The sequence below is a fragment of the Haemaphysalis longicornis genome, unplaced genomic scaffold (assembly GCF_048455015.1).
Source record: "Haemaphysalis longicornis isolate Haplotype H1 unplaced genomic scaffold, Haemaphysalis longicornis Haplotype H1 scaffold_3, whole genome shotgun sequence".
NCBI classification, from domain to species: domain Eukaryota; kingdom Metazoa; phylum Arthropoda; class Arachnida; order Ixodida; family Ixodidae; genus Haemaphysalis; species Haemaphysalis longicornis.
In genome coordinates, this window is record NW_027526335.1 from 40,501,070 (window position 1) to 40,573,158 (window position 72,089).

At 47.0% G+C, this 72,089-nt stretch overlaps 1 protein-coding gene across 1 annotated transcript; it reads right to left on the bottom strand.

Annotated features, from left to right (window-relative positions):
* Window positions 1–13,534: 13,534 nt before the first annotated feature.
* LOC144175196 (PDZ domain-containing protein 8-like) lies at window positions 13,535–56,698 on the bottom strand. The gene is made up of 19 exons (XM_077704299.1): window positions 56,681–56,698; window positions 55,585–55,764; window positions 53,945–54,025; window positions 53,634–53,838; window positions 49,361–49,470; window positions 47,850–47,936; window positions 41,869–41,951; window positions 41,688–41,775; window positions 37,771–37,873; window positions 36,259–36,362; window positions 35,548–35,695; window positions 32,078–32,207; window positions 31,384–31,542; window positions 24,746–24,848; window positions 23,269–23,363; window positions 21,887–21,921; window positions 21,615–21,631; window positions 15,869–16,084; window positions 13,535–13,747 (listed from the first exon to the last, which is right to left on the bottom strand). Exons 1-19 carry the CDS (start codon window positions 56,696–56,698, stop codon window positions 13,535–13,537), a joined length of 2,175 nt encoding a protein of 724 aa, XP_077560425.1.
* Between the last annotated feature and the right edge of the window lie 15,391 nt (window positions 56,699–72,089).

The window sequence follows — 72,089 nt, forward strand, 5'->3', positions numbered from 1 at the left end:
TCCCTTAAAAAAGGGGTGGCTAGGAAATATTTGAAAACAAGCACTGACAACGTGTACGCAGGTGGTAGTTCATATAGAAAATGAGCCAGGTCCTGCTTTTTCACGGATCAAAATGAGTCAAATCCATTTGCCCAATGGAAGTTGCTTTTAGCTTGAGTGTCCAGACGGTTTCGTCGGTGGTTTCGGAATATTTCGTTTGGCCTTTCGGAGCTGGCTTATTATGAATTCAGATGATAATTAGGAAATAGGTGACAGATCTGTCCCCAGATGTCAACGACGAAGTGAAAGGAGGAAGAAGTGAACGAAATGATACTGAGCGATGCGAAACAATGATTTCATTTCATCTCACCCGTTCTTTCGAAATAACTCTGGTTGCATTTATTTTTTTACTCGCATCTTTACCATGTGAGTGTTTAACTAAACAGCCGCCACCTACAAGCCCTGCAAATCTCCCTTCCTTCCCCCCCCCCCCCCCCCCCCCCGCACTGAGAGTACGAACCACTTCACAAATAAAGGTGAAGAATAAGATATGAGCAGCCTTCTTGAAAAGCGTTTTCAAAATTTGTGGCAAAGCAATGAAGAGCTCGATTACTTAATGAGTGCCTTCAGGCTTGCCAAAGGAAATTATCCGAGGGAAAAATTCGAAAAGAGCTGCTAATGGTGCCAAGAGGACTCACCTGCTCTCTGGTATAGGTCTAGTGTTCTTGAAGCCCTGTTGCATATTTTTGTTGGCTTTTGCACCAAAATTTAATCGCACCATGCTTTAAAGTTTATTTAAATAAACTTTTCCCAAGAACACTGCGTCAGTGTGAGTGTTTCAATTCAATATGAGCAAAATTCCAACTTATCACCCCAATCTTACCCAAATTTGCAGCAAATTTTTTTAATTATTGTGGCCATAAACGCCCCTAGCTGACATGTAAATATATCATATAATAGCTTTGACAGTGCTGCATTTAGATCCATTAGAAACTTTCGCTTGTTTCTCAGATTCCGTTAGGTGGATCTGGCTCATCCAGAAAAAAAGCGTCATATACTCCTTCACAGTAAAAACTGCGCTGACGATCACTAAACTCTGTAATGCGAAATTGACCCGCCGCGGTGGCTCAGTGGCTAAGGCGTTGCGCTGCTGAGCACGAGGTCGCGGGTTCGATTCCCGGCCGCGGCGGCCGCTTTTCTGATGGAGGCGAAAAGCAAAAACACCCGTGTGGACGAGATTTCGGCGCACGTTAAAGATCCCCAGGTGGTCAAAATTAATCCGGAGCCCTCCACTACGGCGCGCCTCATCGTCTGCGTTGCGTCGGCGCGTTAAACCCTACAATCAATGTAATGCGAAATTTGCGCGCAGCGCAAACTGCAGTCTTGTCGGTCACGGCGCATATCTGCTGAGTATCAGGAAGTGATCTTGTGATAAGCGAACACACGGCTGCGCACGCTACTGGGCGGTTATTTCGCAGCACGTCACCGCCGCCGTCAACCATGTTGTTGGAAATTAAATTTGAACCTCCCGCGCACATTTCACGTGGTTGGGATGGGCTACGCACAGAGTAGTGGCGTTTGCGAAAAGTGTGAGGGGGTGGCAGTGACAGAGATGTGCCACAGCAGCATGTGCCGCCCTCTCCCGGACGATTTCGCCATGAGCTCCGACCAGCATCTCGTGCGGGCTCAGCATACTGCCCTCCCCCGCACCCTTTCGCACCATTTTCGTCCGCCGTTTTCTTCCTGCCTCCGCCCTCTCGGATACGATTCCGTCGCCGTAACCGGGGCCGTAGCCGTCACGGTCGCCATCGCCATCGCCACCGCCAAACCCCAGTATCACCCGCCAGAGTTTTTGCGCACTAAAACACTCTTCAGCTCGTTCTACACGGGGGGAATTTCGCTGCGAATTCGCTCGCGCAGCCCGACAGTCTATTTGCCTTTTTCCATTGCTGCGACAAATTTGCAAACACCAAGCGGCGTTCACAGGAGAAGTCCGACTGTTTCAAACATTTAAAAATTTGCCACAGCAGCGAGACCCTCGTCGTTTGCCACACAAGCAACGCCCAAGTTGGAATTCGCCGGCGAAATTCACGCCATGTAAAGCGGCCTTTACAGTGGGTTTTGCTAGGGAAAATGAAAGCCGAAAGAAAGTCGAAAAGAAGCAAAACATTGACACAACAAAAACAAAACGAGATAAAGAAAAAGATACTGTGTGTTCTCTCGGCTGGAAATCATGGCGAAAAAGAGAGGGAGATAGAACAACTGTTTATAAGTGACCTATGAGCGCGTTGCAAAGCAGGGTTCTGGCGGGCAGAGCAGAGGTCTAAAGACGTGTTCCTGTGGCTTGGGGGTCCCGCACGTGGGCATTTGCAGAGCGAATCGAGTACGGACGGCGCCTCGGTGTCGGAGAATATCGTTTATCACTGAATTACCGGGAACAGCGAAAGGCGGCAACTTGTACCGCCGGCAACTAATGTTGCTAGTGAAGTTTGTTTTATGTCTTTAAGGGGTGGACGACGATACCTGTTCAGATTTCGTTCTATCCAACCGCGTCTGCACTTACCTGGCAAAGTAGTTTTATCGCCGACGTCGAGGGATGGAAGTCGGTTCAGCAAATGTTTATAAAAAGGGGTACTCATTTTGTGAACTGAAATGGCGCTGCAGCCTAATTGTTGAACCGCGCCGGATCCATTTCGCGTAAAAAGCATTTGGCAGCGGGCTATAATACAAGTGTTGACTGATGGGGAACCAATTCCTCTAAATCGGCTGACTGTTAAGCGCGCAACTGAATAGTACAACTCCGGATGAGTTGTCAAGCTGAGTTGATAATTCATAGAACAGTGCGTAGTAGCGTTATGCTTGCTTTTGTGGGCCTGCTTTTGTAGCACTCAGACGTAATGTGCAAGTGAATGTTCGTGTAAGTGGAACATTTGTTGGCTAGACGCGAGAGTGCAGTGCTGCAGCGCTAACTTTCACGGGAATATTCGGGCTCCTCTCTCAGAACATTGCCCGTTATCGTTAACTTGCGAGCTACTGGTATAGGTCATTTCTCCCATAACCGACGCCCCGCCGGAGACCTTCTGTTTGGCGACTTATCACACTGGGGAAATTTTATTTAAGTGCATAGATTAGTTTCGACAATTCGCGTAATAACTATTTTGATAACTTGGCCTAAGACTGGGTAAAGTCTAAGGGAATCCCTATAAGCATGGCTTCCTGGAAGCGCTAATATTAAGTCAGATCGATCAATTTACGCTTTGGATTCTTAGCTTTTGAGGTGTTAGTTATCGGATCATCAGCGATGTCGGTGTCTTTCATGGATTGCTGCACCGCAGCTTTGCGAAATTAGCGTTCGCGGTTAAAAAAAAAGAACCGCCAAAAAATGGGAAGGCGCCCCAATTATTCATAGTTTTCTTTTGGGAGGATTCTGGGCTAAAACCTGCAATGTTTTTTTTTTAATTCTTCCCACCCTGTACTTACGACCAGCTGCTTGGGAGTAAGTGACGATGCTACTGGCTTGAGTCCGCGCAATGGCTATTGCAATCGCTGTCTGATACGCTTGGAATTTATGCGCTGCTTTAGACTTATGCTCGCGATGAGGGCAGTGGGGGCGGCGATAACTGCAGTTTTGGGGCTCGCGCGCGCGTAGTCTGCTGCATCCATGTACACCGTGGTGGTAGATTCTCCGTATAGATTTTGGGGGGCTTGCGCTCTAGCTCGTCTTCTACCTTCATGGGGCTCAGGGTTCATGTTCCGTGGAAGTGGGGGTACTCACAGCATTGACCGCATTTCCAGTGGGATGTCAGACGTCGTTTCGATGGCTTGTGGAAGTGTAGCCTAGGCGTTGGAGTACGTGGCGTCCAGGAAGGTAATGGCTAGCCGTGGTCTCTGTGCAGTTAGGTGGGCTTCAGTTCGCTCTTCTTGACTGTTATGTAGTCCAAGTGCCTGCAGTCGAGTTGTTGATGTACTTGTGGGCAAAGCTAGGTCTTGTTTGTACGCTTTGCGGATAATTGTGTTTATCTTCTGCTTTTCTCGCACCTCAAAGATGGTGTAGGGGTCGACATAGGTAATTCGAGAAACAATGAACGCTTCGACCAAACGTAGCATGTCTTGCTCTTTCATGCCGTGGTTCTGATTCGCAATCCTTGGGAGCATCCTAATTATTTGCGCGCTGGTTGCTTCTAGTTTTTGTGATTAGCGGGTTCTTTTGCAATTTGCTTGATAGGTCCTGCCCAATATCTTAATTGCTGAAGAAGGAATGATACTATGCCCGTCCAGTGATATCTGTATGTCCATGGCTATGTCGCGTCGCCTCTTTTGCACGAGTAAGAGCTCGGATTTGGAAGGGGGGTGGGGGGTGGCGCAGGTCAGTCTGCAACCTTTTGCATACGACTGAACTACTTTGGCGGCCTGTTAAACGCGGTCTTGCATTATTCCTGCCGATCATTTGTATCTATATCATGAACTTCAAACGAGGGCTCAGAATGAGCGCAGGTTGTAGACACGCCGCTGTGCTCGTTAAGTACAGCGTCTGTCTCCTTGTCTCCTCGTGTGGGCGTAACTTAGTTGGGTGGCGATGCTACAAATTGACTTTGAAAAGGCGTTTGATAAGGTGTCTGATTCCATTCATTTCAAAATTTTGGAAGGCGCACGACTTGTAAAAGTTTGACTTGACGGAGTTAAGATGGCCTACGGTGACTGCACAACTAAGATTTTAGTCAACCGACGACTAATACATATTATAATTGTGTGTGCCTCAGTACGACAGGGCTGCCCACCTTCCTCTCTTCTTTCCGCGGTTTACTTAGAACCATTATTTAGAAGAATTAACAACAGTACCAGCATACTGGGATGTACACAAGAATCGCCCGAAGTGTGAGAATGGCGTACGCAGATGATGTTGCTTTCTTTTGCGTCAACAAACAAAGTGTTTCAAATGCCTTGAGCATAACACATGAGTTCTCTGATGTCACCGGCAGTTCAGTTAATTACAAGAAGTGTCTCGGCGTCTGGCATGGAGAGTGGCTGCAAGTTCCACGCATTTTCAAGGGTGTGACGTGGTCATCAGAACCAACGTCTTATCTTATCACGGTAATGCTGCAGCATTACCGTGACAAGACAACTTACTTGTGTGAAAAGGCACAAGAACTACGTGAACGGACAGGGAGCAGGGGGAGGGGGGGGGGAGGTCGTAATCTGTCCATCTTTTCTCGTGTCACAATCTGTAATGTTTTTCTAGTGGCCGAGATTTGGTATGTTATGCAGGCTTTGTATTGTTCCCGTTTGAATATTCTGAAATTTCACAGCATTTTTTGCGGTGTTTGTTTGGAATGCAAGTTCGAAACGTAGCAACCTTTTTAGGAGGCTCAAAGGGGGAGGGCTAGCTTTGCCCCATCTCTTTTTGAGACAAGTTGTGTCGCGTTGTTTCCTTTTGCGGGACCAGCCGAATCCCTTTTCGCGAACATCTGTGAGTTTTCTTTGGGTGATGGTTTGCCTGACTTTCTGGTTACTTCTGCTATTGTGGCTCGTTACAGCGTCAGTCGTTTTTTAAGGGAAGTTGCTTTTCTTATCGGTTTTTCACGGCACGCTTTTCTCGTGATTTTTTTTCTTCCGTGACACGCAAGAAATTGATGGGGGATTTGATCAAATGTTTATTTGTCGAACCCTTGTATCGCTCTGTATACCATGCGGGCCCCGGTCAGGTTGTTTAGCAGAGAGTTAAGGAAATGTTGGGGTCGGGGGGAGTTAAGAACTTCCTTTTTAAGAGGCACACAGAAACTCTTCCGGTTATGACGTGGATGGCGGCCAAGGAGCTCTTATTGCAGTGGGGGGCGGACTCTACGCTCTGCGGGAAACCGGACAGCATTGAACATGTATTCCTGGACTGCTGGGACGCAGTTTTTTGGGGGGATGTCCAGGCAGCGCACTTTAAAAAAAGAAGTGCCTTTGACGCCCCATGGAATTCGATACCTCGCTTTAGGTCCAGATGGTTTGCCCTATGACCTGTTATTCCTCCTGGGCCTACATGCTATATGGAGGAGCAGTATGGATGTACGCAAATCAGATGTAAATGCTGTTCTATATGTTGTTACTTTCTAGAAAGCATATATAAATTACGCGAAGTGTTCGATACAGCAGTCTATGATGAAGAAATAGATTCGCTAATGGATGACTTGGCTGTCATGAAAGTACATTTTTTAACTGCTCGCTAAAAGCGGCGCAACCCCTTTTATTTCGTCCGGTGGAGCGGCTCCGGTCTTTTCGGTACAGGACGTTTCGGCACACGGGCGTTTCGGTACAAAGACGAATTTCGGCGAGCGCTTTAGGCTGCGGGCGTTGTTTACGGGGTGGTTACAAGCACGGAATTTGTACCTATTTACTACAGATGTTCTTGTTCGAAATTCTGCGTTATTTTAGGCCAGAAGTTGGTTATGCGGCCTTCCCCCCCCAAAAAAAACCTCTGTTGATTTGTTAAATATTAGCTGCGATATTTGTAGCATTTATACAACCTATAAGTGTTCATTATGTTGTTTCTTAGGGACCTATTATTACCAGAATGTTATATAACAAATAAGTGACAGTATCATCGTGTTTTTTCAGTCGTTTTTTGACGACTTATTGTCACCTGTTTATTTTTTCGAATATCAGTGAGGTAAATATTTTCTTTTCGCACTTTGCGGAGACCCTTCGACAACGGCTGCGGTAATGAGTCCCACCGCACGGGGAAGGAACCTGTCCCTTTATAACCTAATGACGAAGAAGTTGCAATTTCTTGTGTTTCTGCATTTGTGTGCGTTGCTTTCTTCTGATAACGCAAGTACTTGAGGTGTTATTAGCAATGCATTACGGAAGGCACCTATTGTACCTTGCCGCATGCTATTGTCCCGACTTATTCGTAGTTTACAGGGACTGCGGCGGGTTTATTGTGTTTGTGAATCAAATTTGGAAATAATGTGTAATGACGTTGAAAGCACTCTGCAATGTTTTATGCAGCATACATACAGTTATTCATCTTCGCAAGGACTGCTCATCTGTAATTCTTGGCGTTTTGCTAATATGGTCGTGACCTGAGACCAATGTCACTTGCTGCTCCCCATAATGAGTACTTTTTTGAACCGCACACCATTAAAATGATGTTCGCAGAAGCAGGTGTCGGCACGACATTATACATGGCATATATATAAAAAAAACAAGTGCCGACTGCAACAGGCATACTACAGGTTAAAATGAGCCGCTGCAACTCACATCGCGTGGGATAATGTAAGTGTAAAGCCCAGTGTAACGCTTTAGCGCTACTATTCTGACGGATAATGTTTCTAACTGCACTGTTAAACCATTTCATTCTTATTTATAAGATAGGTGATTACTTAGGTTACCAGCCCGGAAGAGTGCTTAGTGCGGAAGAAAAATTTCCCGCAGCAAAGATGCACGTCAAAGCAGCGTCCCCGAATAGCAGCCACGTTGGATCACGGCTCATTGGTACCTCTGAAGTTTATATACGGTACTTTTGTGACAAAGAACTTCGCTACTCAGAACAAAATTTGAAAGAATGTCTAAGTACTTGAATAATCGATTCAAAGAACATTTATGCGAAAAGTAAACAAATAAAATAGGATCGAGGAACTATCCTCAACAAATATTTACAGGAGACATCGCTTGAAAAGTATGCGGATTCGTAAGTAGGCGTTAAATAATCACAATATGGACTCAGAAGCCGTCTTAAACAAATAGATCCTAGAGATCCTGTGCAAAATCAAATCAAAACAAAAACAAAATAAAGAACTAACTGATATGTTCATGAAGCGAAAACTCTTTAAACCCGTAATTCTTTTATTCTAGACCAAAATTTTGGACCGAAGGAGCTGCGGAATCCCAATGGAGGTTCTCCGTGGGGTCAGTCACCTGTCTTCCCAGAATTTCTCTGGACGCACGGGGAGTGGGGGAGGAGCGTGCATGGCTTGCGGTGGAGCTTGCCTAAAACGCTCGCCCTAACATCGGGCTCCCGCTGACATTCGTGCCGCTAACCATTCGGGGTACCAAGGTATGGTTTTTTTTTCGCAGAATGCACCGAAGCGCAAGATATCACGTGGGCGACGACGGGATGGCAAACGCGGGGGCGCAAATAAAAAATTCAGCCCCGCGAGAGGACGAATATTCAGCATTTCTTTTTTTATTCTAGTGTTTAACGCGCCGACGCAACGCAGGCGGTGAGGCGCGCCGTAGTGGAGGGCTCCGGATTAATTTTGACCTCCTGGGGATCTTAACGTACGCCGAAATCTCGAACACACGGGCGTTTTTGCTTTTCGCCTCCATCAGAAAAGCGGCCGCCGTGGCCGGGAATCGAACCCGCGACCTCATGCTCAGCAGCGCAACGCCTTAGCCACTGAGCCACCGCGGCGGGTAGAAAATACATGATGATATTGTCGCTAAAGAAACGAAGTAATGAACAAGCTATACATTTTCTGGCTATGGTTACGCAAATAGGCATTTTTTTGGCAAGGCGGCATACATTTCTACTGGCCTAAAGTAACGCAGAAATACAAGCAACAGCAGATGTAATAAACAGGTTCGATTTGCGTGCTTGCAACTCCCATGTTAACAACGCACGCGAATTTGGCCGCCTCAAACGCTCGCTCGAATTCGTTTTCGCACCGAAACGACCTGTACCGAACCGCCCTGTACCGAAATGTCCTGTCCCGAAACGCCCATGTCCCGAAACGTCCGTGTCCCGAAACGTCCGTGTCCCGAAACGCCCGTGTCCCGAAACGTCCGTGTACCGAAAAGACCGTACCGAAACGCCCGGTACCGAACCGCCCTGTACCGAAAAGACCTAGACCCCCGGTGGAGGTGTCGGCGCAACGCCAGACAGCTATCGGCATCTATCTCCCCCTCCCCCCACCCCCAACAATACCTTCCTCCTCCTTCTCCCCCTTTTGCTTTTCTTTTTTCTGTCTTGTTTTATCAGTCACTTTGGCTGGTATTGTTGTGTATGTGTGGCTTTGTCCTTTTTGGCAATAAACAAAGAAATGTGTGCGTAGCTTAGTCGGTAAGACGACGGGCTGTTGCTCCGTTACTTTATTCGTGTCCAGGTTCGATTCCTGGCAGTGCCAGTAATTTCTTTGATTTGTTTCGGCAGTTTTCTGTTGATGTCAACGGTCGCAAAAGAACCCTTGGAGGTTGGAGGTATACTGCTTTGCAGTAAAAGATGCAGGAGCAGGCGACTTTATTAGTTTCTGGTAGCTCCGGAAGACGCGAGACAGAACCGATGCGCAAGGATCACAGGCGGGACAAGATATCCGCGTGTCCGACGTGCATGCCAAAGACGCTTCCCTTCAGCCTCTGTACGAAAGAAACTGGAGGGGGCCGGGGATGGCTTCGCATGACGGTTACAGGACGCTGCTGTCTCGGCTGCGGCTATAACCTAGGGTTGCCTCGTCACCGCCTGTTTGCGAGGGCGGCCGCTAAAGGCAAAGAGGCTAAACCCAAGCATCAGACCAGAGGAGGCTGTCCGGACGCCTTCTCCAAAGCCTCTCCTGCAGGCACAAGCAGGTTTGCGTTGGTAGGGCGTGACAGGCGAATGATGAATTGCGCAAGAGGATGCAAGCGTTCCTTACCATGCCGGCACCGGAAGAAATCTTCCTTTCACCCGGAAGCGCTCCCCGGTTTTTTTTTCCTCTCTTTTTTATGCCGAGTGCGCCGAGCTAATCGATCGCGTTCTTCCCTGGCATCAACCCATGACGGGTCAATTCTAAAATGAGCAAAAGCCTGCCGTCAATGCCAATTGATAGGCTGTACATAACCACTACTAGTCCCTGCATATCAAGAGAGTTTTGTTAAAACTAAGCCAATCATACAAGCAAAGTATCGTCCGAATGTCGATGTGCTTCCAAGGCTGCCTTGTCTGGCCGGTGTTGCCAGAAAGGGATGGAGGGTAGCCGAGCCGAAGAGAAGATTGCAGGCTAGGCGGTCGACTCGCCCCCTTCTCTTCGCCACCACTTGGCGGATCAGGCTGTCGGAACGGCTGGTGTTTGGTCAGATGGAGCCGTGTTCGATGACGGACTTTGCGCCTAATGAGCCTCAACGTCTGGAGGCCCCCGGCCGGTTTCAACAGCGTTTCATGTATCCCGTCTTGCGTCGCGTGAACGCCGGCCAGCCGCCCAGCCGGATGCCTCGGGGATGGCGGGCATTAATGGTATCCCCACAGTGGGGTTTATTCTGTGGCAGGAACAAGTTTGTCGCGAAACGGTCCTTATTTCCATGTCGGCTTTGTTACGTGCGTCCGACGAACGCTTCAAGCGTGTCTTATTACGGCTTGAGATAATGTCGACCACTATGGTGGTCTTATAGCGCTAGTCTTTAGAATACAGCAGCTGTTTCCCCAATTACTGCAACTACTCCTGACAAACGTCTCGGACCGTTTTTGTTTACTTGCGCGTTATTTTTTCCTCTAGCAAGAATAAATTCTATTGCGCAAGTGCTTGTGCACGTGTGACATTCCAAAACCTTAATTTCAAAACACACTGCACGCTTGGACGTACTCAGAGACGCCACTGAAGTCGACACCGACTCCTGCCCTGGAGGCACTTAAAAGACAGAAAACAAAATATTTCCGTAACCGTAATAATTGGAAGTGTTACTGTTTAAACAGATTCTACGGAAGAATATAGCAACTCAAAAGTGAACGAACATCCGTCTGCGAGACCAGATTTGATATCGGCTCCGAGGCGAACGTGAGCATCTTGTCAGTCGTATTTGAGATACAGGCAGCCTCAGTGAATGATCTCAAGCGTTCACTGATTGATAATCACGAGTAAATAGTTACAAAAGAAGCTTAGTCCGCTGCCACAGGCCCTCGCACGTGCTGTGAGCGCCTTGCAAGGTTGGTGATAATATACAAAAGCCCGCAGCCCTCCAGTCCAATTTATACCGCAAGCTCAAGACAACACCCGACGTGAGCACCAACCTGCAGAATAGTACGCTCGTCCTCAAATGATTGCAAAAGCCCTCAAGGTTTTCCTTCATTGCCAATACAAAAAGACCTTGGCAGAGACGACAGCCTCCGTATGCGACATCCAAAAATAAAAGAAAATGGAGAGCTAAGGAAGACCTTACACGTACAGGCAGCCTGCACAGAAAACTTGGAGCTTCGCATTAAGGAATTGAGGGGTGAAATGTACTCAATTACAAAGACGCCAGCCCCAAACACGGCACGAGCTACGCCTCTGTAGGAAATGACGCAACAGCCACTCAAGGTGCGAATGAAGACCGACATCAGGAAGCTTAGAAAGCTTATCTACGGCCTCGGATAAACAATGAAGCGTTGTGCGGCAGCGATGAAATAAAGGCAGGACGTCGTCAAAGAAAGGAAGCGAAATAATTGTAAGAAATGTCAGGAATCTACTCCAAAACTCCGTCCAGTCAAATGCCGACAGACGAATTCAGTAAAGTGTGCTGTTAGGTTAGTTGGTGCTTATTTCTTCAAGAGAAGGAGCACTACAAAATAAGATAAAAAAAACGAAGAAGGACGAGACATGTGTGCTACTAGCTTGATGTCCTTGCTTGACTGGGAAACCCTAGAAGCCACCAGATAGAAGCAACGATGATGTTGCAGTGGAATTTCCATTCGTGCCGCAGCAATCAACATTCATTATCCATCTTTCCCGTCTCAGAGCACACCAGTCATCGTATTGCAGGAAACGGGTACGTATCAAGTGCTCAGGGAATATCAAACATACGCCTAAGATTCGAACACAAGGTGGCTGTCCACATCCATGGCGAACGAAACAGCACAAGTACGTTCCCTTCCTCCCTAATTGGATTATACACTCGTCGAACTTACCTCGGCCAGAAAGACACAGGCAAGCCTCTTGACCTTGAACTTGTTTGAGTCCTCCATCAGCACCGCTCGGCGAGACCGACCACCCTTGACGGCAGTAAAACCGCTTACGAAAGGTCATGCCCTGCTGTTGAAGAATTCAAGGCGCACCATGCTCCTGGGGACATCCAGAAGATATTTCTAGGAGTAGCTACACAAGATCATGCGTAAATTGAATTCTGTGTGACAGCGATGATGTCCTCACCAGAATTGGAAATAGTATACAAGAGATTTTAACATGCGTTATCATTTAACCCATCTGGAAATTTAATGCTTGGTGAAAACCCTAGGTAGCGACCATTATGTTATCCAACTGCTGCTTTCACATAACAAATCCAAACCACATAGGACTAGTTGGCATTACCAATTGGCAGAAATTCAGGGGGCGCGATCAACGAGCTCTATAGATTAATTTCAGATATGGACAGAGCAGGTGTTGGAAAGCAACAAGAAAAAAAAAACAAGGAACACCCTCTAACCAAGGACTGCCCACTCAGAGTAACATATCGTAGCCCCCTGAAAAACCCGTTGAAGGTCCTCCAAACGTGAAAAGAAAAACAAAGAACAAAGGGAAAGTTCTGTGCATTTGCATCACTCAACCAAAACAAGAACCGTGTACCGATTATACAAGACAGCTGAGCCAACCAATTTGGTCTCAATCTTGGGTGAAACTCTTCGAAACCCTTGAAACCCGTCGGGAGTAGCATCTCCCATCGATCCCTTACGAGAAGCAAGGAAACGAAATCAGCCACAGAACATCAACTTAAGCATGTTATGCACAGCTACCATGGCGAAACCATGGCGAAACCATGGCGAAACCGAAATTACAAGACCTCGCCGCTTCCTTCTGAACCATACATGGGCATTGCAAATTCTAAAAGGGATGCTCCATTTACGAGAGCTGAAATGGAACCAGTGGTTAAAGACAACCTGGAATACAATAATAGAAAAGTGGCGCGTTATTCCAGAGCAGCACATACTCGGAGTGTGGGAGTGGCCAAGCAAAGAATCCATTACGAGAAAGCTTCGCAATCAACCATCGTCGTCATTAGACGGACGCGTGCACGATTTATCTGGTTATTCCTGACATTGTGCGTTTTTAAAATAAATTGCATTTGCTCGTAGCGAACTGCACTGGCCTATTTTTGTTCTTCCCTGTTTTTGTTTTCTCGCTCTAGTCGGGAGGCATAGAAAGCCTCGCTTTAAACACTCCTCCAGACTCTCGAGTAAGTCGACACGCCGGCGGGGGAAAAAACGAGGTTGGAACAACTTAGAGATAAGGGGAGAGAGAGTGGCCGCGTTTATGTCTCTTGCAGCAGAGCGAGCAAGAATGTTAAGCAAGATTAAGCGTATGAAGGTATCGACGTACCCTGCCCTCTACACGCCAGTACCGCCATCTCGTCATCGTAAATGCATGTAGCCCCTTGCTCCTACACACGGCCGGTACTTGCAACGATAGCTTGCTACAACAAAAATAAAAGGGAGTATGCTCACAAGTGAACGGCGCGCCGGAAGCATTTACACGGACAGTAAAGCCCTCACTTGCTGACGCATGAATGGTTGCAATAGCAAAGAGCTTGAATGCATATTTAATAACACGTATGTACAAGAGACGATGCGCTTTAAGGACGATGCGCTTAAAGATGTTGCGCCTCGAGACAGTGATGGCGTCGTCTTGATTCACTGGGTTTCGTCCCCCTGCTGCTGCTCGTAGAGGTGCTTGAGCCCCGAGGCGTAGTAGAGGAGGATCAGGTTGAGGGCCTTGAGGCGCTCCTCGGAAGCGGCCAGGGCGGAGACCAGGGACATGCGTGGGTTCTTCACCGCCTTCACCTGGGCGGCCAGGTCGTCCCGCTTGGACTTCTCGCTCTCGTACTCGGCCTTCACCTTGTGGTACTGCGAGGAGAGGGGCAGAGAGAGAGAGAGAGCACTTGAATGAACGCTGAACAGGTTAGCCCCACACAAGGCGGGGCTTTCTACATCAAACAGAAGGGAACGACTCACGGGAAACCAGCGGTGTTTTGAGTGTACAAAACTTCTGGTGAGAGGACAGGACGAGTTTTAAGAGGGATGCAGTTTGTATGCAGCGTCATGTGGGTGCTAACTACCTATTCTGCTCTCGGTAACGCCCCTCCGACTATCGAGGTCGACGAGGGATATAAAGGTGCATTGGCAAGATATTACGTTGGTCATGAAACCAGCTAACGATCCCACTTCTTCAAATAGCGAAACACTCCTTTGTTTAGATTTTACACCCAACTTTAAAGCAACTGAAGAATCGTAAGAGTTACATTTTGGCCTGCAGCAAGCACGAATTCCTGCAGTGGATAGGGAGGTGGTGAGGGGGCAAGGCTGTCGTGTTTAGATTGCAGATCCCTTATTGTTATGGTGGGTGAAATTTTAGAGAGAAGTTGAATGTGGTTTTCGAGGAAAGCTTCCTGTGCCACTAATTAAATCTTTAGTGTTATTTGGAGAGGTGTGCGACCGCTTGTAGATTCTCAGAGGCGCGTCATTACCTTGTGGGTCACTGGTACTTCAACTCTAATAAAGTCTATGTGCGGGGAAGCATTTCGCAGCTCGGTGATGACCTTCTCGATGCTATGAAAGGAGCCACGCAATAGTTACCGTGGTAAAGCAGCTGGATCGGATGGTTTCCAGTGCGATCCCACTCGATCCGAATGCGGCGTATGGAAAGGATATCTTTGCTACTTTGTTCTTTAAATGCCGGGCGCAGGTGCAAACCAACACCAGGAGAACCAACTATGGGCCGTCCAACTGGTTGAAGACGCTGCCAGAGCCTAGGCGATCTTGGCCTACGCCAAGGTAATTTAGTTGGCCACTCGATAAAGTTTTATTCTCTCTGTGTATCTCTCTATATTATATGTCCTTCTAATATCCGTCCGCAATAAATGAGTCGCAGAAAAAGAAAGAATTGAAGGGGGTGGATGAAAGGGCGATGGAGGACGCCAGACACATTTAGGATAAAATAAAGACAGTCTGACAGACTAATTCTTAACTACAAGTTTTGGTAGCCTGATGTAGTAGAAAACGGGGTTAATGGTCTCGTTGTCTTAACGTAACATTTCCTCTTTCCAGTTATGTCAGTGAGAGGTGGTACGGCCTGAAGATCATATCGAACTAATTTCGCAGGTAGCATTAATGAGGGGCAATGATTGGACGCAAAAAATATAAATAACCATGACAACACCTCATCTGCTGCTATAGCAGTGAAACCGTGATGGCGTTGACGCACAGTGCTATTGGACAAGAGCACGCCGAGATTCCTTGAATATACAGTCGGCTTCCAATAATTCAAAGTCGCTGAATTGGAATTTTCCTTTAATTGGACGGGTCATGCTTGTGGCGGCAATTTTACTTGCAATACAATGGAAGAAATCCCTCGATAAGCGTCGAGGTGACCCTCCTTTCTCGATAAACTTCAACATTTGGAAGCACAGAAACAGCACCGTGTTCTGTACTGACGTCAGCGCCATAGAAACTGAGGCAGCGCGAAGCTGACAAAGCTGCATGTCAGTTGAGCCTCCGCCAGCGTATGCATATCTCTTTTGAGGCACTCAACCCCTTCTTTATGTTGTTAGTGAACACGGCGCTGCGTCAGCAGATTGTGTGGTGGATGCTTCAGGTTTCGAAATTTGTGATAAGTCTTTAACTAACATGCCGACCCGTGTTGTACCCTCGACTGCTGGACGAAAGTCGACATTTTGAACAGAATCAAGAAGGCCGACGTGTTTCTGACTAATAAGAATGCTATTATTGTCTCTTTGTTTAATTGTAGCTTCCGCAAGTTCGAACTTTTTTGCGGTCCCTATGAACTCCGTACTAACGGAAGTCGACTTTATTTTGTTTTTCCCTTCAGCTATGATTTGCCCACGAATGTAAATGAAATTTGGTAATCACATGCTTATCAACGCACAGTTTCGAAAAGCGTGTCTAACAGAAGGGTGGAAGAGGGACACAAGCTCCTCCTCCTACTGCTCGTCCTCCTCCGCTACGTACCCCGTTCCGGACGCGCTCCAAGCGCGTGTCAGGCGGCAGGTCGGCGTGTATGTTGCTGGCCTCGTTGACGGCCAAGCCGAACGTGCCCATTCCCACCTGCTTGGAAGCCACCATCTTCAGCACCGTGCTCAGGTCGGTGCCGGCCTCGTTCAGCTCGAGCCGCCGGAGGAACTCGCGACTCGTCTCGGTGTTCACGGGCGCCGCCGCCGGTTTGGCCTGTGCGTGTACGTGGAAGGCCTCGTTAGGCGTAACTGTAAGCAACCCTGGACTAGGTTTTACCAGTGAGGGTCAGTACTAACGGCGACCACTTTGCGCTCTAAAAGGGACACGTCTGCCATTATTGGAGTAAGCACGGGTTCAAGTACTAGTTAAATCTAAAAAAAACCTTGAAATGGTATGTTTCAACAACAGGCGTAGTGCTTCAGAGTTCACAATTATTTTCTATAAAAAAAGATAAGAACACGCTAATTAGTAAAACATTATTGTACACTTAGTTGGCAAAGTACACTCAGATTTTTATCGTTTCCGCCTGTCTCTGCGGTATTTGAAAATTGGGGTAGGGTTATGCCACCACCCATTGAAATCAAGATGTAGGTGGTCCTAAACATCCCTGTTTAGTCTTTGTTCGCCTGTGACAAGAATATATATCATAGATATTGTGCATTTTTATTTTGCAGAGTAGGTTAAAAGGACTCTGAAGCAAAACCGCAGTTGGTTTAAATAGATTGGCAGCCTCAGAATTTACCAGCCTCGCAGAATATTCACAGAAAACGAAGATAGCAGTATCTGGGACATTACCATGAAAATATTCGTGTAAATAATCAAATAACAAAGCTATCAGTCTCCCAGAAGAGATGACGTCAACTGCGACTGAACGGATGTGCCAAGAGTCACGTGACGAACAATTGAGCGAGAACCGCGGACACAAGCTCTTAAATAAACATAAAATCTTTCTTTGCACGTTAACTTTTATATAAGTCATATACAATTATAAATGTACAGGTATAATTTGAGCCATGCCGACATTTGCAAGCTGCCAAGCTGAGGCGCCGGTGGCGGTTGCGATGGTTATTGCAGGTTAGGCGTATTCGCATTTCTGTTCTCCTTGATGCATCATGGCGGCAAGTAGCGCGTCGGAATTGCACGGTTCCGCTAGTTCACTGTAGTTCCGCTCTTCTGTGGAGAGTAATCTGCGTCTGATAGAACAAGTTTTTTTATCCTCACGTAGCGGTATTCCTGAACAAAGATCTGCATACAGACCGGCGACCAAAGCTGTGTGTGTTGTAGTCGCGCTAGCTTCCCGATAAAATTAGACGGTGGGCCCCTGCGTGTATAACTATGTTTACTATGTTGGAATTATCACTAACGACGATTCAACCCCGCACCCCGTATGCGGAGTGTGCACGATTTAAAAAAAAAAAAACCTTCTCGGCTTGCGCCGGAGTGAAGTGAATTGTTCGCTCCCCGTAAACGCCAAGAAGCGAGTGCTACCCTTACGACGAACAGGAGGCAATCAACCGCCTGTTAATTTCGCGCTTCGGCCTCAAACCGCATGCCGTGAAGATTTATTTGTTCGAAACCTTTTCTTCATTGTCTTCAAGTTGAATGAAATGTGTGCGCCAAACCGCCTATTTTGCTAAGGGCGTAGTGTGCTGTCACGCTTCTGCTACGTTGCGTACTTAGGTAAAATGATATTTGTATCATGTTATGCACCTTTTCCATTTCATACTGGCACCAAGGCTTTTGTTAGTAGTGGTTCGGGCGCTCACAAAAGCTCTGGGGACACATCTGGCCGGTGGGATAATGTACAACGCGCTTGGCAAAACATTCAACAGATAATGAAATAAGCGTTACCATATCACGACGGAAACAAATCAGCCTCACAAGCTGCTATATTTTAAACTAACAGGTGGCACCACGTTGTAAAGCGAGTGCATCGAAGCGACCAAAACCGGTCTACTCATCATGCGAATGCAAATCAAACGAGCGCCCCTGTCGCCGTTATCGCTGCGGTTGCGCTGACCGCTAGACGTTTTGTGGGTAAAGTAAAAGGCCGCGCGGCACATCCACCATCTCTCGTCCCGTACGGCACCAAGGTTGACCCACAGAGAATAGCAGGTAACAGAAGTGCAGGGTGGGCATGGTTGTTTGGTCGTGTGTACCGAGTACGCTACCAGCGGCCCCCGCGGATGCAATGGTTCGCTCGGTAGGTTTTAGTTTTCCTGCTAGACCAGACCGCTGTCGTTTCCGCTTCAGGCCTTCGTTGAGGTGACGCGAAACGTCATGAAATGGCGCGAGGTATGCAACGTGTTTTTCAATTGCTGATTTCTCCGCGATTAAAATATCTATCGCTGCCGAATAAACGCTGAGAGGGCTTCGAGGAAGTTGCACTTTCGCCTAAGCCCAACTTCCTATGTGCCTTCAGTGACCTTTTAATAACCATAATAGGACAATAATGCTACAAATGGCAGATTAATTTTCCTTATGTAATGCCGCTTTTCCCGATGAGCAAAAACAACACGCGCGACCTATTGCTCCCATTGGAACATTTTTGAATAACGGAACATATGTTGCACAAGGTGACTCAAGGCAAAAAAAGTGTTTCCCAGATAAATAATACAGTCGCCTAATGCAATGTTTAGATTCGACCTCACTTTTGCCACTGCACGTGATACCTCAAATCACCTGCAGTGCTTCAAGTTATGTTCCTTGGCGGTAATCTCCCTCGTCACATGGTTCCTAACATGTCTGACCATGCGTTGTATAGGGGTCTTTTATTCAGGCCCAGTTCTGAATTCTTGCGAAAACACTACATACCCATTCCAAATATACTTGATTGGTCTTGTGTTTGTACCTACATGTATTCCTGTATCAATTTTTTCTCCGACAGACAGCTTGATCTTGAAAAGTTTTTTTCACATATTTGAAAACTGTGGTAAATTTGATAAACCAACATTTAAAGCTTGTTTTCCGCTCATTGTTCTTTCTCTCGCAACGTGCGGCAGTGATTTGTTTGTCTAAGATTAGTGATCCACACTGTTTTCTTTCGAATACCCACTTCTTCGCCTCTGCTATTTTTGTTTTATATTACTTCTTACTCAACTCTATATATGCCCCCCTTCCTTATTTATTTAGTAGTTATAGAAGAAAAACACAAGCTACCTCATTCCCCAGATGTTTTGTCGGCGATGGCACCCTCGATTTCGCCGCGACGGGCTCTGTCTTGCCTTTCGGTGGCTTCTAAGGAAACGGGAGAACAAGGAGAAAAAAATGCAGATCAGCGGAGATATGAAAGAAGGCTCTTGCAGTGTCGCAAACGATGCCAACCAAATGGCCCTCATTGTAAACACATGGAGGTTAGTCACAAATACGCACATTGTTCAATCGCGATAGGGAAGATAGGGTGGTGATAAGAGGATCAGGCAGAAGGTGTGATGTGACGACTGGAGGTGAATAGCGCTGTACGTTTTTCTGGTTTTATCATTTTTTCAGAATTGGACATATAAAACGTTTTTTTTTTTTTAAACTGGCAGTAGTTGACAAATCGGGTATTTTTGTGAAACCATGAAGAAATTAAGTTTTTTTTTTCTGGTTAAATCTAAAGATGCACAAAGTAATACACCCAGTTTATCTCAACGTATAAGAAGCTTCTCAACTTTAACGCGTTAAAATTGCTGTTTGTTTCAAGCTGCTAATCTGGGGTACATCAGGGTTTTCTAGCAAATACTCTCTCAAATTTGGCTTTTCTTCGGAAATTAATCAGTTGTGATGGCAGCAAGAAGCATTGATAACCTCAAAAAAATTTAACATTTTATGCACAAAATGCTGGCCATCGATTCTGCAGGCATTATCATCTGCACGCGCAACAAATCAGTCTCCATTCGAGATCTGTCCGCTCATTGAACGTACCTCAGCCGGAAGCAAGTTCTTTCGACATCACGGCTTCCATTAGCTAGACAAAACAAAGTCACGGCCCCATTTGGCAGCCCGCAGTAGCGAGCGGTAGAGTCATGGCAATACTCAATGAGTTCGAAAGCTTTGTTTGTTGATGCTGCTTCAAGCAAGTGCTGGTGGAGAACGACGGACGGTCAGAGTACGATAGCGCGGATTGCTAATTCGAGAAGGTCCGTTCGAAGAAAAATCGGGCTTAACCCGATTTTCCTGAAACATGTTCTGGGCGCAAAAAATCGGGTAAAATCGGGTACTACACGAAGATAAAGCACCCTAGGTATGAAGCGCAATACAGGGATGGCAAAAGCCGTTGCGGTGTTGCTCGGTGAACCTGTTATTCACCGGAGCGCATTTTTTGCCCTTTTTCCCTACGGACCACACTGATCCCAAAGAGCTGTATACCGGGTGATTTCAGACGTGATAGAATAAACGTTGGCTGGTGGACCTCTTCAATTTGCTGAAAATTTTTGTATCATGATCTGATTATTCTTATGTCCTGATTCACCAATACTTTCCCTGGAAAACTTTTTGTGTACCTGTAACAAATTTTGGAACAAGACAAGGGGGACCCCCGCCGCCTAGAACGCGTGCGCCTTGGCAAAATTTAGAGACGCCTGACTACGAAATGTTTGTGAGCGGCGATTCGTAAATTTTAACCTGCCGCGGTGGCTCGGTGGCTAAGGCGTTGCGCTGGTGAGCACGAGGTCGCGGGCTCAATTGCCGGCCATGGCGGCCGCTTTTCTGATGCAGGCGAAAAGCAAAAACGCCCGTGTGTACGAGATTTCGGCGCACTTTAACGATCCCCAGTTGGTCAAAATAAATCTGGAGCCCTCCACTACAGCGCGCCTCATCGCCTGCGTTGCCTCGGCACGGTAAACCATACAAGTAATCAGTTCGTAAATGTTACGCTTATTTCACGCCTGGTGTACATTTCTGTAACAAAGTTTTTTTGGTGTCAAGAATACATATTTTTCGCAATAAAATGTCGAATTACGCTCAGAGCGCAAATATCTTCGAACTTTGAGCTCGAATATTAGAAAAATTACCAAAGTTGCAACCTTGATAATTTACTCACGTGTGCCCCTTACATTTTTCATCAAACAAGCGGAGTATTATAACTGTATAAAATGCCGTTAAGTTGCAACAAGCACCCATGTTTGACGAAAAAAAAAACTGGAAAACAAATTTCATCTTCTATCTTCTATCTTCTAAAAAACATCTTTGATTTTTCTTAAATTTTCCTTGTGATGTAGGCTTTTACATGTACTTGCATTTTCACAAAAAAAAGGTTAAAAAAAACGGGCTCTTGGCAGAATTTGACATTTTCTAGCGGAAAGTTTGTATTTTTGTCAAAAACAAAACTTTTTAGAGAAACTTACTCCAGACGTGAATTGAGAATAAAGTTTAGGAACTTCCCTCACAAATATTTTTGTAGAGAAACGTCGCTAGCTTTGCCCGACGCTCACGGACAGGTGGCCGTGAGGGTGGGGGTTTCTGTAAAGTGGTTGAAAAATGGTTTGCCGTAAGCCCGCTTAGCTGCACGCGAAACAAATTCGTTTCGCTTAAATGTAGGGTGATTTCAGATAAGACGGAAATTGGGGGAACTAGTTGACCTTTGCAATTTGCTACTAGTTCCCCTAATTTCGATCTTATCTGAAATCACCCTACATTTAAGCGAAACGAATTTGTTTCGCGTGCAGCTGAGCGGGCTTACGGCAAACCAATTTTCAACCACTTTACAGAAACCAACCCAACCCAGAAAACAGCAATCAAGGCACTACGCTTTCAAACTTACCTCCCTATCTTCTTTTTCTGAAAGGAAACGTCGTAAAAAGGTCAGGTTAGCCAGATGGGAGGCTTACTTAACAAGTTTATGAATTGGGTGTCTTCCAACATAGCGGATTTTTTTTGTGCTTCTATGAAAAAAAAAAATGGTGGGCGAAGCATTAAGATGAAAAACACCTTCAGTTTTCACTGTATATTCAGATCGCGCCGAGCCATCGTCGGAAGTTTACTTGAACTGCGTATTTGCGTGAGACCTCTACCAGCAGTACCGCTGATACTCACCGTCTTCGACAGCATCTTCGTCGGTCCACATTTTTCTGAAAAAAGAACGAAAGGAAGGAAATGTAATTTTGCTCTGTTCTGGGAAACCGGGTTATGAAACGCTGCGGGGTTTTACCCGGAGATTTGTTATAAAAGGAATGGCGCATTTCGGTGCGAAGGATAATGTCGCTTATGTGTACGGCGGAAAACTAGTACGCTCGCACGTATGCGCAAATATTCGAGTGATGCCCCGACATTACAAAATAAAAAGAACAACAAAAACCTAAGCGACCAGCCCTAATGCTCACCGGTTTATTAGGAATGTCTAGCCGTTCAAAATTTTAAATGGCGGCCATGACTACATTACGAAGGTTGCCCGAGGATATGGTAGGTGTATAAATATTTTGTACCACATCGCCTGATAACATACATCAATGGCGCGAAGTACAAAAAAAGGGACGTGCTTTATCGTAGGACTCGGACTTCTCTCGCACTTCTAATTAGCAGGCAGCTTGGAGATCAAATATTATTTTGCATTCAACCCAGCAGTTGAGCCACAGTCGGTAACAAAAATACGCCACCCTGTCTCCTGATGTTTCGACTAGCATTACAACGAGTTTTTCAGACTCCGACCGCAATTAGCAGCCATAAGCAAAGATTCGACTCTGCTGCCGGCATTGTAAACGCGTAACACCAAAAATCATGCGCAGCAATTTCAAGACCCGGACGAGGCTTATACTGAACTGAGGACACAAACTCCTGAGTTTATTAATGAGGTCATGTGTTTATATAAAAAAAGTTACAGTATGTTTTTCAGGTTGCCCTACAGAGATAAGCAATTGCTGTGCGCTTTATGCGGCCTAAAACCTTTCGCCGCAGCCTAAAAACGTGTTACGAATACTCGAATATAGTGGTACTTGTTCGGCTCTATAGTGGTAGTTGTTCGGCTCTAATGTTCAGCTCCAATTGTCGTCTAGGAAAACCCTTTAAAAGGGCACTCTTTGATATGCTCCTCTTTGCCGATAACCCAATTGGCCGCATATTTATGTTGCTTGCCTACAGAAGTTTTCCAACACTGTCATTTCAGCGGGCTATGCCCAGCAGTTGACCCAGCCTACATCAAAACAACTAAAATATGTCATTCACCGCTTCGCTTAAAGTCAAACTGCGCTTAGTGTTAGGTATAACACATGTGATGCCATTTTCCAGTCGCGATCAGTGGCATCCGGCATCAACACATCAAGTGTGGCGCGCATGTCCTTATAATTTCAAAATTACGTCTGTTCTGATCACATGCGAATTAAACTGCATGCTTATGTAACGTATGTGTGAGTACAGCAATATAAATGGTAAAAGTAAGTCGGTGAGCGCATGCCAGTGTGACCCCGTTCGACGGCACGTACTGTTTGCACAGCGTCTTCTGCACCGCTTGAGCCACACACTTATTGTGCACGATCATCCGGCAAGCCTTGCAGCGGCACCCAGAGCCCAACCAGATCTGCGAAGAGGCACAGGCGTCGGCATCGGCTGCACTGCTCTCACACGAATGCTATCGCGTAGTGTAGCACGCCTTAAACTGATCCCTAGTGCACAAAGGTGAATATTTTCTATTTATATTATGTGGTGCTTTTAGTAACGAATGTGCGACGACTAATCTACCTTAAGGTGACAGAAAAAGCAAGTACGACGCATAAATTCCCATAGAAACTGGGTACCTCTGGGTGAAAAGCGAAATTTTATAGCCTCTTCCAACTTTGCGGGCAACTTTAATTTGAGGAACCATGCAACATTGTTGCGAGTAGGGCTACCACGTCTGAAAATGGGCATTAAGAACATTAGTATATGCTCCGGTAGGCAGAAGAGCGACCGAGAAAAAAAAAAACGCTACGGAGGCTTTAAGACTCTGCAGATATATTATGATGCTAAATAAAAACGCATTGCACAGAAAAAATCCGCAATGCTTACGTGAGGTAGCAGCGTCAAGGAGGTGGCTTGGGGAGTAGAACTTATAAAACCCACCACAGCCCACTAAAGATCGCTCTGCACGCTCTTTTCCCACTAATTAGCTACATCCCGTGATCACCCAACCTGAAAGAGCGAAAAGTCTCCCTCGAGGGAGCAGGGTGTTCCAATTAATTGTGAACGCTTCGCTTGCAGCCAGTAAGCCGCCATAATATAATATGTACAAACCGCACACGGGAACCGAACTCCTGTATTTACACTCAGCGGATGGTTCCGGCACTCGTGAACTAAAGTAAATGAAGTCACATATTTAACCCGCCGCGGTGGCCCAGTGGCTAAGGCGTTGCGCTGCTGAGCACGAGGTCGCGGGTTCGATTCCTGGCTGCAACGGCCGCTATTCTGATGGACGCGAAAAGCAAAAACGCCCGTGTGTACAAGATTTCGACACACGTTAAAGATCCCCAGGTGGTAAAAATTAATCCGGAGCCCTCCACTACGGCGCGCTTCATCGCCTGCGTTGCGCCGGCGCGTTAAACCCTACAATCAATCAATCAGCCGCATATCTAAATAAACTTAGCGTTTGCATTGGAACAGAAGTGAAAAAATGCCTGAAGCATGAGCGATTTCAAAACACCGGTTACCTTAACATACAAGATACAACAAAAGTGCTATTCATACAGGTACTGAGATACACCTTGCATTGATATTTTGATACCAATACAAGATACCCAGAAAAAGCTTGTTAAGACGTGATTAAGATACATGCGTTTACGAACATCCCAGCCCTTGCCAACTATACTGCTCCGTATGTCCTTTTTATAGATATGTGTGTGATAAAAGGTTTGTTTTATCGTGCACTCCCTCTGAATGCGGGTTTTGTGTACCCCTTCAGTAAATTCACTGAAAAGCAGCTCTTACCCTGTAGTCGCAATAGTTGCAGGGTATGATTTTCTTCAAAGTAACTTCGTCAAAGTTGTGGCTTAAGTTCTTTGGAGCTTGTATCTTCAGTGTTGTCGACGTCCTGCATCAAAAATAAAGGGTATAAATTGCGAATTATGAATGCAGGCGGTTGTAACTGCGTGACGTTTGCGTACATTCTTTAAATGTACTGCAAACTCCCTCTAAGCCGAAGTTAAAAAAAAACAATATAAATTATTTACCCTGAAGTTAAAAAATCACGAAAAAAATTGAGGTAGTTTCTCACTAGTGCGCGAAGACTGTGCAAACAGCGAAGGCGGCGGCTCCACCTACCTTGTTCTTGGTTCGACTCAGATTATGTGCGGCCATGCCTGTAGACTCGGCCACGTTTTGTGCGTGGTTATGCTTAAATACTCGGTGGAGTTTATTGCGTGGTGTCATCGTGAACCCACCAAAGAGCAATAAACACTCGGTCAATAAAGCATGCACAGCGTACGCAAGCTCGCAACTACGGATCTTCTGGAACTCGCTGACGTTTTACCGCCGCTTCACCGCACGATATTCGGGATTGGCCGGAAGTAGTCGCATCGGTTCTCGATCAGCGGCTAGGCGGCTCTCGCGTCGCGCTTCGGGAGTGGCCCTTTTCTGTCGCCCCATCTTTCCTTTTGTCAGAGACCCGGCTGTTCACCTCACATGAATTTATGAACTTGCCGCTGAAAGTGCTCCATGATTGGCAAGCCCGGGTCGTTTTGTCCCCAGGCGTTCACGCCTCTCCCAAAGTGGACTGCGGGAGCACGCGCTAGAAGCGGCAGCAAACGGCTTCGCAAACACGGCGTACTTCAGGTGCGAACGCACGTACGTGAGCGGGTGTGAAGAATAACACGCGAGATATCGCACCACGAACACTAGGCAGAGTGTTCTCAAAGGTATTGCGGTGCCGGCGCGCGTGAGGGCGTCGCTGCGTCGGCGCTGTGACGTCATACCAAGGCGAGGCTTCGTTCCGGCTACGAAGATGCCTGAAGATCGTGCCAGGCGCATCGCGCCGGAAGGGTTTTTCACATCAAAGTGTTTTATTCCGGGATACAAAAAGATTTCGCTGACGTCATATCCGTCACGGAAATGACGCCAGTACCGCGAAGCAAGCGGCTTCATAAGGGTGCACCCCTGCACACAGGGTCTTCTCGTGGGGAAGCAACCTTTAGAACAAAAGAGTATGTTATACTTAGGGTTGTTCGTTTCGGGTTTTATATTTTAACAGTGTTTTATGCCGAGATACACCAAGATTTTACTGACGTCATATCCGTCTCGACAATGACGCCTGCGACCCGCCAGCACGACATCGCTATCCAAGAACGCCCACAAGACAGCCGCTGAGCCGCAATTCATCAGCTGCAGATTTCCCTGCACATTTCACTTTCGTGTTTTACCGATTCTGATGACAATCAACCACAGTTTTTTTTTCTTATTTCAGCTGACGCCACCGGATCAAGCTCAATCTAGCTTAAGCAGCTCGGCTGTTAAAATATAAAACACCTAAACACTAGTTATGATGTGCTGAATGCGAGAGCATTATCTTGAATTGTGGAACGAATTACCGCGACAGCTCACCGACGTGGCATATTTTGTTAAGAAATTCTTTAACTGACAAATGTCAGACTTTTGCTTTTTTGTTCGTCCTCATTTATCACCGCTGTACAGATTTATTAGCGTTTTGCATTTATTGTACTGTATTGCATGTACGTTTTGTTCCTGCTCACCCCCTCACTCCATCAGCAGCAATGGTGCTGTGGGTATGGTGGCAATTCTATAACCGACTTGCATGTAAAGGGTGCACCACGTTACAAGAAGTACTCGGCGGTGAAGCAAATGTTACTAATTATGCGAAGCACACTCCAACTACTTGTACTAATCTCACTCGCGGTGCTTTCTCTATACAGGATTTCCTTTTTTAAGTGATCCAGGTGTCCTTTATGAGTGGATTCCTTTGCCGTACGCCCGAAATTTTTTTGGGCCACATGTAAGCGCAATAATGGAAAGTCAATTATACCAGTAATGCTTCGGTATACAGTCGAGCCTCGTTATAACGAAGTAGTGTCGGGACAGTAATTTACTTCGTTATATCCGATATTTTTTGTAACAGTGAACTTAAAAACCGGTTCAAATCAATCATCAATCTTCCTCCTGCAAAACGATTTGATACAAAGTCGCATTATTGTAAGAATAGAACCTACTAGAAACAAGGTAACCCTCACCTTTCTCCTTGTGGCATTTCAAGCTCAACGAACGATTACATAAAACGTGAGATTACATCAGAACAAAGTTAATTTGACAAAACATGCCTGCGTTCTTATTTTTTCAAGGAAGGATGTCATCTTCGCCCGGTGTCTTTCCGCAACACTGAGCAGGACGAAGTTTTCCACAGTGTCCACGAACAAAAGAGCCCGTTTCTACTTCAGTTGTTTCGGATGCCGGGAGTTTCTCCAAGTAGCTTCTCAGCCAACTGGTCAAATATTTCTTCGTTATATGCGATATTGGGCGAGGTTCTCGCGGTTTCACTTTCGTTATAAAAGTATAAATGTCCCCTAAATAAAGTGTGGCCAACCAAAGTTCGGATTTAGTTCGTTAGAGCCGATAATTCGTTATGTCAGTGTTCCTTATAACGAGGTTCAACGGTATGATCAGCGGAGGGAAATACCCGAAAATTTGTGGGAGGGTTTCATCATTTAGATTCAAAGACTTGGTCCGCAATCATACCGACAGTCCCTTCTTTTACTGCTGCGAACTTTCCTTACTATACGCTTGTCAAACTTGGCCAATATATTCCGGCATGACAAAAAATACAGTTAAGTTCACAAAGCCATGTCACCAGCATTGAAGGGATTTTTTTGTGCATCACGGCTGTATGAGATTGGGCACGCCGATATTGTCCTTAGGCTAATGCAAAAACTAACGACGGTTATTTGTCAGTAGGCATCCCCAACACACAGAGCAGTTTTACAAGGATACTGTGTGCGACCCACGAAGAGTTTGTATCAAGTGGTGAGGGCATCGTTTACACGGTCCTATTTCCCTGTGGCCGTGTGTAGCTTCAGAATAAAATAAAAAAGAAGCACGAACACAAAAATATCAATCCTACGGCACCAAATCAAAACATATTGTTCGAGGATATTAAATATTTGCAGTCTTCTGATGTATTTAAAGAGCCCTATAACCAGACAATATCAATTTAGGTAAACCTTGCAAGAATTCACTTACGTGGGAAGAATACGCGCTATTGTGTGTTTTGGTTAATCTATTTGTGCCTTTCATTTGCTTATTATTGTGCATTGGCCACACATTGCTTCAACGCCCGACAACGGTAATACGGTATGAAGCAAGCTCTGCACCGACCTGGTGGAAAATTCCCAACATTGCGACACCTTTGCTCCCTGTTTTGATAAAACTCATGCCGTTTTTAAGAAGAAAGCTTTCTTAGTGGTACCGATGGTGTTGGTGAACCGAAAAGCTCTGATAACATCTCTGAACACGGGGCGTGCGTGAAACCTTGTTTCTGTTGTGTCAAAACGGTTACTCGAAAATCGCAAAAAAGATAGGCTCTAGATAAGACAACACACCCATCGATTATGAAGAGGAGGTACAATCGTATACATGTGTCCCATAAACCACGCATCGGTATACATATAGATCGTTCGTAGATGCGTTTGCTTTTGTATTGCGCCATTTTACCACAGGGCATTAAAGGAATGGTTGGACGAAAAAAAGACAAGTGGCGGGAAGTAAGCGGCTTCATGCACTACAGAATGCTGTATAGGCCAGTGTAAGCAAGACATTCTAACAGCTGCTTGTAAACGGGACCATGCATCCGCCGATGAATATCGGGCGGACGGTCTGGGCGATGTCCTGGGGCTACAATGTGCAGGGTTCGGGCTGGTTGGAGTCCTGGGCATGTCCCGAGGAGGTGGTACACTATCGCTTCCGCAGCGCAAGCCGGGCAGTAGGGCCAGTGCCACGTCGAGGTGAATACTCAGGAGCGTGACCTCCTCACGGCGGGTTAAGCCGCCAGGAAGGTCACTCCCACGCGGAGGAAGAAGGGCACTAGTGGAGCGCCGAAGAGACTCTTGTTTGACGAGAAGAGCGTCCTGTTTAGTGCGCGAAACATTGTCGCATCGGTTCGTTCTTCTTTTTCGATTTGAACCATTGAAGTTTTGACGATTGACTGGACGTACTCTCAGCAAAGGTTGGACGAAACTGTAGCCTGCGCGCTTCCTCAACTTTGTTTGAGAAGGAATGATAATTTTTTTACGCAGTGAAGTCGTCATGATGAATAAGCGAACAAAATATCGGGTGCATGCAAAGCGTCTTGTCTCTTACGTTGGAAAACGCTAAGGTGCTTCCCTAGGCAAAGCAAAGAAAACGCAGATTAGTGAGATTTGTTCATCTGCCGTTGCCTCGATGTTTTCAAGCCCTTTTCGGGCCAGTTAGTTTTGTTCGTTGTGCTTAGAATTGAACTTTCTCGGTTTGTTTACGTTCATGACTTCATTTATTGTCCTCGCTGCCCCCCCCCCTTTTTTTTCCACACCGAAGGCAATTTTCGTACCGCCTCACGCCGCGTACGTACAGTCATGTGTTATTTCCAATACACGTCTAGATTGTCAGTAAGCGTTCGTCCTATCGTATTTTTCTGTGTCCCGCCTCTTGTTGTGCAGTCAAAAGTCGCATCCCAACCAACTTGTACAGCTTTCCACTTCAATACACTAGACAATTCATTCGGATGTTTTCGCTATACTTGTACCAGGGGTCACAACCGTCAGTCAATGGCCTATTGATGCATCTCTCCTTTGTATTTTCCATCCCGAGCTTTTTTGTTGCCTACTGCATGGAGCGCAGTAGTGCAGTGGCAGAGAGAAGAGTCCGTCAGGCGTAGCAAGGGTTTTTGGCAATAGAGTTTTTACCAACCGAGCTTTTGTAGCCTACAAACCATCAAACCAGGTCGGTTTTATGCGGATTTATTGTACCCTCCATGCTTTGGCGTCAGTTGTAGGGCTTTAGTGCAGGCGAGATGACCCTCACAACTGGATAACCGCGCCCGCCTTGAGGAAATATCTGTACTGGTGATAAATAATCCCTCTGCGAAATTAAGTACACTTACGTGCTTTGAGGCTAAAGGCTGGCGATACTTAACAATGATTTAATTACTGTTACACTGTATTTGCTTCTCTTCGATTTTGTATCATCGTCTTTTGGGATGATTTTCTTTTAACCAAAGAATCTGGCATACCCAACAGCTTCCGAGAACCAGACCTCCGCGCGGCTGGTGTGCACCGTTTCTTTACTTACATGTCATGAAGATCACTTGTCACGCTGCACGCACTCTTCTACAACTGCTACCTTTCCAATTCATTGTTTTGCGAAATTTGCGAAGCGGGCACTTTGCTCCTCAAGGCTCCCGATTCCTGGCCAATGCTTCAAGCGCGCAGGTGTCCCGAAGAAAGACAGACGACAACGACGACAAAAACTTTTGTTCCACCGCTACCAACATGCTGGGGATAGCGCGGTGTTGGAGATCCACGTTCAAATTCCATGCCAAGTTAAACGTGTTTTTATTTACTCTTTACAGCGACGGCCATTTGCTTTGCCAGGGAGAAAACATTAACGGCAGTTTTCCGCATATTGGGACACTTTAGGATTGTGCCCTCAAACTTTTATGATACCTGGTGAACGTGGCTCTAAAGGGGCCAAGCAGAGAAAATAAGTTTGTGTTATTCGAAAGATTTGGTGTTTTATAGTGCCTTCAGAGCTTGTCCGACACAAAAGCATGCTCTGTTCACTGAGAAATTTAACAATTTAAGCCAGAATTCTCCCGCTGAATCGTGTTTCTAGACGTCTGCGATGATGTATCAAGAGCAAGTACTGAAGCGAACGAAAGCATGTCGACCCGGCTCGAGTGAATGGTGGAGCCCCTTGTTTGCTGTCAGTCCTCCCAGGTGGCACCCTATACCACTCGGTACCGCTGTCCACCCTCGCTTTGTTTTTGACCGAATTTGGGCATTGTATAATATCTATTAGGTCGGTAGTCCTCGTTTCGCGGAACATTCGGTATTCTAGATCAACTGTATCGGAGAAGACAATGTCGCTTTTGCCCGCTTTCCAGTTTAGGCTCAACAAACAGGGCGACTCTGCAGGTATAACCGCCGTAGTCAACACAGTTCGCACCGGTGCTTCTATGTTTACGTGTGAGTTCGTAATTGACCTTATTTACCTCACAATTCTTACTGTCATAAAAAGAGTATGCTTTAAATGTAAGCGCAAATAAGTCGTTCTGCAAGCTGATGGCCCCTGTTTAATTTGCGTAGGATTTTGCCAGCCGCAGCTTATCGCACAGCTTCACATAATAGGTCACAGATTCTAGTGCGGAAATTGAGATAGTGGGTCGTATGGCCATTTTTTTATTCCACATTAAATACCTTATTTGTGTGAAGTTAGCATTTAAAGTGGTGTCAGTGTTATTCTAAAGAGGCAGCCTCTTGAATGAACCAAACTTGCATTTTTTACACATAGCCTCTAATGAAGAAACAAGCAGACAGACCAGCGGTAGAATTGCGCGTACTATACACAGAAAACTACGGAAAAAGACTCACATGCTCGACTCTAGGCCCATGATGTCATGTATTTCCTCGATATCCTGCTCCGTGGATCCCTTGAACGTGTATTCTCCTTTGAAGACGAAGTGGAGCGTGATGTCTCCGTAACAAAGACGAGGGTCGAATCCGTTGAGAGTGGAGTATTTAACGAGGTCCCTGCCGTATGATAGAAAGTACAAGTTACCGCCTGCAGAGCGTAACGCTAAAATAAAAAAGGAATTCCGAAGACAACCACCCCAGGCGCCAGCGAGAACAGATGTAAAACAAAAAAACGCATGCATGGCTAAAGCAGGGCGTCTCAAAGGAAATCATTACATTTCTTATATTTGTGATTGTGAGTAAGACAAGTCTTGTAATGTATAACCGCTCGAATAAGACATTAAGCCACAAGGCCATTTGTTTGCGAATGATGCATTTGCACATGAATAATTGTCACCTCTTCTGTTCTGATATTGCCTGATTGTAGTTAGGCCCACAACAAATTTCCCCGTGACCTTCTTAGACTCAGCCGTTATTAAAAAGAGTTTTTGCCACATTACCAATGAAGTACAGTGGTGAGGTACCTTAGGGTGACCGCAATGTTTTTTTATAAATCAGCGGGAGAGCTTTTCAGTGATGCTGATTAAAACTGCTGTTGCCATGCAGAACACCCTGCCATTATTGCGCATACAATGATAACCCATTTTCTCACTTGGGTAGCTGCTGAAATTCGGGGCACAACAGCTTTATAACCGGACCGAAGAAGCCTTGCGTCGTCTGCTGGCATTGATCCAGGACGTACGTCAGCGGGATGCTATTCTGGAAATGAAATGCGTCCTCTACTTAGTCTTCGTTGGTCTAATGAGCTGTTCGTCAAACGTAACTTGTCCACTGTACGTTAAGACGTCTATACAAGCCGCGGTGGCTCAATGCTAAGGCTTTGTGCTGCTGAGCCCAAGGACGTGTGTTCGATTCCCGGCCACGGCGGCGGCTTTTCTAATGGAGGCGAAAAGCAAAAACGTCCGTGAGTTCGAAATTTTGACGCACGTTAAAGATCCCCAGGGGGTCAAAAATAATCCGGAGCCCTCCACTACAGCGCGCCTCTTTGCCTTCGTTGCGTGGGAGCGTTGAACCCGACTGTTAAAAATATTAGAAGAAGAAGTGGCTATGAGCAGCTGCCTTCAACTATCACCATCATTGTAGCGTTCCATCCACCAATAAAGATTCACCCACGTTCCGCGGTCTTCGCCTCGGTTCTTCAACAAAATGGTGCCGTGACCTGGATGGGAAGATTAGCACAGTCGAAGACCTCAGTGCGGACCGCCCCACAACAATGACGTGAGTAACCGCAACAAAGGTACTGCACTGTTACCGCTGACCACTGATCGCAGGCGGCCATGACGACCCAAGAGGGCTCGCCATGCGACTACCGATCAGACGCCCTCAACAACGCTACCGACTCTTAACGGAAGCCTGCGGGGACCAATGGAATAAACGGCTTCGGTTTCTCGCCTACGATGACTCTTCTCGGCGAACTACAGATATCAACGACGCCTAGCACCGACATGGAAGCCCTTTGCGAGCGGAGAAGCCTAATCCGGAACCACGCCACCAGACTGATCACGACATAAAATCACAGATGAATGCCGAGTCACCATCATTCGGTGAGCTAATATTCCTCAAGAAAAGCCTGATGAAAAATATGAACTACTAAAGACGCTGGACAGCCAGATTCAAGAACTTCTCGATTCGAATGATCTAGACAAAGAATATGAGGCCGCTTATGTATTCGACGATATTATCCTGTTGACGAAATTTAAAATGGAGCGATTGTTCCAAGAATTGCAGAAGTATTCTACCGATGAAATTGTTACAATAGCCCTGAAAAAGCAGGATGTTATCGTAAACGTTAACGAATCGGCTTTGGAGAACAGTCGTCTTCTAAATGATAACTGCGATTTGACGACAACTCTGAAAGAACCTCACCATGAGCCAGAAGTCAGTGAACAAGTTGTTTCCTTAAAACAAGGGATTAATGTATGGAATAACCAAGTGGACGCAGCCGTTCCTGTTGCTGGCTCAGATGACTGCAACCCCATCGATGAAATTTCTCCATTACCGACAACAAAAAGGACGAATAGTCCGAACAACGCAACCGCTGAGCATGAACTTGCAGAGCCGTCTGGTGTGCAACGTTTTAGCGGCAAGAAAACAAGATCAATGCGCAAGAAACGACCTAATGAAGGACTACAAAAACCACAGGTTAACGGAGAAGCACAGCAGCGTTATCGACACCACAAAAGAAACTCTGGCTCACCCATGGAGACGCCAAATAGATGTCATCACAGCAGCATGGCTTCAGAGGGCACTTCGTTTACCAAGGTAGAGAAAGACCTGAAAACCCCTACGTCCAAACGAAGACCGCGAAGACAACAAAAACAAAATTCCCTACGATGTGCAGGCACAACTTCCCTAAACACGGCTTCACCAAAGCACGTGACCAAATGATGACTTATCGGTAAAATGAAAAAGAAAAGAGCAGCCTCACGTAGAAGGACGGTTCTACACATGGAAAGAGTCGGGCAGTACGTCAATTCCTCGGCACGACAAATGATCCGACGCTCATGCCACACGAAGCATGCACGAACACTGCCAGGTCATCAGGGAGAGACGACGGTCAAGACAAGCCACGTGCCCAAGCCCAAGTCCACAAAGCGCATGTGCCACAAAAGGTGGAAACATAGGTAGAAGCAGAAGAAGGAATTATCATTTTGCGGCTAACATGGACCTGACGTCATTTCTGATTACAACGGACTGTTTAGTGAACTTGGACAATAGCGTTTTTTACGTTGGCTACAGCTGAAAAGTTCACTCCTCATATTAGTCAACCTTCCTCCACTTATCGCCCGGCCGGGAGGATGTTAAAAATATTAGAAGAAGAAAGGTGGCTATGAGCAGCTGCCCTCAACTATCACCATCATTGTATGGTTCCATCCGCCATTAAAGATTCACCCACGTCCCACTGTCCTCGCCTCGGTTCTTCAACACCTACAATCAGTCAATAAACTGAAGAGAAGTACTTCGTGTGGCATGGGTCGTCAGGGGCGTCGTCGACTCGTGGCTGAGGGTACAGGTGAGTCTCGGTGAATCGAATGCCGCGGCCGCTGCCCTGGGACTGTTTATGTTTCGGCGCGACTGTTTCTCGAATTACAACGAGGACACTGGAGATCAAAGAATGTTTTCCTAGGCTGGTGACATCAGGGCCAAACACTCTCGCTAACACAATAAGATAGCCCATGTGGCATTAAAAAGAAGGAAATGAATTCGCTTGTAACAGCGATAACACAGCCGGCCGCTGCCGGATGGAAAAAATAAAATAGAAGCATCCCCAAGGTGGCGCTGTCGTTGGAACGACGGCGCCACCTGGGGGATGCAGAGCGAAACGGATTAATGCTCCTTCCACGGCTGGAAGGAGCCAAATGGGGTAGCACACGGTCAGAAAATGTGAAAGCAGGTTTTATGATCACCTCATTTGGCTTCTTCCACAGTAGAAAGGACACAAATTAAGTAGCAGACGATCAGAAAATGTGAAAGCAGGTGAGGAAACAAATCCAACATTTATTGGCAACGATGAATCGTGGGAATATTTTATAATGATTGGTATCAGGTGTTATGCAAGTATTTCTGATCAAGAACTAGGGATCAAAGAGATTTGCTAATCGTCTGCTACAGCATTTGGTACCTTTCTACCATGAATGCCAAACGTGCATTTCGCTTTGCATACCCCAGGGGCGCCGTCGTTCATAAGATCAATTTGCTTTGGCTCACACGTCGAAATTGGCCGCCGTTTTCCCATAGGTGAAAATCGTTTATATTTATTTTCAGAATAAACAGGTAAGCACCGTTGTTCCGGGTGTCAAACAAAATAGTCCACAAAATGCGACCTTCGCGTGAAGCTTAGCGCGAACAGAGCGGTGGTTCGCTCAGGAAAATGTTTTTAAGTGTTCAGTTATCGTCACACCACCCAGTATACTACGCACAAAAAGGTTATTAGATACGCAGGAATTATTCAGATACCATAGGTCGCATTGGTGTCAGAAACACCCTAATTGTGCGGCTATCACGACTTGTCCTTATTCAACTAATTACCACCCTTGACAAAACCAACAAAATCAAGCTCACAGTCACTCACATATGCCAGCATGGTGTCGCTGGGCCTCTTCTTCACCCCGTGTAGACTGATGATCTGTCCCTTGCTGAATATTCCGATATTAATGTACTTCAAGTTGTTCTTGATATCAAAGGTAAACTTTTCCAAGAAGACTGGATCCTTCAGGGTCAAAATGAATAGAAGGGCAGATGGTCATAACATTTATTATTGGTGAGGGCGACGTAAAGGCCAAGTGTGTTTGTCGTTAGTATTTTTCCGTCGGGGTCTTGGCGTTAATTTGCACTTTTGCTACTAGCTACCACCCGACCAGTTTTTGTGCGAGTTTTTTGTTGTACTTTGAGGATCTAAAGCCTGCAAATAAATGGCGGACTGAAGTACTCGTGACGAGATATATTGTCCTTTAAGATACTCTGAATGCATGGTGCCTTAAAAACACGTGTTTTATTCTTGCAGCGTACTTCTTAGCATTACTTCTTGCTTGGTTGCCGCCACAATATGATTAACGGCGCCCGCCTTGAATCCAAACATTACTTACTGCTTAATCTAAGAGACTCCATTATGGAACCTCAGTCACCGCTCCCCTGATTTTCGCGGTTCTTTCTGTTGCTTTTTATGGCTCGGCTGGGTAGACTTCAAACGTTGGTATAGCTAGCGTTACAACGCATTCAAGGCACGAGTATGCTGCGAAGGAAAATGTGCCACTTTTCAGCGAAGCGACTCACCCGAGTGGACAGCACGAATTGCGTGCGCTCGATGGGCTGGTTCTTGTCTTTTGCGCGCGCCTGTATATCCTCGCTGTCGCCTACTCTCACTACTTTCGTAGCGCCTGTGAACAGAAGGTTATATAAATCATGGTTATTCGTACGGTGGTGGCTTACGCTTAGGCCTAACCATCGTGAATCAACGCGAATTAAAACGGGTCCTAACTAACAAAACAGACCCAGAATATTTCTAGTAAAACGTTTTCCTTAGAGGTTCCTAGAGCTGCTTACTCCGGGGACGCTGAAATAGACAGCAAAACCAAGAAAGCACACCAAGGAAGGCACCTTTCTTGCCTTGTCCGTCACGTGGTCGGTTGCTACTGTACGAGTAAAAATTCAGCTGGCTTTGCCGCCTTTTCAGATATACAGAGAACACTCCTGCGCCGTTCTATGCTGATCCGTTGGATAGAACGAAAATTTACGAAACAGAAGCTGCCATAAATTCCTCTGATTGCCGACGAAACCCTGCACCACTCGGAATTGCGTCCCACTTCTGCCGTACGTTCTTGTTGCTTCCCGTCGGTTTAGGCGTGCAGGTAGACTGCACTTCCTACTTGAAGGAGGCGCTGTGCCGGAAAAGGAGCGGCGTATTTATTTTATTATAGACATGGGCGTATTTATTCGGATGTTAAGGCAAGTAGTCACAATTCTCAACGCAGGATGACATCGCTCTACCGAACTCATCCGTAGGGCGAGCTGTGTTTAATGCTGCCATTCGGCGAGGTCGTAGTGCGAAAGCATTGAAGCCAGTCCACACTCTGGAACTCACTTAGGCACTACGCCAGTACTACTCTGCCATTCGTGAATTGTACGTTCGGCAGATGTTTATATTTTCTTTGCTGGAGGTTATCATGGAGCGGCAGAGTGATCGTTATGTCGTTAGTGTCTCCTCCATACTACAGTTTGCAGGTATGGATGTTTACAAGATACAGCGAGAGTTGAAGCCACATGTCTTACATAACAAAGAGGCCCCCCAAGTTCATGCGTGTTCACTTTTCCGCCTACGCCCTCTCGCAGTCGCTAGCAGGCACGAGCATTGATGAGTGTAGCAATTTAGAGCCACATGGAATTTATTTGTTCTGACGTGGATGTGTTTCTAGACTCTGTTACGGTGACAATAGGGTTTCAAGTGGTAGAACTTCGGTGCGACGCCGATGAACCGGGCGTGATCATAACCGAGAAAGAGGCGTTGCCCGTAAGACGCGTTTATAACTAATTTATGTCGTTACTTTATTCTGGTGTGACCATTAGTCAGATTTCGGAACTCTTCTGATGTAGAAAAACACTGCAGTAGAATTGAGGCTAGGATTTTTGCAGACACACTGATGCGCGTTTCTCGGGAGTTGTGGAAATTGGGCTTCCATTGAATCTTCCTTTATTAAGCCCCGAATGATTTAGGGAGAGAGCAGAGAGTAATGCGATTGTGCCCTTCAATCGGTGAAGACCGCCCTTGGACAAAAAGTTTGGCCTCACCGAGAAGAGCGGCCAGCGACGTCTTCGATGTGAAGAACTTGTTCTTCCCACCCTTCGGCTCTTCAATGACCGACCCAGCAGGTACCACTGTTGCGTCTGTAGGCTGCAAAAAGAAGGATGGGAAGGTGCGCATGCGCAGCAATCGAAGACATCACGACAACCTATAAAAGCGCAATTCCATGACCGGCCACATTTGACGACTAAACACTAAACAGCTGGATGTTCATAAAAGTTCTCAGTGTAGTTAGACCACAATACGCGCGTACCCACCGCACCCACATCTTTACCGCAACCCTGCAGTGCACGCGGTGGGTAACCACTTCTCGTGGGAGTCAAAATGCGTGTGAGTTCGCGCCAGTTGGTTTCGCAGCATGGTGTGAAACGCACCTTGAGGTACACCATGGAAGTTAGCCCGCTAAAAGTCAGGAGAATGGCAGTATGGAGGCGTTACAAATGATAACAGGTGCTGACAGGGCTTCAGGGGAAACCAGATGGAGCGATTCTGGTGAGCATCGAGACAGGCGTGACTGTACGAGAACAATGAGACAATGCTCTGTGGCGACAAGCCACCCCGCCGCCGCCGTCTTCGTTTCGTCGCTATGTGCTCTGGCCGTCCATAACCGCGCCAAATGTGGAGAACCAGGGTACTGGGAGTAGCACTATATCCTGTCTATTGTCGCTGCCGCCACAGGGTACTGTACCCTTGTAGTTGCGCCTATCCTAGCAAGGCGATCGTAGCAATGAACGCCCTATAATAAATCTTAAGTAATGAGGAATAAGTATTCAAAGCACGTTTTATTTATCTTAGGAAACGAAACACTGGAAGAACTAAGATCCACTTAGTAACTGGAACTTTTTTGCAAAAAAGTTCCAGTTATATAATTGGAACCGTGTTCCACATATCCTGAAAATTAAGTGGAACAGTGCACCACATATTTTTGCGACTAAATTATGTGGATCGGTGTTCCAAATAAAAGTATGCGGATCACTGTTCCAAATAAAAGGGTAGTTTAAGTTACTGGAACATTGATCCATGTAAAATGATTATGGAATTTATCCGATGCGCCGTTCCAGGTACCTTCAGACCAGCTGTTTATATAAAACGGTGTTCCTATAGGCATTGGGAAGCTGTCCTGGGACTCCACTTTTCCAATATTTCTGCTTTCCTGTCGGTATACACCGAGGTCATATGCCAGGCTGGCGGATGCATTGGTATCAGCAGGAAACCGCAAGCACCATTTTAACACAGCCTTGATATATGACCCGCAGTGATACCAACAATTGGAAAGCAGAAACCACCGCAGCAGTGTGGTCCCTGACAGTTCCCAACAGTTGCCTATCGGAGCACAGTTCTATATAAAAGTTGGTCTGAGGCACCTAGAGCGGCACACCCTCTTTGGCTTCACCCGCAGAATCCTGTGCTGGGTTTCAGCTGCATATAAAAGAAACAATATACTTGCATTAAAATACGCACGAAACGAACTATTATGACTCATACACTGCTTTTCAACATACTATACAACTTTATTGGGTGTTAGTATTCATACATTTCAGATTTTAATAGCTGTCTATTTTAAATTGCACAGAAAATGACCAACGTACAAGGAATAAATACCATAACGATAACACTAGGCTCCAGGTGGCATTTTCACATATTCACTTTTACTCAAAAACATGGTTAATAAAGACGGTATAAGGGTCGACTGCTTCATAAATAAATAGACGTGTGCGTCTACCGCGGCACTGACACAGACATTATACAACAGTGAGCATCAAATATGCTGTCTTATCAGATAAACCAAGGTAATTCAAAGGTGGAATTACTCATTGCGCTTGCCATACTGTGTTTACGCATAACTGTTTGGGAAAATGCAGTTTGCTATTAAATTGTAGGGAAAGGCCTAAAAACAAGCCATACACGGTTGTATTATCAGAAACCTACAACAGTGCAGTGCAAGAGTTTAGGAAAACAACGCTCGAGCCAAGATTAACGATAAAACATTTTGACACGAGAGGTCACATGCGGCAGTATGCCACAATTAAAACATGATTATTAAGGATAGTAGTTTCCTGACACCAGACGTAAGTGTAACATCAAGCTATTTGTAGGCAAAATAGACTTTATGAGCGTCCTGAAAAGGCCTTTGACTTAAGGCACGTTACTTGACCAAACAATTTGTAGTTGTTCAAAATAATTCATCCCCGAAAATCTCGTGAAAGCCAGCGTGAATATTATATAATTTTGCAAACCAGGTAGCTGGAAGCATGTTACACATAATAACATTTAACAAGCAGACTAATTATATACGTCATCAATTCAAGCGGGAACAAGTCAGACATCCTTAAGAAGCAAACAAGCCAGCGTTGAATCATACAGGCACCAACCAGTTTTACAAAGCAGACTTGAAAGCATTTTTTCCAGCCTCAACGTTTTACCTTAGGTAAAATTCACAGTTGCGTGCTATAAAAACCCTCCCGTCTTGCTGTCAGTGTAATTGTGACCAAATCCCTGCTTCCGCCAAGCAAGAAATGCAACTTTGTTCAAAGGAGAAGACTTGTTCAAGCCAAATAAGCACATTTTAAATTCTTCTACGGCATGGGTGTCAGAATTCAAAATCTTTAGCTGTCCACATACGTTGATCCATTGCTCTCAACTTCCTGTCAAAAGGTTCGCAGACCCGATGGCGGCCTCTATCGGTGGGTCTACGTATCAATGCCTAAATGTAAGCTAGTTGGTTGCAGCACTGAAACATGTTAAAACGGCTCGGTTGAGACGGGACGACAAAGATAGCACACAGGACCAGCCCTCGTCCTGTGTGTCCTCCTCCTTGTCGCCCCGTCTCTACCGCACTGTTTAAACATGCTGGGTACTGCTTCGCCGGTGGTTCTCAGACCCCACGATAGAGGCCGCCGCCGGGTCTGGGAACTTGCTGCCGCCCCTGCGTGACCCACGACCCACAGCAGACGGACGGAAAGTCTCAACCTACAATAGCGCCACTTTCTATACCCCAGAAGTAGAACAATCATTCACATAACTGTGAGAAAGGAGGGTATCAAGGCAAAGAAAAATACTGCGCCAGTATTTCCCTTCTATTTCCACCTGACTGACATTTGACCAAGCGCTCTGACATGGGCTAATTCCTCTTCGTCTTCACCCTGGTGTCTTGGTGAGCACAAATAGTGAAATTTGTATGAGGAGCTCCCGAAGTCCAATGAAAGCACAGCTTCGCGGAATATTAATTCTGAAGTGATTGCAATGCGTGTGAGTGGTTACGGCTCTGCTATGCGATCACTGTTGTACATCACTGTTGTACGCTGCCCTGGGTCAGTTTATCCAGTTTTGTCCTTTAATCATATTTTACCATGTTTTTATTTCAAAATAATGCGGTCACTTTTATCCACAACGACGGCCACACTGTGGCTATGGCGTTGTGCTAATGAGCTCGAGTACACGGGCCCGATCCTAGCCACGGCGGCCGCGCTTACGACAAGAGGAGAAAAACGTTTGTAAACGCACATGTAAAAATTTCGGCGCAATGTTCGGGTGGTTCAAATTAATCTGCGGTCCTTACACACCGCAAGCCTCATATGTCAGGTGCAGATTCGACGCGTACACTCCCAAAGTATGAAACGTGCAGCTTGACTAGCGAAGAAGTTAACGTAAATTCTACTCCATTCAGCTGACTATATATGCAGCAAAGTTTAACCTCCGAGTAGTGAAACGGCGTGGCAGTGCGGACAAAATAGTAGTCCCACGGCATGTCGCCTGCTTTTCTCGAATGGGAAATGGCGACCGGGAGCGCGTGCCAGGAAAGGACATTGTTTTTGCATCACCGTCTCCCCTCATCACTGTTGCTCCCCAAGAACTGCACGAGGCTGACAAAACAAAGGAGTTCCCAGTATGAACCAGCACCAACCTTGTGTGTTTGGCCTTGCTGCTCCACCGGGGCCTGCTGCTGCTTGTGCCACTTGAATTCTGACTTTCTCTCGACCTTCATGGTTATTCTGCGTTTGCACGGTAATGGTATAAGTTCATCGGTACACGTAGGCGTTCGCAAAGAACACGCTACATACAACGCTCGGTCGGCTGTCACTTACGTGTCTCCGTGCTTGGCCAGAAGCTTATAAGCCGTCTTAAGGTCCGTGATTTCCGTGCCTTTTATGGATATCACGATGTCCCCCTGAAACAAGGATTACAAAGTAAACATGAATGTGTTCACTGTGAACGAGCATTTTATCGACGGGGTGCACACCAAATTGGACAACTTCCGAGGTGTCCGGCGACACAAAACTGACGTTTGTCACATCTAAATTTCATTTACTTTGCCATTAATGGGTTTATTTTATGGAGTATGTGCTGAATATATGCGCACTGAAACAGGATGGTTAGAATGGAGACAGAAACGAATGGCAGTGAAGGTGAGACATTGCGCACAGCGAACGGCGTCGAACCCTCTAAGTCGGTCCTTACCGCGATCACAAGAGGCACAACTGAAAGGTGGGCTAGTTGGTAAAGCATGTCTTACGAAAAAACAGCACGGAAACGGGCGGGAAAGAAAGAACAGGGTCCGCGACAAGTCCCGTGACATGGCCCGTGACAAGAAAAGGTGCACAAAAGCGCTTGTGTTGTGGACCTTCGTTGGTTTCGTCCCGTCCGTTTGCACGCTGTTTTAGATGCGACGCTGAGAGGAGCATCTCTTGCCGGCGGCCCCGTCCTGCGTGCGTCGGCGTCCGCGTCCGCACAGCTGCGTCTCTCCTCCGCTCACCCCCTCTTCTCTCTCCGATAGCGAACACTCTCTCTCTCTCAACATCTGCGAGCGCGAGGCGCAGCGCACTCTCACTCCGCCGGTGGGCGGCGCTGCGCGCTGTGCGCATGTGCAGTACTCTCTCTCCCGCGATCTCGTCTCCTTTGGGTGCGCTGCGCATATACGCGGAGTGCCGCGCTCTGGCCGGTCTCTCAGTCGACGGTCGTCCGCGCTACGCTTGCTCTCTCTCTCTCTCTCTCTCGCATTACCCGACGATTGCTCACGCAATTCGAGTAATCGACCCAACGGAAACGCACAATGGAACCCCCTTCAGCGTCGCATCACACCAGGGTTCCCGCGAGGGGAGGTGGGCGTAATTTTTTTTCGTAAGACGCCATCACATGGTGTCTTCGCTTCACAAATGGCAAACTTGGGTATGGCAGCCGTCCCCGCTAAATGCTTCCGGTGAGAACCACACGTACCTTCGGGATATTTGCCTTCGTACCGAAGCGAACTGAACCTTTACTTTTGGCTAGGTTTGTCGCCGAGCCTCCTGACACCATTAAGGGCGCACCGGCGCTCTCATCTAGCGGGCGTGCTCCTGCTTAAGTCGACTATAACCTACAACCTCGGTGTCAGACTCAGTGCAACTACTTTTTCAAAAAATCACTATTCATGCTACTGCTACGCTGCCTGCACATAAGCTGGCGGTCAACCAAGACCGCAAAAAAATTCTGACGCACACAGTTTTTTTACATACTCGTGCTGTGCGTCGTAAGCCAATGGGAATGGACCTTGTTCCAGTAGTGCTCTGCGCATGCGCTACTCTCGCTCCTAGTCACCGATTCACCATTATTGAGGGGGGGGGGCAAATTGTAAACAAAGCGAGGGCATGTTGGATTGGCCAGCCGAGTCAGCAAAGTCATGCTAAGTGCTGCTCCGTTGCTGCTCCGTTGCTCCGTTGCTGCTAAGTGCTGCTCTAAGCGGTCGACAGGTAGGCTCTATGGCTGCCAACGAAACATTTCTCTGCCATTTGAACCATGGAGAGAAGCGGCGCAGGCAGCGCGTTTTATAGCGCGCATAACGGTGAGGGGGTGCGCCGGCGCCAGTGCGTCTGCCGCGGCTATGACGCAACACAATCCAACACAATCCACTTTAATGCAATCCAATCCAAACCCAAGCCAAGCCAAGCCAAGCCAATCGAATCCAATCCAATGCCCCTCGCGAGGGAGTGTTCGCTATCGGAGAGGAGAGCGGGTGAGCGGCGGAAAGCGCAGCTCGCGCGGCGAGGAGAATGGGGGAGAGGCGAACGCCGACAACAACGCCGACGCCGGATGCAGGGACAAGGCGAGTGAATGAGATGCAGTCGCATCTAAAAACCTTTTTGCGGACGAAATTCGAGCGGGTGCGCGTTCGGTGGGCGCCAGCCGTGTGCGTGCTTTCGCCTGCCTAGCCACGCAATAATTTTGCGTCAAAAACACTTATTTTAGCCTATCGTCAAGCCCGCAGAAGGCGTGCACGTGACCACATTGGAATCGGCAAAGGCTCAGCACAACGGACCAAGAAAACGACAAAGTAACGAGGATGGCAAACCGAGCAAACGCGTATACAGCGGGAAAATGAGGATTAAAGCAGCGCCAGCCGGGGCTGTGGGAACGGAAAGAACTAAAATAAACCAAACAAGCAATAACAAAATCGGCACGCAGTATCGGCGCGCCTGAAGCCGGTCGTGGTTTTGGCTCTGCTTCGCGGCCACTGCGCGCTTACTTCGCATGTCTTGATTACCTTGATCGACAGCACGTCCTGGGTAACGCAGACACGACAGAATTAAGGGGTCGTACGGCAAAGATACGTCAAGGATTGGTTTGCAGGGCGGGAAAACAATATGTAGAGACCACTTACAGATATCTGGCCGCTAGAGGAACGCCACCTTTTGCGCACTTGTTGTCACAAATGGGATTGTGTTTTTTAGCTTGCTGAATACCACTTCGGTTGTGTTTTAACAGGCATTACAAAAGACGAATGGAGCAACTGGTTCTGATAAATAGAGATTATAAACTTCCGTCAGCTTTCTACGAATTCTCAAACTTACGAAACTATTTAGTTTAAATATGTATACATAGGAATCACTAATCTCACGTGCCGGATTGTTTCGGTGTCTGCGCTTGTGGCGCGCGGTGGTGTAGCCCCAAGCTAGCATATCCGACGTCAAGTCCGACGTCAAGTTTTTAAACCTCATTTCCTATCATGCATCATGAAATCTGGCCCTATACACCAGCCATGCTCATTGTCGTGTTGTGATTTTACTTTTGTTTTTGCTGATTTTACTTAGTGTTTAAGGTTTCACCCCTATCATCGACTATTGTTTTGGCGCTCTTTGCCCCAGTTGGCCTTGCGCCATAAACATCCAACGATCATCATCATTAGCATATCAGGATGGCTACGTTCCGCTGTCTCACACTTCGAAACACGCTCCTCTGCGCTTTCTTTCTTTCGACGTGCGGCCACGTTACAGCGGCAGCGTCGACCGTTCATACCCGGCCGTGGTCGACGCTGCTGCTTTCGGGACGGCGCTCCCGCGATTCCCAGGTAACGGCTGGCAGAATCTCTGGTTTCAGTCTTTTTAGAGACGCGTGTGTGAATTGAAGTGACGTCGCATGTAGAATTGTTACGGGGGTCATTGATAGCTTTGCTTTCCAAACAGCTCCACAGTGTGGATTGGAGCCAATTGTTTCTGTTTTACCTAGAAAACTCGAATACCATTTGTTCCGTACGATCCGTCTACCGGAACCCCACTGCTTGCGCGCGCGGACACGGCGAGGAGGGGCGCACCCCACCGGAATGAATGCGCGCGCATGGCAGGCGGGGGCGACCCGTAAGCGAAACTAAGTCACCCTACCTGTACGATAGCGCACGTGCTCAGTTGGGTCCCGGTTCATACCGTACATACGGAATGTACGGAACACGCGGAATGCTGCAACTCTCTATAACGAAAGACCGAGGAATATGATGAAGCTAGGAGTCAGGCCATACCGCTTAAAGCGTCCTTCCGTCTGTCAGCGTACCCGACGCAGTGGCTCATGGCTATGGCTTTGTGCTGCTGAGCCCAAGGGCGCGGGTTCGATTCCCGTCTACTGCGGCCGCTTTTCTGATGGAGGCGAAAGGCGAAAACGCCCGAGTTTTTGAGATTTCAGCGGACGTTAAAGATCCTCCGGTGGTCAAAAGTAATCTTGAGCTCTCCACTAGGGCGCGCCTCATCGCCTGTGTAGCGTCACCGCGATACACCCCATAATCAATCAATCAATCGCCTGTCAGCGGGCGTGTTCATTTAGGTGCGTTCGTTCCGTCAAGGCTCTATCGTAGTTTGCCTCCTAAGCAATCATACATCGATGGGCTTCGAATAAAGCAGGCAAGTAGCGAATGAAGGGTAGCGATCAGTTTGAAACAGGGACGTAGCCGGAGGAGGGGGATTATAGCACTTCCACCCCCCTCACACCCCCCCGCCCCCGAAAAAAATGGCGCGCTGTCATGGACGCACCCAAGGCAACCACCTGCGCCGGAAACCATCCTAGGATTTTATCTAGAACCCCATAAATCCTGAATGGAAAGCGCTCCTACTCTCCCTTGGTGGCCCATTTCGCTCCTGGCAAGCCTAACTCCTGTGCAAGGCCTTCATCTATTGGGGTGTTCTGCGAGTTCACGCTCCGCGACGAAGAGTCGCTACTCAGAACAAACCAAGGGAGGTTCGGGGGCGAAACCACCACTCCGGCTCGTTTAGCACTTCCATACAACCGTGGTCGCCGCCGGAAACCAGAGCGCAAACTACTTCGGCCCCCGTCGCCTCCCCCCTCCCCTCCTCTCAAAGTTGTGCGAAGTTTTTTGCGAATTCTCTGCTGCGGTACTCTCGTGCTGCATAATGATTTGTTGCCACCGCTACAAAAATAGCTCGTTTCACCACATGAGTACCGCCGCAGCAGCGAAGTTGCGCGCACGTTCGCACCATGTAGAACACCCGCCGCGATGGCTCACTGGCTAGGCTGAGTATGAGGTTGCTAGGCTGCTAGGTTGCTAGGCTAGGCGAGGTTGCTAGGCTGAATACGAGGCTGGTGAGCACGAGGTTGCGGGTTTGACTCCCGGTCGCGGCGGCCGCTTTTCTGATGGAGGCGAAAAGCAAAAACGCCCGTGTGTAGGAGATTTCGGCGCACGTTAAAGATCCCCAGGTGGTCAAAATTAATCCGGAGACCTCCACTACGACGCGCCTCATCGCCTGCGTTGCGTCGGTGCGTTAAACCCTACAATCAATCAACCATGTAGAACGGGCTTGCTGCATAACTGTACACTTTGTTGCCAGTGACCCTAATATTGCCCTGATCAAAATATAATAGCGTCTTTTTCACCACAATGTACATTTTATGTACTTTTTAGTGACAAAGTATGATGTAATTATGCGCAGTACGCTACTGTTGACTAGCTGCTCCTACGAAATATATTGACATAAAGATAGCGGTGTTAATATTTGTCCCTACCCGCCACATGCGTGCAAAAATTAAATAAAAAACAGATTTTTGTATGAAAAAGCGACGTTAAAATTAAATTTCCACCCACAAGTTCTTTGTTTCGTGCTTTTCACGTTTATAATACCTGATCCATGCTTTGTTTAGTTTTAGATAAATTATTTCTTTACTTCCAAGTTGATTACGTCCATGTTTCCTTGAGCATATATGCTTACATTTGATCTACATTTCCGAATTTATTTCTTTTGTTATAGTGTTTTGTTATTCCTTCTTATGCGCACAAAACAGAAAATAGCAAGCAGTGATAAACATTCTACCACAATTCTCGAATAGGCCAATAAATTCTTTTATGAAATATTTTTTTTTTTACATTTTGAAAGTAATGGTTATATATTTTCAGTTAATACTTAATATTTTCCGTTAATACTTCTAGATAATACCTAATGTATTTCATCAGTTAATAGTTATTTACGTATTACAGATAGTGTTACAAAAAGGAAGAAGAGGACGGGGCGCATAGCGCCATTTGGATCCCAAAGGAAGAAGAAGCAGTGCGTCGCCCGTAGCCTGCGTCCGGGCTATCGGCCATGGCCACCATCGTGTAAATAGAGCGCTTTAGTATCACACTTGGTTCGCCTCAATTTTCCTGCCGCAACTTAACAATAATAATCCCTTAAAACATCATATGGAGGAGGTCAAGGTGCAATGTCAGCACCCCCCCTCCACCCTGCGCAATGTCTGGCTATGCCTCTGCTTTGAAGGTGTGATTAGTGGTTCGAGGTTGAAGCGTTGTTTATTCGGACTACGTGTGCCCGCTTACCTCAACCAGGCCGCCGGAAGCGAAGGGAGAGTTGGGGGATATGCTGTCCACAACGATGCATTGGCGAAACTTGCCCTCGATTAGTTTCTGGTGGAATGGTGGCAAGCATAAACACAAATTTGGAAGTTATATATCTTAAATTACCACCTGTACGTGTGCAACATGAGCAGAACAATCATTGACAGGAAACACCGGCCAGTTGTGGCGTATTCTTCCTCACATTCACCACTGCTTCACTGAGTACACACATATTTTATTTTTTTATTTCTTTATTAATTGGTTCCCTTAGGGTAATACATTACAGAGGGGAGTGGGTTTACGGTAAAAAGCATGAAAACAGGCAGATATTTAAAAAAAATTACCAAGCTGGGTGGAGCGATGCAGAAGAAAATACTTAACACATTTCTACAGACGTACAAATTTGTACAATTGTACATTTCGGGAATAATGCACCAGTTTAAGTACTTATCAGGGGTAAGAAATTGTGTGTGCCCAAAACAAACTTACTTAAGTAACAGTACACAATGCAGAGCGAAAAAAAATGACATCGTTAATTTTAAGAATGTCTTGTGGAAGGTGGTTCCAGTCATTGGATGTACGTGGGATGAATGAATTAAAAAAAGCCTTAGTAGTACAACTAATGAGCCCAACTTTGCGCGTGTGATGCAGACGCGATGACACATATGATGGCGACGTGATTAAACAATCTTGTAAAGTGCTGTGGAAAAAAAAAATTATGTAAAAGGCAGAGACGTGCAATCTTGAGACGTGAACTTGGGCCTTCCACGACGAATTAGTCTTGCAAGGCCCAAATTGCTTTAGGAGCGGAGTACCTTAGGACCACACAATGTCCGTCCACGTCCATGGGGATAGCATTTACAATCGCGAAAAATCACACAGGCGCGTGCAGGATCCAAGCCTGTGTCTCGTAGACCAGGCAGGGTTAGTGACAGTTGTCTTACCCATTCGGCTACGACGGTGAGTTATTAGCCGAGAGTTAAACGGCTTACTCCCTCGCCTGTAACGGTGCGAAGTACCTTAGGACCTCCCAATGTCCGTCCGCGTAAATCCCCGCGCACACCACCATCAAGCGAAAACCAAGCGTAATTCCGTTTGAGCCGTCAGTTCAATTTCATTTAGGGAATAATCAACGTGCCACTCACGGCTCCAATCGAACAACAGTCGGGGCGCAAATCAGATGTCACTCGGGACGCAACATGGATGTCATTTCGAGTACCCGTACTCCACACCCTCGCCATCATCCACACAGTGGAGATGCTGCGATTTTCTCATTGTGGTTACGCTCGCTGTCCGGTGGTAGTTTCAGCTAAAAAACCTTTCGAGTTATTCTAGACCATTTCCAGTGAACGAGTAAGAGCTTCGCAGTCACATTCGCAATCACTGCGCTACAGTACTGACGCCTGCCACTTCTGGCCTTCAGAAGATGGCACGTGCTCGTGCTTGCAAGAGATTTCTTGATTTTGGTTATGCCCTGCTCGGTTTGTTCTCACCTCCTTGAATTCGACGCCGGAAGCCTGACCCCTCTCCTTGTAGATCTCCAACTGGATGGGAATCCAAGACGTCCCGACAATCTTGTCCACGTTGATCCACTGGGTGTCCTCTGCGCTCAAAAATTTCTGTCCCATGAATTCCGACGTCCTCTGGCACGTTAAAGTGACCGAGAAAACGTGAGATAAATCAGCACGGATACATGGAATATGCAGGAAGAATGTTGAAACTTGTCAATTTAGAAAAAAACAACAAACAACCAAGCGCATCCAACGCAAAGCGCGGTAACGCCCTGTGCTTATGTTAAGTCTTAGCAGTTGCAACCAGCATTTGCAACCTGCAACCTGCAAAACGTTTGGATAACCTTTATGCGTGTTTACTCAACTTGAATTCTGGATTTCAAACTCCAGACTGATGTCGATGCTCCCGGCCGAGGGGACTCTTCACTGCATGTGTTAGCAGACGACTGGATGGCGATGTGTTGAATCCTGCTGAGGTGAAGGCTACAAAGGCGCTCTACCTCGTTCTTGGCTTACTGACGCCGTCCAAGAGAGGAGGTTGGAAAAAGTGATGCCCTAGCCTCCGCCAGCAAGCTCCGACAAACCAGCGGACATCGCAACCTCATCTCAGCGTCCTTTGTTGCGTAGCATGAAAACATAAGCGAGGGAGTGCGCACACTTCTCAAGGAGCTCCCTGATCTCAGCTATGGATCTCCTCGCGGCATATAAATATATCACCGAATTTTCTGCTCGCCTCTTGGTCGCCGTCTTCGGCGACCGTGCAGAGTAACCCTTAGGGCATTGGCAAAAAAAAAAATGCCCGTTACAATTTTGCGGAGAACTTCAGCCTGATTACCCGCCGCGGTGGCTGAGTGGCTATGGCATTGCGCTGCTGAGCCCCAGGACGCCGGTTAGATTCTTGGCCATGTCCTGGTGCTCAGGCGATGGAGGCGAGAAGCGAAAACTCCCGTATGTACGAGATTTCGGCGCAGGTTAAAGATCCCCAGGTGGTTAAAATTAATCTGGAGCCCTCCACTACGGCGAGCCTTATCACCTGCGTTGCGTTGGCGCGTTAAACCCTACATTCAATCAATAAATCAATCAACTTCATCCTGCTTACGTGCTTTGTAGACCAAAGCATCTCAATCTCATTGCTATGTCCTATATCTATGTTACATCGTACTCGCGCCAATTTCTTCGCTTTTGTTCTTTCATCTTTTGGCGCCAAATATTTCGCGAGGCTTTCTTTCTGTTGCATCGCATTTGCGCCTCTTTTTTAGTGATCGCTTTTAAAGAGATAGTCTTTCTTGGGCTACTTGAACCCAGAAATTTTGGTCTGTCTGTCTGTCTGCCTGTGACGCGATTCTGCCACTTGGCCAATGTGAAACAAAATCTGCGCAATAGTCTTATATATTCACAACCAATTCTAAACATCTAAGTCTGGTATTATGTTCATACTTTTCAACATTGTTGAACAAGAACAAGGCATTATGCAATAAAAAGACAGAAAATTTATCCATAAGTGATATTTACTGTGCTTTTATAATATAATTCATTTATGCTTGATTTTTGTGAAATGAAACAATACATCTACTGCAGAAAAAGAATTCACTCCGTTGCCTGCTGTCGCCCGCGCCACTATAGCTTCTGGCGGCATTTTAAGAAATCAAGCGGCAACAGTTACGAAAGGTTACACTAGATAGGTTTCACGTTCTGCTTGGAACGAACATGGAGTAAGGCAACGTGGTTCCATAAGCCTTGAAGTATCATTCACGCGTATCTCCGTCATACGGCAGCGCTGGCATCGAGACACCCGGCCTGGAGCAGTGGAACGCGGTAAATTTAAATTGACTTGAGCAAACCTTTAGCGTATTTACCTTGGGAGGAGCGCGCCGGAAGAGGCACAGCATGACAGGTGAGCGCGAAAGCAAAGGGAGGCATTTTCTAGGCAAACGTCGACAAGGACTATCCTCTTTTGTCGACTTGCAACGAAAGGAGCAGATACGCGGCCAAAATTTTTTGTTCTTGGGCATGAACTACTTCAGCCTTTCGCCATGGTGGAACCCGCGACTACTTTTCAAAGTATGAGTTCTGCACAACTAGGGGGCATTTAACCTACTCGCGTGCCGTGACGTTCACTTGTCACGTGGCATGATCTTCGACCGCTGGAAAGGTGGGAGATTGCGCAGTGGTAATGCACTGCGTTTATGGTCTGGGAACCCGTGTTCGAATTCGATCGAACATAAATGTGTTTTTATTTGCTCTCGGCCCATTTTCTCAATTTTCTGTACCGGACCACAAATGTCGGTTTTGCGCAAAACGGGCCACACCGCGCCGTCGTCTTAAAACGATACGCACCTTCGGAATTAAATATTGACAATCGGCAACACTCGGGGCGGTGAAGTGGTTCCCTGGACGGATGCATTAGTCTATGACTATAGCGAACTTCTCTCAATGTACCGGTGTAAAAGGTAGAATTAAAAGGCCGTTACTTGGAGGCGCACATCCAGATTTCCACAAGCATTCAGGCCTATCATTTTCTGCAAGTGGGTCACTGACGCTTTCATCATTAAAATACAATAAAATTTTGGACATTTAAAATAAGGGCAGGCAAACAGTAGCTTAAGAACTTTAAGCATTACATCTACAACTGCGTTTAGCATGTCAAAACAGTTGTTAACAACGACAGAATGACCACAACTTTTCGTATTTTGTGGTGAAAGACCAAGGATAATCACTTTGTTCAAAGCTCCAAGCTCACTTTATTACGACCTGCGCACGAGTTGACCTTCCATCGAAATAGGCCAGTCGACGATTCGCGCCGAATACGCATTGACCGAACTTCCACTTCCTGATTTCAAAGGATGCCATGCCTCAAGTCTGATTGCATGCTTAGCAGGTTTTTCAGCCTCGCCTTACTATGGTGCAGGCGGCTGTAAGAAACGATGGTTTTCCTCCCTCCTTGCCCGCTCTCAAACCAAGCTACAAGGCGCGCTCGCTGAACCGCGAAGACTGCCGCCTCATGCCCCGCGGTTGCCCCGGAAGCTGGGTAAGCTCTAATTTCAGCGTCCTCTCAATCAACAAAGCTCAGCCGACTCCGGTAGGAGGGCTTCCAGACAATGACACAGCATTGGGGGCCTTGTGTGTCGTCGGTCTAATTACACGATATATGTGCAGGCACAATCGAGACCGCCCAAGGAGCAGATTACCGGGATGGTGGATATCCCCATTTGTCCGGAATAAGGTCATACTTGCCGAATTGTTTCTAACCTAATGCCCGTTCAGTATAACTGGGGCACGATTTCCTTTTTTTTATTGTGGGCGAAAGCTGAAAAAGCCATGCCCAACTTAATCTGTATACAGTTAAACCTGAATATAACGAAGTTGACAAAATTTTGCATTTTTTCGTTACATCCTGGTTTTTGTTACATGCAAGTTTTGAGTTAAAGCTACCGTGAATGAAGCAGAACCGAAACAAATATGCTAGACATCAGTTATGCTGAACTTCCCCTTGTTCAAGGATATATTTCACACTGAAAAACTGCGTGATTTGCTCTCTGCAACTACACGTCCCCAGAATTCACAAACGTAACTAAGTATCACTTTTGCTTTTTGATATTTGCGGTGCCTTAACGCTTTTCAAAAACCAAGCTTACGTTGAAAGGGCTGTTTTCGCGAACATGATGTTTTTTTTTTTCCGCACCCAAAATTGTTGAGGGGATGCTAGCTTCGACACTGTATCGGATGGTGACGTTCTTATCGCCAGCGGAGATGGCATTTAAAATTGCGAGTTTGTCGCTTTCAGGCAGCGGAACTCATCACCCACGAATCCATGCCACAGATATCACTGGAGACACGCGAGTACACACCGACAGGCAGGTCAAGCACCTAAACGACACCGCACTCACACGTGGAAACGCACGGGAGATTGGGGTGCGGGCGAAATTCGCTAAACTAGAGCATTTCGCCAGCCTATTTTTCAGAAAACGGGCAAAAAACATTGACTCATCAGCGTAGCGAATTGATTACATGCAGTTTAACCGTCGCAACTCCTTCATTGCATAAGGTCGCAAACACATGGGCTTCAATGAAGGTGGAAATGGGGAAATGAAAAACTTTGTTAAATCTAGGAATTCCTTACATACAGGTTTAAATGTATCCATAATGCTGTGCAGCACCTTCAAAAGCATGACTCCAGTAGATTTGTTGATGTATAAGCAGAAATCAATCAATCATTCAATCAACCAATCAAACAAACGACGAATGTGCTACTTACCTATGGACACCATGCAGTAGAGCTGAAAGGAACCTTCGCAGAGCACGAGTCGCGAGCACTCGACCACGGTGACCTCCAGCTGGCCCGTGTGGCTGATCTTCTCCTGCTGCGGCGGCGCGAAACGGATTTCCGGGAGGAGGACGAACGGCTTTATCCGGATCTTGTAGCACGGCAGCGTGTGCTTGGTGCGAAGCGTACGCTTGATCTGCAACGCCATAATAAACGGACCAAAAGGGGCCAAGTGTTGACCGGGCTGGGAACGAAGACGCCGCTTTCCCGAACGCTGCATTTATACGAGGAAGACGACGTACCGTAGACGAGATGATGTTAGCGATCTGCGGCAGGCTGGAGCCTTGTAGGCTGGATTCCACGGAAACCACAATCTTGGGCTCCTGCCAAAGTAACAATGGACCAGTACATCGATCGACTTCACAGAGAATTCAGATACCCGACACGAACTGTACCTCGTCGCTGTTAGGAGTTCAGAATGCTCGAAATTCCCCCTGTCACGAACGCACAATGAACTCGCATTATACTTGCAACTGCTTCTGGTTCGTCCCAGATATGTTAATTGGTTTCCCGGCAAAAAAAAAAAAAAAAACTCATTTTGTTAAAAAAAATTGAATATTTATTTGTGATTCAAAGAATGCGTGTCTATCTCGTCCCTCTCCCTTGTGCCCATAAGGTTCGGCCAGATGCGCCGTTGCCTTTCTTCAGGAGTCCGCAACACAGCGTCTTTCATGGCCAGCATCGCCATTTTGTCTCGGGAAATTCCATTTCTTCAGCGTTCGCCGCCCGCATCTGCTGCGGCCTCGATTCTACAACGCTTACAAGCAGCAGCGGGAGAAGAAGACCAGTTGGAACCGTGACAATTGTGGTGCACTTTATTACAGTGATATATCTGGTCCACAGGCGTCCTCTCATTGAATAAAGCACTAACGTTGTTTTATAAAGGTCCGGGGACACTTAAGCCCTCGTTAGGAGTTTTGAATACGAATCCAATGATATCGAATTGAACGCATGAGACACCTTGCTCCCCCCTCGCGCTGTTGAAGGGCTTCGCTCTCTTGGCATTTAAGGCACCTGGCTTCGCGATTCGCTTCCGCCTAACACTTTCCAATGGACTAGATCTGTCCGTTACCCATTGTGCCGCTGCTCTTTCCCAACGCCACGTGTTGGCAGAGTTTAAAATGATGGTGTTTATCGCTGCCCGTATGTTCACTCGCCAGGCTGCGTTCTTCCGTTCCCTTACACAATATGCGGTGTACTGCAGTGGACGGCCCCATTTCGCTACCGCCCCGTGAAAGTGCGTGCTATGGAACACTCCGCGCTTCTAAAACACGTCGTCCGGGAGCCGCTCCATTGTTACAGACGCCGGTGCCAACGCCGACCTTAGGCCCCGTCGGAATGTTAACTGGTGAGTCTCCCTTAAGGCGGACTCACCTGCTAACATTCCTACGGGGCTCGCTACTTCATGACCCACGGTGTTAAAAACCATCTTGCACGATACGGCAAGTCTTACTAATACCTACAAAAGTTCACAGCGGGCTAGCTTGCTTATTTTAAGAATATGCGAATAAGAACACAAAACTCTTACTTGTTAGACAGCTAGCGCCATCTAGTGAAAATTAGATAAACCGAAATGGCTTTCTTGTTCGTGTTTTATTTTAATAAAGAAGCGGTATATTTTTTAAAAGAAGCAAAGTAGGTTATTAGGAACGTTTCTATGAATTTGTAAACCTTTTTTTAATAATACACGATGTTTTTTAAGCCCGTGGGTCCAGAATTAGCGAGTCCCACAGGAGAGTAATCAGGTGAGCGCCATTGATGAGCCATTCTTTGCCTTTGCATTAAAACACCGTTCAGGAGCTTCGAGGGAATAGCATGCCCCGTGCTTTCTGGTTCCCGCCTGAGGTCTGTGCCCCCAGATGCGTGAACACACAAGATGTACCTCATAGAAGGCGAACGACCAGCGCGTGTACGGTCTTCTGGAGAACTGGATGCGACCCTTGGCCGAGAAGTGGCTGACCTTGAGCGAAAGTGAGGCCTGACCGCCGCCAATGATCAGCTCGGCGTCCACAGCCAGCGTAACACCGCCAGCATAGTCCAGGCTGATGAAAATATCAATTTCCTGCGATATCGGTAGTCTCGTGTTACAAGTAACACTGTGCACTTATCTTTAATGTCCTGAAAACATGAACGGCTTACCGGAAGCGCCGACAAACATGGTTCGAATACCTTTACTGTGGTCGTTGTTTAGAAGGAACCATGTCTTAACAAAACATTTGGGCTGTGACATGCTACTTGGTCGTAATGAAAAACACCGATCCTTTTGTGGTACCTCCAAGATATCCGCCGGCTTAGAAGAAAATGTGGCAACGAAAAACTAAGCTGAACGATTAACGCTATCCACATAAGAGGTCGGAAGTGAAGCCAGGCTCCGCTATCACTATCGACCGAGGGATAAGCTGACGCACTCGGGCAGTGGGGTGATCAGATGCCAGTGCGTAGCAGCTGCGAAGCCACAGTCACTTCTTTTAATAGCGGGGGGAGCGAACAAATGATTGAATGTAGTGTTTAACGCGCCGACGCAACTTAGGCATTGAGGCGAGCCGTAGTGGAGGGCGCAGGATTAATTTTGGCCTCTTGAGGATCTTTAACGGGCGCAGAAATTCCGTACTTATGGGCGTTTTTGCTTTTCACGTCCATCAAAAAAGCGACCGCCATGGCTGGGAATCGAGCCGGAGACCTCGTGCTCAGCAGCGCAACGCCTTAGCCACTGAGCCACCGCGGTGGGTGCAGCTAACAAATATTTACGAGCGTTTTAATGGCTATATTGTGAACAATACCTCGAAGGTACGTGAACATCGGTTCGGTAATATAGATGTCTTAAATGATGATGGCGGTATACTTTGTTTCATCCTACCTCTGTGGTTGAACGCCAGTTACAATCCTTTCCGATGTGTCCTCATAGCATGCGAGCTCGTGTTTTCGAAATGATGATTTATAGTAAGCTTTGAAAGTGCAATAACTATACATTGGCTGACCATGTCGTGGTACTTCATGGCGATGCACTAAAAACGATGCTCATAGCTCAGTTTTATTGATATCTTTGGATTAAAACCTTCTCTAAGAAGATCTGCTTCAGAAATTTGAGTCTAGAATTCGGATTCACAAGAGTAAAAACCGTCGCGCATGCTGTCCGTATATGTATCTCATGGCCTATAGCATTGGACTTAAACATCCGGATGTACTAAGCAGCAAGCTTAAAACAAATAAAGCGTGCATTTGGTCTTGCCGGTAATGTACTTTATGAATTGACCCCTAATGCTGGTGGCGTCTCGTTTGCCCTCAATTGACTGTCGTCTCGTTGACAGTAATTTCAATATGACATGCCACTGTAACCATTGCAGTCACCACAAGAACTGATAGATTTTCATAAGTGCCGCGCTGAGTGTGGCAAAAAAAAAAAGCCTTGTCTCTACAGCGCTTCCGCTTTACGTCCCTCATAGCTCTGGATGCTGAGGCGAGATTCAGTATGGCCTATATGTCCTCTTTTCCGACTGGTTAATTTCGGTTTTTAAAGGCCACTTTATTACCACTTTTAACCATGCCTCTTTTTTTCCAGTGACAAACCGTCATCATTGCGACGCTTTTTTGCAGATAAATTCGAGGTCGCTTAGAAACAATTGCTTTTTCGGCCGGCTGGGGTTATTTCACACTTCGAGGCTATAAAATCAATCAGTTGAAGTCCCTTGTCAGCGCGCGTCCTTTTGGCGTGGACTAATACTAAACGTAAATTTCACTTAAGAGATAACCTCACGTTGTTCCACCCAAGTGTGCCTTTTGACACAGCCCTATAATTTACAGATTCCGTATCGAACAGGCGCTAAGTCACGAGTAGCACTCCCCCCCTTTTCCCCCTTCCCTCAGTCCTGCATTTCTCGCTTTGCTTGTCGTCATGCTGCTTGTCTCAATCTGCTCATTAGTGGCTAAGGCGTTGCGCTGCTTAGCACAAGGTCGCGGGTTCGATTCCCGGCCGCGGCGGCCGCTTTTCTGATGGAGGCGAAAAGCAAAAACGCCCGTGTGTACGAGATTTCGGCGCACGATAAAGATCCCAGTGTTGTACCCGTTCCTCCAAAATAGGAACGAAAGCTCGTTCCTCGTTCTTTGCCAATTTTGAAACGAGTTCCCGTTACAAGTTCCTTTATTGCGAAAGGAACGCGTTCCAGTTCCACTTCGAAAATTGGAACGTGTCGTTACGTTAACGTTACAATTAGGTTTTTAATTTAATATAGTGTCGGATAATCCTGGGTCGAAATTAAGTGAGGCATTTAAAACTCACATTGAACTACGTATATTATAAGAATATTAACACCACCGGCAGCAGATTATCTGGAGATAAAGATAATCAAAAGAAACGCTCCTAGGCGAATTTTTTCAGGGAGCACCGGACAAACTCCAGACGGCTCGAGGACATTTCGGTGTCCAAATTTCGGCGACCAAATTAGCCGGTGCTTGCCTGTTTGCGACAGCCGCTATATTTTTATTTCCGCTTAACGTGGGTTATGGACAACAATCTGGAACAGTGAATTTTTTTTTTATTGATGCCATGTTCTATCTTTGCCAGGTATTTTTAGAAATTCTACATTTATATATTTTTGTTTAATACCTCTTCCTGGGGACACCTGTTATGCAGCCGATTGAATTCTTTAGCACACGTTTTTTTTTTTTATTTATGAGAGGTTGTTAATTTATATTCGCTCTTTTTTAGCTAAGACAATTACCCGTGTTTACGATGGTCTACCGCCTCTTTTGTATTTTTTTAAATCACACCCTCAAATTATACAAATTACATGCACACTCTCAATATCCAAAAAGTAACAAACATTAGCTAGCGCATCGGAATGAAGAAAACCTTATGAAGGGTATTACGTAGGCTGGGCTGCCTCTCTAAAATGAATTCGCGAACACTGGTCTAGGATATTGTCGGGGAGGAAAAACGGGCCTTTTGGAAAACAGCCGCAGGTTCTAATGTCCTAAATGCTGATTAAGCGCGTACCGGTTGTGCATACAAAATTCAGCCATTGTGTTCGGGACAACCAACCTTCGTTTAACGTTTACAAGCCTACATTTACCACATTTTAATTCTTTGTTCTAGCGGCCCCCCCCCCCCCCCCACCTCCCACCTGCCGCCTGTACGCTCGAATCTCGACCAGATTTTTTTTTCAGCCATATTATTTTCGGTTTCCCCTGAAAATCCTACTTGCGTGGTGGAGTTCACGGTCTCCAAAGCGTCACCGCAGTGGTTTTTTATTTTCTATTTAGAACATACTGCTAGCCTCTTAGTGGAGGCTTTTGCAGGAATTGGGTGATACATTCAGAACAATTACATAGCACAATTCGCGTTTAAAACAAACAAAAAGCTTTACATTCCTCATGGGCGCACGAAACCTCTATAATGTGACACAAAAAGCCACCCAAAAAGCCGCTGAGAACACAATGGCCACTATCGTTTGCTGGCTACGCCCTTCCGCGCGTCGCGGTTATATCGACGGCGCCCCCCCTTCAGGAATCGCTCTTTCTGCGCCTTCAGTCGCCCCCTTGGGAATTAACTCATCAATTCGCGCATATCATGGACATCCCAGGTATACATCGCTTCCTCCCATTATAAGGAGCAAAAAAAAAATGAATAGGCTAGTGTGACGAGAGCGGCAACAGTCGCCTTCAAGTTTTCAAAGTCCAGTCGACGCAATGGTGAAGCATAAGTGACACCCCTCTCTCTCTACTTAGGGGGATGATTGCCGGCGGGGCTCAGCTTTCCCCTCCCCGAAGTAACGCCGCCGTAAGTGCGATTGTTGGTTTGTCAGTTGTAAGTAAAACTGACACCGAATGCAACGAAGGCGAGATTGATTGAGAGATTAATTAAAACGAAATGCACACGCGCCTAATCTACCTCGTTTTTCTGTTGTTTTTTCGCGGAAGTTTTCCTGGGGGGGGGGGGGGGGGGGGAGGGGAGGAATAGACTAAAAGCAGCAGCGTCTTGCACCGTTGGGTGAAGCGTTTTAGTAACACTTAAAGTATTAGGGTTGTTCACATGAATGTTAAAATAACAAAAAAATGGTTGAACGGATCCAAATTAACAGCGTTTAATTTTTACCATCTGCTACAGAAATTGGGTTTCACGTGGGAATGCTCCGCCAGGGTTTAGCGCTCGTTTCCACGAACGTCGGCGCAAGCACAAGTCTAGAACGTAAAATCATATCAAGTCCCGAAATTACAATATTAAATTATTAATATTAATATTACAATAATTAGTACAATTATTATTACAATAACAATTAATATTACAAATTATACAATATTAATATTACAATATTACAATATTAAATAATGCCTGTGACATCCCCTCACTGAAAATGTCTGGGCCAAGACGTCGTGCACCAAAATGTCCGTGCACAGAAATGTCCACACCGAAACATCCTGGACCGAAATGTGCGACACGAAAATGCCAGGATCCCGTTTAGCAGTCCGTCCGTTACGTTGGCTACGTTGTTACCGGGCTGACCGGGATCGGTCTGCTCCAGAGCGCGCGGACGGGCGAGTAGGAAGGGTGCGGAGGCACGGACATGGCGAAGGCAGGCCGGCGGAACTAATCCCCCTACCGCGACGAATGCCCAAGAGCCCAGCCGGGTCCCGGTAAATCCAGTAACAACGCATACGACAGAACGGACGGACTGCTAAAACTCTCTATTCTTACCCCGCCAGGGAACAATTCTATCGGCCAGACGCGCATTCTGGCCGCCCCAGACAAACGATGAAGGGTGAAAAGCATTCTCGCGGCTACGCTATTCACCCGTCGAACGCCGCGCAAGCAACCAGCATGAAAGCAAACACAAGCTGTGGCCTGCTGCGTGGTTATTCTTCTGCCTTTGACCAGAGTCCGTCAATGCTTTTCTGGTCGTGAAACTTCGCCGTCACGCTATGGGAGAGCTTCGTACGCTGCTCAGGGAGGCCGCGCTGCGGCGCTGGCGTTGATCGGAGGGCAGCCGGCGGAGCGGTCGGAGGGGAGTGCGGCGCGTAGCAGACGCTCCTTGCGGTTTAGCAGGGCTCGTGGGGACTTCTAAAAAATCAAGCACAGATAGCAGTCGGCAGTTTTTAGCGTGTGTTCTGCCGCATACGGCTTCCCTGCAAGGGCTGCAATCCTGACGGCTTCGTTGTAGCCGCAATTGACGGCACAACTACCAACATTCCGTTTCTATCCAGAAAAGTGCCGCCAAACACGTACGCAAGTTCTGCCGCGCACGGCTGAACGCGCGCTGCAGCGGCGGCGGCGGCCCGATGCCCTCCGTAGGTAACCTTGAGAACAGACCGCTGTACAGGGTGGAGACACCCTTTGAACGATCCCGTACCGCCCCTATTGGGTCGAAGTGCTCAACGCGCTGTTCTTTTCGTTTCCCACAAGACGCAGCAACTCGATACAGATACGATGGTTCAAACTTCACCAGTAAACCGCGTTGTGGAGATAATTACGGTGCGGTTTTGTTACAATGACTTGCTCCAGTAAACCGCGTTGTGGAGATAATTACGGTGCGGTTTTGTTACAATGACTTGCTGCGGCTGTGAGCGAGCGAACCAAAATGGCGGCGCAACGCATACGTGTCTCCACTCTGTACGGGGGACGCGCGTCAATGTAGGAATTCTAGCCCTCCGATCTGCGGCGGCGCCTCTCGCGGGAGCTTTTGTCCTCAAACAAAACTCGGCCGGGAGTTTCATGACCAGAAAAGCATTGACGGACTCTGCTTTGACCTTCGAGGAAGCACGTACGGCTGAAGGGCGGGCAAATTGACCATCTTATAGGAAGAGAAACGCAGTAGCGCTTTGTGAATTTTTGTACTCGAGCCTTGGCATCAAAAACAGCCAAATCCTAGCGATGTAACGGCAGGAACGCCGTTCCTGCCGTTCCTTCAAAAACGTAACGAGTTACTGTTACAGTTCCACCGACCCTTAATGGAACGGTGGCGTTCCTCCGTTCCTCCAAAAAGGAACTAGTTCCAGGAACGCCGTTCCTTGTAAAGCCGTTCCGTACAACACTGAAAGATCCCCAGGTGGTCAAAATTAATCCGGAGGCCTCCACTACGGCGCGCCTCATCGCCTGCGTTGCGTCGGCGCGTTAAACCCTACAATCAATCAATCAATCAATCTGCTCATTAGCATTTCGTCGATCGCCGCGTTTCTTAACTCGATATCCTCTTGGTCCTTCCTCTCCAGTATTTTCCTCAGCACTGTCCTTAGAGGCGCTGCTCCTTGCTAGGTAAGTATACGAAGAGACGTTCGGAGCGCCCCATTGGTGATTTCCAAGGTCGAAAGCTTTTGTTTAAGTGCAGAGAACTTTACGTGCTCGCCTTGTCGTCGTAGCTCGCTAATGGTCGATGTCAGGCGACTGCCGGAATCGGGCGGCGCAGCGAGATAACGGACCCAATGTAGAGCCTTCTGTACTGTCGTCAGGGGGTCACGCTGAGGCTTCGAAAACCACGCGGTTTAAATAATCATAACCATTAGAACCTTGTGAACCGCAGGCGCTTGTTATACATCTGCCCGCTTTTTTAGCGCAAAGAAAACTGCGGGTACATTTCGGGCAAAATCTGTGTATATAACCAGCAGCCCCCGCATTCTGTTAGGAACCCTCGTTGGGTTGGTTTTTACGATAGTAAGCGTAAAAATGGCTCCCTCTAAAAATGGCGCGTTCGAAATGACGCAGAAAGGCTCCAGCCGCGCAAGAAAAAAATCGCATGGGAAAGGCCGCAGAAGGGCTCAGCCGTGCAAGAAAAAAAATGGCGCGTTCGAAATGACGCAAACAGCTCCACCATACGAAATGAAAGCAAGCACAAAAAGAGCACAACTCCCGCTGGCACAGTTTCAGGCAGGTGGCTCGCGAGCACTGCAAAGGCGGGAAATTTGAATGGCATATTCATCAAGAGAGGAGTGAGACGGAGTGGCGAAGAGCAGGATGGGCCGTAGCAGGGAGCCGACAACGGCGCCGCTACCCATTATGGCGAATCACTGCTCTGCACTTCCGACAACTTTCGCATTGAATGGAACGGCTTTAGTTTTTTTTTACAAATCACATATGCATGTTGCGGAACGGATGGTGGCTCAAACAAACCTGCGCTTAGGTTTACATTCAGATTTTTATTCCGTGCCCTTACATTGAGTACCACACTGGGCGAAAGCGGATCTCTTCTATCGTCAGTATCAGATTTATTGAAGGAACCCGTGGCGCAGTACGACGTTTACGTGCTTTTTTTTGCATGCCTAGCTAAGGCGGTGCCCGTCCAAGAGTAGCCTCCAGTTTGCACGTGTTGAAGTTCGGTATTCGTTTGGTTGGGCGCGAGAGTTTTGTGCTCTATTTTTTTTTTTTTTTTTGGGGGGGGGGGGGTACAGAATAGATGCGTGCTTAAATAGCGTGCCACTACTCACCTCGAGCGTCTTCCAAGTTTCATGGAGGCTGACGTTTTCTACGCTTATCTTGCTGATCGTGATGAAATCGCTGCCAAGGTCGAACTCACGTAGCTGCGGCATCGAAAGAGGCAACTCAAAAGCGCGCTAAGGAGCGCCGCCCGAAGCAGAATCCCTGGTTTCCTTCCTTTACAGGCTTAAAGGAGCCATGAAGAGAAAATACAAGTTTGCTCCATTCAACATATTGACTCGTTAGAGGCATACCGACACCACGTTTAACGTAAACTTCGCTAAAATAAGCTACATAATTAGGAAAAAACTGGAATGGCCATGCGACCCACTAGCTCATTTCCCGCAAGAGAACCTGTGATGTCCCACCAGCCAACTCTGCGATTGCCGGAGGGCGGCAAAAGCAAACGCAAATTAGGCAGAGCTTATAAGCTTGCCGAACAAGCTATTTGCGCTTAAATATATTGCCCATTCTTTTTAAATCCGTAAGAACGGTGGGACAAACGGTGGAAGTTACGAAAGCACACGTAAGCATAGAAGTACCGATGCGTACTGCTGTTGGTACTGCGCGCACTATGCTTGGTTTAGCTGCACAGGACTGCGGGGCTTTGGGGTTGTCTCAGACGACACTGGCCGATTGACGCAAGCAACGGTGTTTTACGTGACTATATTTGTCGAGCGAGCCCTATGTTTGACTAAACGATTATTTTCTTCGCGAGCAAAAACAAGCCAGGTTTAAATACGGTCAAAAACAAACCAAAGGCAGAAAAAGGCTTGCCACGGTATGGTGGTGCCAACTAGTAGGTTCACGAACAGTAAACAAGGCTTCCCCAATCGGCTGCAGAGCGGTTGGTTCGTGTGATCTCATTGCATACCCCGAAAACGCACGGAAACTGAAAAATTTAACCTAAGATATTAGGTTCTCATTCAATGAAGCTTTGTTTGCATTCGAACAAGCGCTGGGGGCCCTATAAAACAGGAAATCTTTTGAATAACACAAACTTGTATCTTGTCTTCATGGTTGCTTTAAGATGACGCTGAAGAAAATGATCGAACTTGTGACCTAATGCAGCAGTCAAACTTACTAATCTGCCTACTTATTTCGCAATTAGGTAAAGAGACAATATTTTTATTACTTTTTAAAGCTTTTAGAGTGGACCGACTGAGAGGAGTCATTCTTAATGTCAGCTTCAATAAAAACACCCAGACAGGTTAACGCGGCCTAATGCCGTCTGCCAAAATGTCACTGCCATGCAAACGAATGTCGCAAACAAAACGACGTCTTTCTACTTCGCCGTAATTCACAGGCTCCTCTGTCGCTTCGATTTTATCGCGTGTCAGCTAAAATGGTACGGCCGCGTGAAGATGGCAAGAAAACACACCATAAACGTATTCGTTAAATAATTTTCCGACGCCAAAAAAAAAGGGGGTTCAACAAAATTTTTACGTTACCGCGAGAGTACAGAGCGCCTTCAAACCTGAATTCGCTCGAAGATCCTCCCGGCAGCTCCACGCTGTGCATCTTGAAGCCCCTTGCTGATGGCGCTGAGAAGCAATCTGAGGAGCAAAGCAAAACAATTGGCCCTGTAATTTAACCACGCTTAGGCCAGCTTGTTTTTATGCCAAGTTTGATGGGGCATTCGACGGCTTAATACCCGCTCACCTGCGCAGAACGATGCTGTCCTTCCATTCGCGAAACAGGAATTGCGCCACAAGGTTGACGACTATGAGGAAACCGCGTTGTTTGCTCCAGTTCCCGGGCTGGACAAGCCGCAAAAGTTTCTGCGCCAATTAAAAAAATGAAATGTAAGTGGTATCGGGACTATCTGAAAAGTGTAGATTTCGACCAACCGAACCACGACATTTCGCTGCGCAGTTGGTAGTAGTTCTACAAACATTATTCAATGGGCATAACCTATGCAATTCAAACACATGTATTTCTTTTTTTTAGCCTTGCATTGACAATGCCAACAAATCGCCAGAATATGTTCGCCAGTAAGCTTTACTTGTTTGCAAATTTTCGGTTTTGTTTGGTTGCGGAAATTACCACTGGTGGCGTGAAGGTTCTCTTCAAAAAAAAACAGTGGCGTCATCGTCGACAGCATAGAGATAATATACTGACGTCGACAGTAGCTAGCTACTTTTTCGCCCGATAGCCCGCCACTTAATTCGCCGAGAAGGATTTTCAAAAAGCTTCACAACCAAAAGCTGTCAGAACAGACCAAGCAAGATGTCTACAACGCGTACGCCCAAGTGAGACTGACACAACCAGGACTTTCCGTCGTTTCCGCATTTCGTTCGGTTACCCAGCTTACCGGCGTAAGCGAGCGTATGGTCGCATGGCTTAAGAATGAAGTCTTGCGGGGCAACCTGAAGTCCCCAAAGCGCAAAAGGCTTCGTTTGTCGACTGGGAAACCGCCTGCAGTTTCAGGAAAGACAAGAGTACTGCGGTACGAAAGTTCACCCTTGCTGCTCTCCGACGGAAAGTGCATCAGTACTTCATTCGCAACGAGGCACCAACTGCAGAAAAGATCCTCAGCGATGTAACCAGCGAACACGACATGGGGCTGCCGAAGCTGAGTGTCAGAACGATGCGTCGGCTTCTGAATGACATTGTATTTGCTTTTCGAAGCGAAAACGTAACTCTGCGCTTCTGGAAAGGGAGGAAACAGTCGTGTAGCGGCGGAAATATCTGCGGACCATTCGAGAAATGCGAAAGCAGAAACGGTACGTGGTTCCTGTTTCGACTTGGCGGGCAGATAGATAAATGTCAATTCCGGAGATTAAAATAAATATTTCGTATGTAACAAGATTTTACATTTGAAATGTAACTAGAAAATAACGATGGAAGTTATCGTACAGCCAAATATTTTATTGCTGAGATTTACTTATTAACACCGCTTCGCATGCATAGGCGTTCACTTTATTTTTTTCCTGGCGTTTTTCTGGATCCCTGCCTGTTGTTCGCATTTCGCATGCTATTCTGGTTCAGCAAGTCAAGGGACAAGTATGCATCGACATGTTCTAATAATGTATGGATTGCACCCACTGACTGGATTTCGTTAGCCATGTCGGTGGTGTATGTTCTGCGAACTTTTTTTTGTATTTTGCAGCGCCACGAAAAACTAAACATACCTGCCTGAGTAGTAGAATGATGTTAGGTGCAAGCAATGAATGCCTTCTCTGTCTTAACACCTCTCCCCAAAGAAAAACTGACACGTATTCCTTTCATTTTCGGAGGACAGTATACTACCTCGACGAGACTTGGGTCAATGCTGGGCACACCAAGGGCACGGTGTGGGAGAACACCACTGTATCATCCCGTGGAGACGCCTTTCGCAAGGGTCTAACTACTGCGCTTCGTGCGCCAAGTGGCAAAGGTGGTCGGCTCATCGTCCTTCATGCTGGAACTGAGAAGGGCTTTGTAGACAGGGCATGTCTCATTTTCCGTGCGTCAAAGAGTGCTTCCACTGACTACCACAGTGAAATGGATAGCTCACGCTTTGAAAAGTGGTTCGCAGAACAACTTCTACCTAACATTGAGCCACGGAGTGTTATTGTCATGGGCAATGCTCCGTACCACAGTGTTCAGATCGAAAAGCTGCCCTCGACGTCGTGGCGCAAGGCCGAAATTCATTCTTGGTTGACTGCAAAAACCATCCCGTGGTGTGATGACCAGTCGAAGCCCGATCTCCTTCAGCTGGTTAATGAGAACAAACACAAGATTTTGGATATCGGATTGAAGCCCTGGCCAGAGTTGCTGGTCATGACATTGTTCGGCTTCCTCCTTACCACTGTGAATTCAACCCTATTGAAATGGTGTGGAGCCTGGTTAAGGGGTATATTGCTGCCACCAACACTTCATTCGCTTTCGCTGAAGTTGGACGACTACTCAACGAAGCCATCGCCCTCGTGACTCGCGAAAACTGGGTCCGGGACTGCGCTCATGTGGAGCGTCTTGAGAAAGAGGCCTGAGAGCGGGATGCTGCAATCGACACCAGAATCGACAACGTCGTGATTTCGCTAGGTTCCGACTCCAGCAGCTCCAGTGACGGCAGTGACAGCGAAATGAGTGGTGTAGAGGAACTGTGACGAAATCTGTGTGCGCTGACTAATGTGGTGCTGGTCGTGTGCGGTGAGTGACGAGGTGCTTTTTTTACGGTTCTGGTGACCGGGAACTTGGAAGTACGCTCTGTTGGTTTATGTGGTGGTGCTTTTGTGTGGCAACTTACAGAACCCCCTGTTTACCTTTCCAATACTCAGCAGCTTGGAAGTGCGCGTTGTTGGTTAGGTGGTGCTGGCCTTGTGTGACAAGTGTCGAGGTACTTTGTTTTCCTTTCTGGTGGCCAGACGCTTTGAAGTACGCTCTGTTGATTTATGTGGTACTGCTTGTGTGCAACAACTTACAGGACACCTTGTTTACCGTTCTGATGCCCAGCAATTTGGGAGATAGCTGCTCATACGGTGCTGGATTTGTGCAGCGTCAGGCAACCATTAGGAGTGCTTGTTGTCAGTATGGGGCTAAGTCTTCAGATTGTCGGTTGTGGGTGGCAGCTAAGATGCACTTGCTGTACCTTTGTCATGCATATAATGGAACCTGACGATGAACGCTGGTAGCAAGCAGTGAGGAGTGGCGCATCACGTATCCTGTTTCACCCAGAAGAAATGCAATGGGAAAATGTGATTACAACCCAAGAGGTTGTAAACAGCCTTTGAAGATAGCAGTTACCTGTGCATGAAACGCAACACTGGAAGAAATATCTGGTAAGAAGTGCGAGATGGTAGTGATGACGTCTAGAAATGCATTGTTAAGTTGTCTATTATTTCTAATTGCTTCAGTCACCTGGAAAAAAATCTACTATCATCAGTTGCACATTGTAAGTCAGGTAGTCATTTGTACTCACTTGCTCATGTTTTTTTGGTCTCTTCGACTACAGAGGGTAGATTGCGGAAGTAAAAGATTATGTCCGGCTCAAATAATTTTTTAATGCGTATTTACAGGGTTAAATGGCGAGGAGTAATACGAATCGTCAATGCCTCACTTTCAAATGTCGAAACGCTGTGGCTTTCCCTGCTACCAGCCTTAGATTTTGTAAAAATACTAGCTTCCCGGGTAGCATCTCGGCTGGCATACCCGCAAATTTTCCCGCCATTTTTAAATGCAGAGCATTTCAGTAACTCACGATGTCACCCGCGTTGACGTCCGTAGTCCGCACCGTCGTTGTCCGCACCCCTCCCTACTATATATAAAAAACACTCCCACCTCCCCTCGCGGGAACCCCTGTGTAGATGCGACGCATAGGCGGAGCGGCGAAGGGACCGCGTTTTGTAGCGCGCATAACGTTGAGGGGACTGCGTAAGCCGGTCCCATTCGATGACGACGTTGGCGTACTTGTAAAGCGGCGTGAACTCTAGGTGTTTGAGCCAAGCGTGGATGTTGCTTCGCCGGAGAACGGCACACCGGTTATATGCGCAGCGCGCCCGAAGGAGAGAACACCGCGGAAGAGAGAGTACTGCACATGCGCCGGCCCCAGCGCGTCTGCCGCGGCTATGACGCAACGTGCCGCGGCTATGACGCAACACAATCCAACACAATCCACTTTAATCCAATCCAATCCAAATCCAATCTAAGCCAAGCCAATCCAATCTAATCCAATCCAAGCCAATCCAATCGAATCCAATCCAATGCCCCTCGCGAGAGAGTGTTCGCTATCGGAGAGGAGAGGGGGTGAGCGGCGGAGAGCGCAGCTGGCGCGGCGAGGAGAATTGGGGGAGGGGTGGACAACGCGGACGACAACGACGACGACGCCGGAGGGACAAGGCGAGTGAATCAGATGCTCTGCATCTAAAATACTATCCGGCGCCCGGTTTCGATCCCTCGACCCTGCGGGCGGAACGCAATGTACATGGTGCTCTACCCACTGCGCCACAAAGCCGACACAGAATGGGACGCTACGAACACGCCTTATATCGTTGACTCATTCAAATTACTGCTGACGAGCGCTCTCTCGTCAGCAGTTGCCAGAAGTGCAACAACATTAACGTAACGCAAACTACTTAACGTCGTGCGCCCCCGGAAATGCTCTGCATTTGATCGTGCCCCTCGCGAGGGGGATGTTTCACTGCGTCTTCTCTCGGTCGCGGGACCCGTGGCGCCATCTGGCGGAGGCGCGGCACAACTCGTAGCACTTTGAAAAGATGCGGCGCCAGCCAGCTGTGTGTGTGCGTGCCGCACTTGTACAAATGGCGAGTGCATTGGCTGTCCACAGAGCAAAGCATTCGTGCAAGTAAGCCGTTGCAGTCAGTCAGTCAGTCAGTCAGTCAGTTAGTTAGTTAACAACTCCGCAAGCATTTGCGTTTCTTGCTTTACTGTTTTTTTTGTGCATATGCAGTGCGCTACAAGGCCCCGTTTTTTTGCTCCCGATACTACTTGACGTTCTCTTCCCCTCAGCCCCCCCCCCCAGAAGTTTTCCATTCCCACTCAGCGACATCCGGCCTCGGCTCCAGGCAAGCGGACCCGTCACGAGACGCCGCAAGTTAAGAGATTGGCGAAAGGCAGTGTTCCCAGACAATCGGACACCTGATCTACCCCCTCCCTCCTGTTTTGATCTTTGCTTTTTGTGACCTCACCTGCTGCCCCTAGCACGAGTTCACGATTCTGCAACCCTACTACGGCGAATTGAACAAAGCGTGTTAGCCACCAGTCTTTAAACCTTGCAGCAAAACAAGAGGCGCGATAATAGGTATTGTCTTATGTAATAGATATTGCGCTAGGTATTGTCTATTTTTGGCGAAGCAAAATTTTTTAAGATCCAAGGTGCAAAAATTCGAGGTCCAAAATCTTGATTAGTGCTAATTAACATCAAACGATCTGAAACCGCACCCAGAAAAAAAACTTGAGACAAAATGGTGTTCAAAAAGCTAGCCGATATTGAAAAATGCAATAAAATAGGCATTTATGGTCATTTAGAGCACGCAACCTCCCCTGGGGACGAAGCGAAAAAAACAAGAACGAACCCGGGCCCGAGCACAAGCCGCGGGGCAAGCGCGGAGAGGTTTGTAACCAGAGCGGACTGACAGATATGCGGCCTTCACAGGCCCCAATATACGTTTTACCCGCGAATGTAGGATGACAGCTAATCACCACAGCCGCTGCTGGAACTGGTGCGCATGCCTCTTTCCTACCTGCTAGTGAGATGAAAACAAACAAAAGAAAAAAAAAACAATTAACACAGCGCGAATGCCGCGCGCACGCCGGCCTCAAACGCCCGCGTATTCCGCGCGGTGAGTCGGGCGGAGAGGAATCGGCAGAGACGGGACGACTGAAAGGGAGAGGGAGGGATGTCAGGGAGAAGGAAGAAGCGAACGAAGAAAAAAAAAAAAAGCTTTGTACATTAGGCGAACGTGTCACACAAACTGGCGACCCCGTGCCGCCGCTTTTTAACGGGCAGGGCATTTCTGGTCTGGCAACCATGGTAGTCTGACGGTGCGCCGGAGCCGCTTGCTTGATAGCCCTTTCGCGTGGCTCATGGAGAGCCGTGCTGCGCATGCGCGAGGAGCAGTGAATGAACTGGACTAGATTGGATTGGATTGGAAATCGTTTTAGCAGCAGTAAGCATGATAATCAGCTAATCCTAGACAACCAGGAAACCTAAGAATAACCACCAACCACCTGAGCTCACACTATGTATATCCTGGAATAGCCGAGCTAAGCCACTCTTAATTTTTGATAGCCTGTGAGATTCTTTATTACAGTGTGCCGTAAGGTTTTTTGATGACAGTGAAAACATAACATCTGCTTTTTATAAATGAATCCCCTCTGCTAAAGCGTCTCCTCCGGCCAACGAAGCTATGGCAGGGATGCTCCACCAATTTGTACGAATAAAGCGAACCCTTATTTCATCTTTCATTTCACCTTAATGTGTTGAGAAACATCGCCTCACGGAGGATAAAATTTTTGAAAATTTAGTTGACTAGACGTTTCTACTGCGTATCACTTCATTTGTAAACACTTTATACGGCAATGCGGAGGCTTTGCTGCCTGTATCATTTTGACTGTACGAGACCCAAAAGCCGAGGTTTCCGGGAGAACAGCCATGTTGGCAGAGAATAGGCTCACCTGCGGCAAGTGAATCGGGAGAAACTTTGCGAAAGGCTTCACGCGTGGTCTTGGCGGGAGCTTGACGATTCTGTAGTAGCCGTACATCTGCCCGGCCACCATGCCTAACACACCCAAAACGAAGCCTAGAACGGCGACGGCGTAAGACTCGTACGACATTCCGCTCCGTGTCACGCAGCCCTCGAAGGAGGCGAGCCAGAAGCAATGAGTCAATTCACGTGCGAGCAAAAGTGGTCGTCTTCGTCTTTTGACGATGCCACGTGAGAGGCCATATTTGGTGAACACGTGGCGGCCTGGAAATCTTGTCGCGTATCCACGTGGGAAATTTGCTGCGCTGGTTAGCTTATGGCTACATACTGGACATGACAGTATTTTCAGCAAAAAAGAGAAAAAAAACTGGTACGGGTCACAGTGATGCAAAAAAAATGTTTTTATTAAATTGATTCAGCGGGAAAAAGATGCGTTTCTTTTTACCTGTTTCCCTGCTTTGATTCCTGATTGTTTCATTTTCTTAAGGGAAAAAAATTACTTTAACGCGCATGCTCACGCAGGCACGCGAGCGCGCACACACACGCCCGCACACAACAACACATAGGCAAGCATATCCACCGGATGGGCGCCCAAACCATCAGAGCCCGATGCTCATGAAAATAAAGGTTTTTCACTGGCGCATACTGCTCCGTTTTCAATGCTTTTAGTATAGGTGTGCAACATAATTATCATGATCACCATCATCAGCAGCAGCAGCCTACTCAGGTCCACTAAAGAACGAAGACCTCTCTGGCTGTCATCAGCCAAACTCGCTTGTGCGAAGTTTCGCTGACCTCGTTTCGTTGTGTTCTCCCACTTAATCGGTACCTATATCGGGC

Excerpts from the sequence above, each read along its gene's own strand:
- LOC144175196 (XM_077704299.1), bottom strand. Across the intron at positions 54,026-55,584 it reads GGTCGTTCGCCTTCTATGAG|GAGCCCAAGATTGTGGTTTC; the intron begins GTACATCTTGTG and ends TTACTTTGGCAG. Across the intron at positions 37,874-41,687 it reads AGCAAGGCCAAACACACAAG|CCTACAGACGCAACAGTGGT; the intron begins GTTGGTGCTGGT and ends TTCTTTTTGCAG.